The following is a 66,642-nucleotide window of genomic DNA, read 5'->3' as shown; positions in this document are numbered from 1 at the left end:
AGGTTTTACTGGCAGATACACTATAGGGTACTGTTAGGGGAAAACTTTGCAAGTAGGAGATTTTCAAGTTACGCAAACTGTTGAACACCCAGCATATAATCATAAATAAGAGGATTTTTGCTAATCATTATTGACCAAAATGTAAAGATGGACTGCTCCAGGACTGATGTAGCCCACTGAAAGATCTCTTCCTTTGCACAGGGAGTTAATGTAGCTAAGAACACATCACAATTATCCCTCTACCCTGTTTGCCAAAAGGATATTTTTTTTTAAGTCTGATCAATCTGGCATCCACGAAAAAATTATATTGGGTTCTCTCAGTTATTTCTCTGTGTGTCCCATGTTGTTGGCTCACTATCCATAAAACTGTTGAATATTTTAAAAATTAAGTGCGGTTTAAATAATGTGCTATCTGAAACTTTTATTTCCATGATGTCCTCATCTGATCTAACCAAAATTAACTCTCCAATTGGATTGGCGATGATGCCTCTTCATTTCTAACATTCCATCTTTGAATTCTTCACCACGGTGTTCACGCCTCTTAAGACTTTTAGACTTAGATGAACTCTTAGTCAAGTAATAGTGGTGCGAATTACCATCTTTACTGGAGAATCCCTTCTGTTAAATTATTAGCATGATGTTCAAAAGCTGGCAAAATGTAGAAAGGAAGAGATCTCTCCCAGATGATAACTGATCTTTTTTTTTCCTACCTTTCATTTACATCACTGTCTAACGAGAAATGAGGGCAACTAGGTGGTCCAGTGGATAGTGGAGTCAGGAAGACTTGTTCAAATCTGGACTCAGACAAAAGTTGTCAAGGGCAAATCGCTTAATCCTGTTTGCCTCAGTTTCCTCATCTGTAAAATGACCTGGAGAAGGAAATGTTAAACCAGGGTCTTTGCCAAGAAAACCCCAAATGGGGTCACATAGCCGGACATGAGTGAAATACATGAAAAATAATGAAGTGGTTGTGAGAACCAAGCCTCAAAATCCCCCAACTGTGAGAAACATGCTCACCAAGCACAATACTTGTGAAATCAGGAAAGCTTTTATCAATCTTCACGGTCATTCCCCCTGAATGGACAGGCAGCCCCCATGAAGTCCACAGTTAGACTACCATTTTTTCAGACCAATGCAAGCCCTTCATACTGTTCCATGTTTGAACTTCCTACCCAGTCATCCATTGACCACGAGCCTTCGAACAAGTTTCTGACCTTTCACCTTTCTGACCTGTGCTAGGTCACAACTGATTGACTGCTACTACTTAAAGCTGGGAGTTTTAACCCTGTGGAGACAGAATTCCTTTTCTGTTTCCCACATGGTCAACTCTTGATTCTCTTATTAGAGTATCCTGTGAGATAAAAGTAAAGCTAACTCAACTTGGAACAAATTCCGTTTCCATAGTTGGTGGTAGCATTCAATAACACTGAGGTTTTTGATCCACTGTATTATTTTCCTTTCCCAAATTAGGCATCTATTCAGAATTATCCTCACCTAGAAGGCTCAAGAGGGAAGTTACTGAAGACTGAACTATCCTGCCCTTTGCCCTTTGTTGTAGATAGCCACTGCGAAGGGCAAAAATATAACAGTAAGATAAGGAATACATGATGGCTAGGTTCATTCAGCTAGAAAGAAAGCTGGCTTGCAGGGTTTCTTCCCTTCCCACCATTTTGCTTTTTAGATACCCAAGGCTTCCACTGGAACCTGCCAACTGAAGAACCTAAGAGATCTTAATCTTACATAAAAAGTCCTCACTCTACCCAATCTCTTAAACACAGGAAATGCTACTTATCCTTTTATGTGCCATAAAACGCATTTCTAAAAAAGTGGATTACGGACTAGGAATGAGGAGCCTCCATGTGGATTCTTTTACTTCTAAGGACTATGTGGATCATATTTTGAAATAAACTTAAAAAAAAAAAACTCAAACCTTAAAAAGAATGGGCTGGTTAATGACAGGCTTTGATAGGCAAGATAACCCTCCTGGGAGCAAACAAGATCTTGTAGAAAGCTAGGCTCCAAAAGGAACCACTGGAATGCCTGCCAGTGCAGGAGACTCGAGGCTTAGCCCAGAATGTTCCACTCTTCCCTTGCAGCAGCCCCCTTTACCTGCTCCCTCCCCCCCACCTTAGCCATCTAAGTGCTTCCCCAATGATTTAACATCCAGTCAAACGCCCCTTCATCCTGCGCTGCTAGATGGGGACAATTTTAAAGATCAAAAGTTGGGGAGAGCCTAGACACATTTTTTTATTTCCATCTCTTGGGGGGGGGGGCGGGAATGGAGAGGAAGTATTTGTTTTCCACTGTCTTTATAAATAAGGAGAATAGCAACATCACAGATGATCATTTTTGATCAGGTGGTGTTCTTATCCTCCCTTGTATGATGATGGGAAATAAACAAAAATGTGTGTATCCCCCTCCTGCAACAACTTCCAGTAAGTTGTCCCAAGAATATTTACTGGCTTGTTTTGTTTAGAAGAGGACAGAAGGGGAGGGAGAAAGAGGGTGTTTCAGAAATAACTCTTACACTGGGATTTCTCTAGCATGCACACAAGTGACCAAATCATAAACATTCTGCCCAGAGGTACATATCCCAACAAAAAGGACTAAACCAGTCCAGAGGACCAAATAAAGGCTTCGGTAGAGGGGAAGTACTTTACTTAATGTTATACACCTCCCCATATCCATGGGCATTGCTTTATCCTTTGCTTGAGATCACTTCAAAATAAAATAAGGGTTACTTTGTTGGACTACACAATGGTATATTTCTATATAAAAGTATACAATTTCGTGTAGCTCTGGTTTTTGCACTTAAAAAAAACAAACAAATATCAAATAGCCATTACTTGCAGCTGTCTGAATGTACTAGTAAGGTTTCTGGCTATCTGTATGCATACCACAGGCTTCCTGAACCCTGGAGTGCAAATAACACTGGGATCTAGTTGTCCTTGCATTGTAAAGAAATGAGAGATAATCCTGCCAAAGACTGATGGAAGCACTGAATACAAGCTAAAAAAATAGCAAATAGGCATGCACTTTTAAGAGTGATTCTGTGAACCTCCAACATTTAAAAAAAAAAAATCTAAGAAATCTGAACTCGGTGCTTGACCTATGTATGTATCCACAACAGAGACAGGCTCAGAATTGCTCAATCTTATTTCCCCCAGGTTATTTTCTTCAAAAACTAATCAAGCTAAACTTATATTTGACAAGTCTCTACTGTATAAGAACACATCAGACCAAAGCTTGAGGAGCTTAAATCTAAGGAGACGATTCACAGGCCAGAAACATACATATTATACAACAACCACAGGGGAAACATGAAAGATTGGGTTAAAGCTAGGTCCGTGACAAGCTGCATTGAACCCAGGAAGTATTGAAGGAATGATCTGACAATGAAGGTGGGCTGAGAGATGAGGCAGGATAAGACCTACAGAAGAGTAGGAAAAGAAGCTTCAAGTCAACTGCCTAGCATGGATGACTAGAAGCAGGTGATGATATAAAGGGTTCTCTTTTCAAATAAAATGGAATGATCTAGCAATTCTAACAAAAGAGCATCTAAGCAAAAGGGGAGATGACAACGTACAATTTAGTGAGACTAAGTCAAAACAGCTGGATTAAAAAAGGTGCCTTTTATGTCAGGAACAAATGATTCTAAGTTAAAGGGTTACTTGAGAGCTATGCAACATGTGAAGGAAGAGATTGGCTCTCAGAGGATTCCTCAGCTCTTCACCCAAACACAAGAACGATTCTCCTACAACATATTCCTCCCTTCTGATTTCCCTCTTGATTGCATAATATCCTCTTTCCTTGAGACAGCTAAATCACCTTGTATGCTCCACCAACAAGCAAAAATAAGCAAGTCACAGCACCCAGGGTTTAGCACATCTAGGTGTACAAGAGCTTAACCTAGCTTTATTCCTGGGCAAGACAGGTTGCCTTCAGGCAGAATGCCTCTTTGAACAATATTGCTCTAAGACCTTATTGACCTGCCTGCTCAGTACAGCTATTTAAATAGAAACTTTCTTGTAAGGCATCAAACTGAACTAGAATGGTAGGTTTTAGGGAACCAATAAACTTATTTTGTATGCCTTCAATGGAAAAAGTTCTGGTTCTAGGTCTAAAGCAAATGACCGTTGTCCATTCACTGAGGGAAGTTCTAAGTGGACAAGGAGAAAGCACTCAGCTTTCTGACTTCTAGCTTCCTTAACCACTAAAGGTCGGAGGCTGAAACACGAGAGCTAGTGTTCAAGGGCTGCTCTTGTAGGCTGCATTAGTCAGCATTAAGTGAAAATTTTGCCCTAACTATTCAGAAGTGCTACTTAAATTGTGAATGCAGTCTGGAAACCGCTATATAAAATGGGAGCTATCATTAGATCTATCCATTTCTTGACCATCTCCCTTTTCAAAGAAACTTGCAAACTTATTCCTCTTCCTCTTACTTGGAGGATTACCGAAAAACCAAGAACCTGAACCATATCATAGGCCTTTCCACTGTCAATGGAAAATTCTGAGATAAAATTTTTCTTCAAAGATTCTTTAGATGATAGGTCCAAAATTCTTTCACACATCTCAATAGATAAATGCTTTTTGCTGGTGAGAAGAGCCTAGATCTCAGTACACGGTGTTAAATATTTCTTCCACAAGGAGGAACTAGTATTTTAATTCTAATTCAGTTACTCAAATTTATCTCTCTAAATTAAATTTAAAAAATTTAAGTTTATATGAAACTTAAAAAATGAAAAAATAATGGTTTGGATTATATTGCCAAGATACCACACAGAAGACATGGAACAAATTATGGCTAATTTCAGTTTAAAACTTCATGGTTCATGTGGAGAAAATTGCTAATGAAAGAATGTAGATGTTGGGAGAAAACTTTAGAACCTATGAATAAGCAATATTTTTGACAATTTGGGTAAGCCTAGGAATAATAAAGAGAGGTTATTACCTTACCTGGATACTGAAGTCTGGTAATTATATCCTTTGTTCAGGTGTGACTAGATGTCTGTATTTGTGAATGAAACTTGGGTAATATTTCTAGTTACCAAGGGTATACGTTGGCCGTATAGCTTTAAAATATGTGCTATATCTGATCCAATGTAGAATACCTAAGATAGGAAGTGGAATCCTCAAGGATGCCACACAAACACATGATAAAACTAGAATTTATTTGGAAAACCCAAGACCACAAAAACAAGGGAAGGGATTTCTTACCCAATAAAATCTTGTCAAAATTGAATAATAGGTTGGTCAGAAGAAAAACAAAAAAAGTGATTTTGAGACACATTTCACACCATATGTCACAATAAATTCCATCTGAATTATTAAAAGAAATTTTAGAATAAAATGCTTCAATGAAAGGAATATTTAAGTTATACAACGGACAGAAGAAATGATAGGAGACAATTACATTATTTTGCATAATCAAAAGCAATGTATTACGAATTGAAAGAAAAAGACTGTGAAAAAATTTGCTGGTTTTTTTTTTTTGATAGAAACCAAGTAAAAATTTTTAAGGAAATAATGCAAATTTCTAACACTAAGATCCATCCTCTTATAGTCCAAGATATATGAAAAGGACTAGGGAAATGTATGAATGAAGCAGAAGGCAAAAATCTTAACTATGTATATGTATTAAAGTGTTTTTTAAATAAATCTTATTTTCCCCGTATTATTAAAAATCATACACCTGTTACTTTTTTAATGATAATTTAAGTTTCAAATTTAAAAAAAAAAATGGTTTAACCTAATAAGAAGGGAGGTGCGTAAGGGGGAACACCTCCTCTCAATCAAAGAAACTCCCAAAGTCAATTTTCAAAGTGAGTTGTTCTGTTCCTTCCTCCATACACCAACCGCCAAGCCACTCTGATGGCATGGTCTTCTTCAGCAACGAAGGATGAACACAATCCTCTGGGTAGATGCAGCTAGCTGGGTAACTCACCTCCTCTCCTGTCTGCCTCCCCCTCCCCCCTTCCTTCTCCTCTCCAAAGGAAGGTAAACTTGGATGGCCAAAAGATGCCCAGTTCACTTGGGTTTTACTTGCTCCTTTCTATCCCTTCCTCACGTCCCCTCCCCTGTCCTTCCCTCTCCTCTCCCTGTCCTCTCCCAAAACCTTAAACCTACTGCACTCAAACTGGGACTCCATTAGGACCCTGCCTGAGGGCTCCTCTGGACTCTCCCAGCTTCAGTGATTATCAATAGTAACTGTTGCTCTTTCCCACCCAGCCTGATGTCTTAATTTTTCTTGACCTCATTAAAGGGGCCATGCCCTGGCTACTTCTTAAACAGGCCTATTCAATGAATAGGCATTGCCTCATCCTAAATATCTGATACTATATAATGGGCTGAGAGGGAGAAGAAGAGGAACAGAAAAACTGAGAAGACGTTAACAAAAATTAATTTTAACGCTGGTATACAATAAAGAATGTACTTTAAAAATCGGAATAACTTTAAATTATCTATTGCTTATTGCTGGTACTTTTTGAAAATAACATCTGCAAGAAAGAAGTAAAACAAAACATCGTTAGCTAGCCAGTAGTTTAAAAAAAACTGAGGGCAAAAACAAGCACACCTCACAAAGACAGCGTTAGAAACAGCATTTACACAAGGCTACTTGAGAAACCTCTGCCAGATACATTTAATTTGGAATATGAATGATATGCACAAACAGGAGCAGAATTCTGAGCCCCTCACATGCCTCCCTTGCACTAGGAAGGAAAGAGCAGCTTGCTGAAGAGCTAGCGCCTCGGCCTCTGTCTTCACCCTCCCGCCTCCGTGTCTCCCAGGGCCTTCAGCAATGAGAGAAAGAACAAGCCCTAGTTGGAACTCCATCAGTTTTCCCACAGAAAACAACAGGATGGGTACAGGGGCCTTGGGGTCAGGAGATGGGGACTCAGGTCTCACCTCCAACATCTCTCAGCCCTGTAACCACCAAGGACATTCCTTTAGGAGCCTCAGTTTCTTTATTTGCAAAATAGAAACAATGATACCTGTAGTACTTACCTCACAGGATCAATGACAAGACTGAATGAGGTCAAAGTGCTGTGGCCATTATGATACTATTAATACCATAGTTAAACTACATGATAGGATTACTAGGATTTTATGAAATTCTGGAAAAGTAACCACCATTTACAATCTTGTTTCTCCATGAAAATGCATTCTGGGTTACAAACATGACCCAACTGAAGAGACTTCCTCACCAACCATGCCCAGCAAACCCTGCCCCCTCCCTGCCACCACAAGACCTCACACAGACTGAGGACAGAGACAAAGTTGCTTCTTGGGAGACATGCCCACATGGATAAGATCAGACCCATCAAAGACTTAGAGCTGGAATTCTCCCAAGGCATAGGATAAAATACAAGACTCTCCACTGCAGCTTTCTGGCCTTCTTTCACAATGCTGTGCTCCAGTTAAACTCATTAACAGGCTGATCCTGAACCTAAGTCCCCATCTGTGCAGGCATCCCAAGTTTGCCATGCCCATCCTCATCTGCCTCCCTCAGATTCTGCGGCTGCCTTCAAGGCTCAGCCCAAGTGTCCTCGCTTCTCCCAATATTCCTAGGATACATCTCCCCTTTCACTCCTTGCAGGAGCAATGTGTTGTGTGGTGGCAAAAGTACTCCACTGGGACTCAGGCTGGAAAGACCAGCTTTGACACTGGCCTCTTTAACTTCAGTTTCCTCAAGTGTAAAATGGAGAGAATCAAAGATTATGCACAAAGCCATGGGAAAGCCTTGAAGTAGCTCGTTAATGGCAGCTATGAACCTACACATTCTATTTCCCCCAGGAGAACATAAGCTCTCTGAGAGCTGTGACAGCCTGGGGCGCATAGTAGGTGCTTAATAAGGTTTAATTTAATTAGAAGTGACATTAGAAATCCAGCTCTCTCTTCTCAGAGTAGGACCTTGCTGCCTCTCCAAGTAAACCAGAGGCCATCATCAGCTGCTCTTTGTAGAACTCAGGAGAAGCCGATGTCACAGGAGAGAGCACTGAGCTCTGTCCTTTGCAAACATCACCTCTCCAGCTGCAAAGGGCTAGAGGGACAGATTCAGTCACATGTGGAGAACTACATTAGAATGTTGTATATCTTTGGAAATTCTTCAGCAAAAGTCATTTCTTCTAAATAATAGTTTTAAAAGCAGAATGCTGTTTCCAGGTCTTTGTGCAGGATTCCTTCTCAGACTGCCGCAGCATCAGCATCACAGGGAGTGTGAGCAGTTTTCCTATTATTTCAGGCTTAAATATAATGGACCATTTGAAGAAAAATGACACAAAAGGTGATCTAGTCTTTCTCCAGCATTAGTAAGAACATCACAAATATTCAAAGAATGGTGAAAACAGACTATATTTAAAAACCAAAGGGATAACCTTCGATCATGTCCTATCATGCAAAATTCTTTCTAACGTGTACTCTCATTCCTCATTTCACAAATTTAGCCCACACTTCTTATTCCATCTTTGGCAAATGTACAAATGAGTGTACTATGCGATGTATCAGGTTGGCTTTTACTCCCTACCAAGTTAGTCCACAAAAATACTCCCTTAATTTTCATGAATTTTTCATTAATCTCGATAGACACAACATTGCTTAAGTGGAAATAATTCAGCCACCCAGAACTTTCACTTTTTCATAAATGAGAACGAAATTAAAGACACGGAGGCAAGGACAACTTTTTATTGCTACCAGAAGGCTTTCATCAGTACAATGGTTCTGAGTGCAATACCTTCTTCAGACTGTGGAGAGAGCTCAAGATCCAGGAGGGGTCATTAAGACATAATACACAGGAAGGGAAAAAGCTATCAGGATTTTCTTAGTTCAAACAACAGAAAACTTTAGGTACTGAAGTTGATAATAAACACATTCAAGATTCAAAATCGTACAACTGCTCCAACATCTAGACAAGCAGTATCTCTTACTGATTATGATCAAGTGAAAAGTATGACTGGTTACAAAACAGCAGTTTTTCTGATGCACCCCCAAAATATGAATAACTTTATCGCGCTTTTCTTTCTTTCTTTCTTTTTTTTTTTTTTTTTTACAAATTCTAAAAGTGACTTTTAGAAATCTAAATTAAGACTGCCCTAATTATATTTTACTCTTAGGTTTCACTTTAAGATTAAAAAAAAAATTTACACAATAATTTAGTTTCCAATGTCAAGAGATCCAAAGGATCCAACATTTTTTACATCCATATTGAAATCCTAATCAATGTGGTCAGTCCCTTCTGCGGACCTCGTCTAGCACTTCTAGCACATTTGCAACTCTGGAAGCATTTTTTTCAGATTAGATAAACTCTGAATCCAAGTCATCCATCACTTGCAACAACTCTGAACACCAAAGTGCTAAAGGAAACAAATTTTCTGGTATGATTTCTTTACTGGAGGTCAAAGGACAAAACAACATTTCACAAAGCTAAGTTAAAGGAAAGAGCAGGCTGAAGCAAGAAGAAATGGAAATCAGATTGTTAGACAGGCTCCATCTGGCTAATAAATTTCGAATTTTCTTAATACTAAATATGAACTTTGACATGGACAACAGGTTACATTAAATTTTAGCAGAGAACTGGAACTAGAAAGAAAGTTTTTGCTACTTTTTTTGTTTGATTTTTTGGGGTCTTTTTGTAATTTTTTATACTTTTTAAATGTTTTAAGTGCTTAAATAATAGGTGAATTAGCCGCATAGGAAAACAAGGTTTTTCTGGCTCACTTCAGTTCAGCCTGATAAGGTATGCCCCTTATACATCTTTGCTTGGTTTTGCATGTTTCTATTCCCAGAGTAGCTTTCCTCAGTTTACTTAGAGGTAATACTTACTGTTACTATATGACAGAAACAGGCTGCAAAGGTGGACAAGGGGAAGCATTCCCCTCTTGCCTGGATAAATCAGTGCTGCACACAGAACCCATGTTTTCTGAAGCATTATCTTCGTTGTAGAGACGCTTGATTCCATCATAGAAATCATCTACTTCCATTTGTTCTACCTTGCGTTTAGCAGAGGCATGCTTACATCCAGTGGTAGCTAGCAGATGTTGGTAGAAGATGGTTGTACCTCTGATTGGCACTTCAGGTTTGCTGTTGTCCTTGGAGAAGTCTGGGCCTGGGGCAGAGGAGGGGTGCAATTTGAACACTCCTCTGTCACAGGTCGCCAGGTTGTGCTTGAGAGGGTGGTAGACATACACAGAATTGAGAGGCAGGGAAGACTGGAGAAGAGAAAGCTGATGTGCTACAAGCTCCCGACAGTGGATCAGCTGGGCACTATCCATCTAAACCAGAAAATGGTAGCATAAGATTCATGTTAGCAACCGTAGCTTTGGAGTGTTGGAGGGTTGTTTGTTTTGGTTTTTTAAAACACAAGAAAAGGTAGCATGGTACAGAACACAGAGCACTGGACTATGGGGCCAGGGTAATCCTCTGGCTAACAGAATTGAAGAATTTAAAGTGATCTAACCTATCACCCCTAAAGGAATTCTGACAATAACACACAGGTTGGCTCTGCCCAAAGACCTCCTATGAATGGGAAACACATCACTGCTCTCAGACAGGCCATCCCACTTCTAGACACTTGAAATGGAAGGACACTGTTCCAGACATTAAGTATGAATTTGTAACTTTAATTTCTGTCCACTGGTCCTGGTTCTTCCATCTGGGGCAAAAAGAGAACAAACCTAACATCTTCTACAAGAGATCACCTGAAGATCTGAAGATGGTTTTTACAGGTCCCCCACCACAACCCCAGTCTCCTCTTCATCAGGCTAAATACCCCAGTTCTCTGGGAACATATATATACATATATGACTTATGACCAAGGCCTTTTACCATGCTGGTTGACCTCCTCACAGTTTCTCAATAGCCTTTGTAAATTGTGGCACCAAGAACCCAACATTATTTATTAGCTACTGTAACCAAGTAATTTGTTACCTGGAGAAAAGACTCAGGAGGGCCAGGACAGGTACCTTTGAATAAATGAAAGGCTGTCACACAGAGGTGTCATCAGACTTCCTCTGGCCCCACTGAGCCTAACTATGGGTAATGGGCAGAAGCGGTAAGGAGACCACCCCAAGGGAAAGGAAGCAGTGGGCTCCTCTGCAGAGACTACGGGAGCATCTGTCTGATGTGCTGGGATGGGTTCCCTTTCAGGCACTAGATTTCTATGGAGGTCTCTCTCATGCCTAAGATTCTGTGAAGAGGGAGCAGCAGAGGAGGGGCCCGAACTTCTGGGCACAGCCTTGGCTGGCTTCTCTTTCTGAGCCACCCTCCCCAGCCTGACATCCTCACATCTCTATGACTTCTCTCTGGAGGCCTGCCAAATCAAGGTCAAAGTTCAACTTCTGTCCTTCCTACATGTTGGACCTCTCCACCACATGTTCACCAGTAGTTTAGTCTCAACATGCTGAAAAGGAACTTTTCAAATCCCTGCTCCAATTGAGCCTCCCCCCCCCCCCCCCCCCCCCCCCCGCCTCAATTTCCTTCCTACTGTTCTCATAATTAATTAGCATCTAATAAGCACACACTCTTGTGTTCGGCCCTCACAAGGAGCTAATGGTCTAAATTCCTGACAATCTCAAGTTGCCTCTGACCTTCTCAGTATCCTTCGGGTCCCTCCCACTGCATTCCTCTGGACACTTGTTAAGTCCTAATGATTCTTCTCAAGTACCCCATCTTGAGAGACTCACAGACTCAGAGTTAGAAGAAACCATTCATTACCCACCATCACCTTGGTTTTGGCTCTTACTGCCTGACCTACTGAAAAAGCATCTTAACTGGCCTCCCAATATGCAGTCTCCCACCTTCCACCCCAAATTTATCCCACGTGTTATGAGATTAATATTCCTGTATACCACTTGGATCACACTGCTTTGCTGCTCAAAAGTCTTCGCTGTCTCCCCAAATAAAGTACAAATTTCTCAGCCTGGCATTCAAGACCCTTCACAAGCCAGGCCCCCCCCATGATCAAAGAAGCCTACTTTTGTAGAGAGGCTCTAAACATTCCTGGGTCCAAGTTTTTGCTCCAACTTCTTGGAAAGACTGCCCTTCTCCATTTCCATTTGTTAAAGCCATTAATCATAAGCAATGATGAAAGGGACAGTGTCAGAGAATCCTGAGAAGACTTATATGAACTGACACCGAATGAAGTTAGCAGAATCCTAAGAATAACAATACTGGAAAGAAAAACAACTTTGGAAGACTGAAAAGCTATGCTCAATGCAATGGCCAACCCCAGATCGAGAGATCAGAAGCAGCACACTGGCCCCTCCAGAATGAAGGTATCAAATGGCACACAGGATGGTGGACATAGCTAATGGGGAAATTCGTTTTGCCTGGATATGCTTCCCTGTTACAATAATTTTCTTTACATTTTTTCCCAAAGGTGAAGGTGATGGTGAGGTGAATAGAAGGCTAGTGATAGAGTTGCCCCCCACCCCCAAACAAAAGAGGGTATGAAGCATCGTTTTAAATACACATAAGAAAAAGAAGGTCACCAGGAAACACAAACATGCAGAACATTTTTGAAAGTTATACACTGAATTTATTATACACTTAAAAGGAAAAGCAAGTTGTTAGCCATTACATGTACAGTGCCTTTTTTTGGTTCTATTTGGTATATAAAAATGCTCATTTCATCTGGTTTTTGTTGAATCCAGAATAAAAACATACAATCTATTTTTCAAGGCCCAATTCAAATGAACCTTCTCTCCTGACCCCCGCTATCAATGAACTGTCTCCTCTCAGATTCTGTATTTATCTCTCTTACAGCCTGACTGTGTACGACTTTGTCTAGAAGCCTCAGATCTCCCAGGCTATATTCGTGAGGGCTCACCTCTTGGTGATCCTTCAATACCCGGTAAAGCACTTTACACCAAGTACTCAAATCCTTGGTGCCACAGTGTGTCAGAGGAAAGAACACTTCAAGCAAAAGCATCTCCAGCTAGTAAGTGTGCTTCACCTCTTACAGCAGGAAGATTAGCCTCTGCCAGCATCGTGCTATCAAAGCCATGCTTCCCCTTCCATGAGCTACGGGAAGTTAGGGTCTACTCGGGCATGCTGCTATTGCTGCTGTACATACTCAGACTGTACTCCCTGCTCTGGAAGCGGGGCTGTCAGCTGCTGTCACTGTGGGCCCTGAACCAAAGCTCCCGGGCAGTCAGCGCTTTTCTCTAAGCACAGACAGCCCTGTCTCCCTTTAACATCTGTATTCCTAGTGTTCAACACAATGTTTATCACATAGTTAAGAAATGCTATTTCACTTCTTTCAATACAGAAAAATACAAGGAAGGACTAGAGACCAGGTTGTAGATGTCACTGATAGGAGAAAATTCCCTTCAAAATGAAAAGCTGGCACCTCTGAGAAGTTACATGACTCTCCCAGGTCACCTAGCCAGGAAGAATCAGAGGCAGGACCTGAACCCAAGGTCAACTGGTTCTGAAACCAACACTCTATCCACTCTACCATACAGCCCTTACGAAAACGGTATCTTAGTTTGCACATCAGCTCAAAAATAACCAGTAACAAGAACTGAAAATAGGAGGTTCTATGTAATATGTCAACACATTGAGAATTTTCAGTAAAGACTTTGAAGTAGTTCAAAAGATAGTAAGCAAGAGCCTAACAACCAGGAAGGAGCCATGGACTTGATGCAAGCTCACACCTGCACTCCACTGGGACAGTTCTGCCTTCCAATGATTACCTGGCCTCCTGGTCTCCAAAGTGCTTCCCCATACACTATCTCCTCAAACTCTCCAAAGAACTTTGTGAATGGGCCCAGATACCACAAGAACATTAATCCTTCTATTGCACCACACCTATTCAAATGCCTATACTGAGGCCTTCCAAGTTCTATCTACATTATTCCCTTCCATGCCCCCAGATGGGTCATCGTGCTCTCCCCCGTAAAGGCACTCCTTTGCACAAGCAATGTATCTTGTCACTGGCATATCAGTCAAAGGGAGCTACCATCTACTACATAAAGCCTTTCCTGATCACACCCTCCATCCTGCTTCACTCCACCCCCTTGCATATCAGCTTCTTGGGGGCAGAAATTACTTCACTTTTATCCTCCCTCCGAAAGAACCAAGCCCATACTAGGCAATTAATAAATGCTCCTTTATTGGCTGATCTAACCAGGGCAAAAATGATTAGAAAACAGAAAACATAATGTGGAGCCATCTGATTCTCCCAGTAGGCAGAAACCATCCTCATAAAAGTAAAAATCCATATAGACAGAACTTTGTACAATGTTCTTAATATTTTATTCTCTGACTGACATCTCAGTACTGCTGAGGTGATCCCAGGCTCCCATGACCTTTCTGAACCCTATTCCATTCACAGAAATTCCAAGTTTAGATCACCAATAAAAGACAACTAAAACCTGTTGGGGAAAAACTTCTAAGTTGTAATCATTTCTATTTCAGTGCGAAACAAAGTATTTAAGAACTTAAGAACCCTGAGCTGGGGGGCCGGGGGGTGGGTTAGGAGGAGGAAGAGAGATGGCCACCCAAAGATTGAAAGATGTCTGTGTTGTAACTTGGCCCAAGTATCTACTTCTCCATTAACAGTTCACTGCCATTGCCCTTTAGTCAGAATTCTCAGCTTATACGTGACTACAATGATTGAACAATTTTTTAGTTGAAACAAAAACAAGTTTAAAAACGAAGACTTTCAAAAACATTAAGCATTGGCCTGCAATTCCAATCCCAGGTATGTAAAGGGTGCCTTACTATGTGTAACTATGTGAGCTGTTGTAATAAAGGTGGTCAGTCTCAACATGCTAAATAAAGTAAGAACAGTTAACTTTTTAATTTACAACAAAGATAAAAATCCTTTCCTTCCCTGACAAGTACTTTCTTGCCACCTGTATGCCATTAAACACTTACTCAACACATGGAGCACATAACCACCACTTTGAAACTAACTACAGTAACAGGCATTTTTCTCTCTAACAAGCCAAAAGAACATGTATCAACAAGAATCACATGAACTGCTCAAAATTCTCAGAAAAATTATTTGGGAGATATGCACAATGGGGAAGGGAAAGACCTGTCCAGCTCACAGGACTGATCTGTGCTCAGTTTCTCCCGAAAAATCAATAGTGTGTGAGAATGCATCAGAAATAAATTATCTGATTCTTTATTATCTAGACACTCTACTGCCAAATAAAACTGAATGACAACCAATTATTTCCCTTGACTACAAAATAACTTCTGAAAACAGCTCCTAAGCTTGCACCTACCTGTGCCTTCTGGAGCAGCTCAATTGTAAGAGCGAGCCAATCAGGAATAAGCTTCTCCATCTCCAGACTGACCATGGCGAGAGCTAACATGGAGCCCTTGAATGGCAGAAGCTGGCTGCAGGCCAGACACTGGAGGAGCTGCTTCGTGAGGAATGCCAGGTGCTGAGAGGGGCTCAGTTTGGGCAAACCGAACAGTAACTGGGGCCTGGTTGACACTGCAATAGCATGGAACTGAAAAACAAGAATATGATAACCCCTAAGTCCACTTTCTGCAAACCTGACCATGGCCAACTTGCTGAGGGGAAACAGGGTGCCAAGTCTGTGATTTCTCTAGCTGCCATGACCTGGCTATCTACAAGGGAGTGTTTCTTAAACCGTGGGTCCTGACCCCACACGGAGCCACAAAAAACTTGGCCGATGGTAAAATGTTTTTTGAATGCACAACAACCAAAAATTAATTCAAAATCCAAGGTGTTTCTGGCAGCTCTTGCCTGTGTTGCATCGGTCAACTTCACTGCAGCCTTGGTTCAGAACACAAAGCATGAAGCACACTTTGCACTGCGCCGGCGCATGCCGCCACACCCACACAGTGCCAACAAATGCTCCCAAAACTTGTAAAGGCGTCATTAAGTGGACAGAGTTTAAGAAGCCCTGATCTAAATTACACTGTGGACAGCCATTACTTCCATTTTCTTTGAATTTTTTAAAAGGAAAAGGGGCAAAAGATTCACAAGAGAAAAAATACCCCAGATTCAACTAATAAAGCCTATTTACAATATGGAGGAAATCCAGTGGAGTGGCGGTGTGAAGGTCCCAATTCAGCTTGTCCAGAATGATTCTCTCCATCCTTAGGATCTCCGATGAAGAACAGCCACAGAAACTATCTCTGGCCAACACCTTCAACACGGGAATTCTCTAGTCAACAAAACAAGACAGGAAGGCAAAGAAAAAATTCACGTTCAGGCCCGTCTTGTCAAGCAAGTGCAAGGAAGGCAAATTCAAGAATTACATTTCATTTTATAAAGGAAAGGGAAGTTTTAAATGAAAAATTTACCTCATCCTCCTCAATGGTCTTGGCAGCCAGGAAGAAACAGCTGATTGCAATACAATTTAAATATTTTGGACGGGCCTACAGTATGGGGAGAGAAAAAAAGTTAGAATTTATAGCTACAAAATCAGATGCTGGGTATGAAGACAATCCACACTCTATGTAACTCAACCCAAATCTTTACCTCATCCACGGACGCCTAACCAGATGCATTCTAGACTGATGAATTAACATCTAACCACTCCATTATGATCCATGGAAAGAACAAGTCAATATTCCATTACATGGAAAATAACTAAAGACAAAAAGAAAAAAGAAAAAACAAAGAAAATAACTGAAGCTGGTTAGCCAAAAAGCTTAATGAGTATCCAAAAGAGGGCAAAGAGAGCATGGTTTTAGAACAAGCTGATCAGATAAGATGGAAAAAGAAAATAACTACCAGGGAAAATAAATAAAAATTAAATTTAAAAACAAAATTCTGAGAGGACAATATTTAATGAGTGGGGGAAGGGAGAAGGGGAATGTGCTATTTAAAAAAAATCTGTTTTACATGCCACAGATGATAGTCATTCAAAGAAGGGAAACAGACCAGTAAGGATCATATGAATTTTCACTACGAAAGCAAAAGAGATTACAACAGGTTTAAAAAAAAAAAAAAACCCACCATAACAAAATAAACAAGAGAATGAGCTGGAACAGCGAGGAGGAAGAGGGAAATCTGAGTAGGGAGGAAACTACTTGGAGCTAAACAAAGCAGGTGTAGACTAGAAAAGAAAAACAAAAGCAGAGCTGAGCAGCTGGATTCTCGGCTGAGAGAAGTGACCAAAGTGACGCCGTCTAGCTCCAAACAACACACTCTCCCCCTCCCCTCCCCCGCACGGCCAGGCTTGCACCCAGTCTCCCATTTCTGCTTCTACATCTCTCTACTCACACAATCACCGCCTTAGTTTAGGATCTCATCCTCTTTCTACCTGGCCTCCTTGATTTAAGTCTCTCATCTCTTGGTAGTCAGATGTCCACACTACTGAAAAGTGATTTTCTTAAATACAAATCTGATTGTGCCATGCTCCCTATTTCTCTTCTGTTTAGCCACCACCTCTGGTTCCAACCCCTCCCCACCACCAACACTGCCAACGATGCCTCCACCCCACCCTTCCACCTCCTTGTCGTCCTCAAGGAATTCCAAATTTCCCTTACAAGGTTAGTGCCCTCCCTCCCGAATTCCCTTGTCCTTAACTTTCTGCTCTTTCTCTCTTGGCTTAATTCCTCTGTGCTCACATGGGCCCTGGGGCCTCTCTTTTAGGAACATTAGCTACTTGAGAACTGGGACTGCTTCCTTTTTTGTATTTGGATCCCCAGAGAGTGGACCTAGTGCAGAAGAGGTGCTTAATAAATGCTTGGAGATCCGAATGGAGGATCTCCTCAGGGAAATGGGTGGGAGGAAAAGCAGATGATCAAGTCACAATAAGAGTAGTGCTGCCCTTATGAGTTCAGGAAACAACAGGCCTGGGGCCTCTAGTACTTCCACTGGGCTTACTTCAGCAATGAATGGGAGGCCACAGAATGACCAGCTGTGGAAGGATGAAGACTGAATAAAGGAGATTACAGGTCCATTTGAAGAGCTCAGCATATCAAAAAGCAATATATGTTACAGAATTCACTAACAACTCCTAGAAACTAGCTAATTTTATTTTGAAAATATTTAGTGACAAATTAGTGTTAGCTTTCATCACAGAGGAAGAATGTGACAGAATCTAACAAAAGACAGCAAGCTGGAATATCACTTAAAAGTTGTAATATTGATGTTTTTTGTTCTTATAAAAAATGAAGATAATATTTCAGTTGCCTGAAGGAAAAAACAAGTCAAACTGAATGTATTTTCTTCAGGGGCATTCTAAGCTTTTGGAAGGAAAAGCTAGGGTGTTCCCAACCTGGTAAAAGGATGGGAGAGGGGCAGAGATCACAAAGAATGCCTTCCAAAAGATGGCACAATCAGACCTCCTCCTATCGGGCAATCGACATCTTCATATAGCCTATGATACTACCCATCAATACCTCAGAAATTTGGAATATAAACAATGCCCAAGAAGTTGCTCAAGTCCCTCTATGTCTTTGTGATTTTCTAATCAAAAAGAGATCTCCAGATAAAACTGGTGAAATTCAAATTCCCAAACTATGCCATCTCAGGATACAATCACAAATCCCAAATTCCTCAATTTTGTTTATACTTTTGATAATATAAACATACATAGATATATTCAGAGCAACCATCCCACCTCTCTGGGCCTCTGTAAATCCAAGGGTTGGACTACGTAAACTCTAACTTGTCTTTCAACTCTGAATCTACGATACTCTATTGTTAGCTCACCTTACAGGTCACCAAACTGGGCTCGAAAAGTTATATGACTTGCTCCAAATTGCATGGATGTAAGTCTGAATCTTCCCTCCCTCTTGAGGCCTGCCTCATGACTCATGAAGAGGCCCACAGCTGAGAAGTCCAAAGGTCTTACAACCCATCAGCAAGCATGTATTAAATACCCACTATGTGCCAAGGAGTATGTGAGGGGGGTACAAGTACACAGAATGAAAAAATCTTGACTCACAAAGAGCTTACAATCTATAAGGTTAAATGTCAACATGTAGAGATTATGTATAAAGTGAAGAACCCAGTCCACATTCCTGAACACTGTGTTGTAAGATGAAGTTTCATATTTTTTCCTATACACAATATGCCTAATTCATTAGCAACTAATGATTTGTTGTTGTTCAGTTGTGTCTGACTCTTTGTGACCCATTTGGGGTTTTCTTGCAGAGATACTGGAGTGGTTTGCTATTTCCTTCTCCAGTTCCTTCTACAAATGAGGAAACTGAGGCAAAGAGGGTGAAGTGACTTGCCCAAGGTCATACAGCTTAAGAATCTGAGCCAAGATTTGAACTCATGAGGATAAGTCTTGCTGACCCCAGGTCTGGCACTCTATCCACTGCACCACTGAGCTGCCTAAGTGATGACAAAACAAGACAATATGTAATAGGCAGGTCTTTCAGAGAATTACTTATTACTCAGCAAATGTAAAAATAAAAGCTGCTATCAAGTACTTCTCTCAAGCAAAATTTAATATAAAATCAGAAGAACTAAAACATCATTCCATTTAAGGAGGCTCTGCTACCGCTTAAAGAGAACATTTCATCAAGGAGGTAAGGAAGGTCAAAGAGCTCATATCAACAGCTAAGAAATTCCTTGCACATCTCACTGGTCTGCCTTTTAAAGTACTATGTTTGATCAATGTGAAGTAAAGTCAGAGTCCCACTCTTTGCCTCCTGCAGGCAAAATGTTCATCTTAACAAGCTTACCTTGACAGTAGCTAAGAATCTATCCAAAAGACTACTCGCCAAGGCCAGTGTTTCTGGGTAAAGGTTGAACTGGTGCTTCAGCTTGGCCAGCCATCGGACAACCTCATCCCTCTGGGCTGGAGAAACACTCTGCAGAGGGAGATCAGAGAAAGAGCAAAGTGAGCACCTGATGCACATGCCAACAGTTTTCTGTCACAAAGGTTAGCAAATATTATGCAACTCCTGTAGCACCTGTCTCCCCACTCCCAGCCTCCAAGCTAGCGACTGCCAAATGCAAACAAAGGACAAGAGATGTCACATCTTTCAGGGCCAATTTACCAAGGGTTTTGTTTTTTCTTTACATAAAGAACTTTAATTGGGGGAGCAGCTGGAGTCCAAGGACTGAAAGACAAGCATCTTTTGCTAAGCACTCCAATGACAGAGGCAGCACGCACTAGTAGATAAGAGGCCAATCAAGGGTGGAGTCAGTGAGACCCAGAGTCCTTGTCTTCTCCCCGTAATAGCTAATGTGGACATGGCAAAGTCATTAAACCTCTGGGTGCTCAACATAGATTAGGAGAGGGAGAATGCACATGGAAAATCACAGATCCAAACCAAAAATAAACAAAAAAACCTGGCAACAATTTCAGTCATTTAACCACTCATTGCCTGAAGGCAGCTCTCTAAGTTGCAGAAGAAAGTTGCCTCTTTGCATTGGTAGAAGGAAACAGACCTCAAGAAGCTCATGATCAAACTGGGCAAAAGGTACAAACAAATAGCTGAATTTTATTTTTTCAGTTTCCAGATAATTGAAGGGTCAACATCAAGGGATGAAACCTTTTAAAATAATAGTAACAGCATTTTTGTAACTTTGGTGGTCGCATAAACATTATCTGCATTTTATAAAAAGAGAAATTGAGGCTCTGAGAGTGTCATCTCCCTAACAGGTTTCCTGACTTCAATTCAATAAACACCCACTATAAGTAAAGCACTAGAGACATAAAAGGAAAAAAAAATAAAAGTCTTGTCTTTAAAGGAGCTTACGCACTGCTGGAGGGACACAAGGCGTTTGTAATCCAAGGACAATATTAGATTAATGTGAGAAGGGAGAGAGGATGGAGGGGTGGAGAGATCAGGGAAGGCTTCATGGGAGGATGCCAAAGAGGACTGTCTACAAATGCACAGCACTGGGAAGTGGCAAGTCAAGCTGGGGGCAAAACTAGAAGGTCAGGGATGGATGATGAGACAAGCTCCCACCTGATTCAAATATGTTCAGATGTGGTCACCAACTGGATTTGCTTCATATGATGGGGCTTATCTGAACACAAGAGAGTGTTTTTTTTGCTTTGTTTTGTCTTGATCTGGGGAGAGGGATGTGTGGGGATGAGTGACATTGATGAAGCATTTTAAAAACACAGAGAAGAGAAAGGAGTTTGCAGGCCAAATGGAAAAGGAGGTTCAAAAACTCAATGAAGAAAATAGTTCTTTAAAAATTAGAACAGAGGAGACAGAAGTTAATGATTATATGAGAAACCAAGAAATTGCTAAACAAAACCAAAAGAATGAAAAAATAGAAGACAATGTGAAATATCTCACTGGAAAAACAACTGACCTGGAAAATAGATCCAGGAGAGACAATTTAAAAATTATGGGACTACCTGAAAGCCATGATCAAAAAAAGAGCCTACACATCACCTTCATGAAATTATCAAGGAAAACTGCCCTGATATTCTAGAATCAGAGGGCAAAATAAATATTGAAAGAATACACTGATCACCTCCTGAAACAGACCCAAAAAGAGAGACTCCTAGGAATATTGTGGTCAAATTTCAGAGTTCCAAAGTCAAGGAGAAAATACTGCAAGCAGTTAGGAAGAACCAATTCGAGTATTGTGGAAATACAATCAGGATAATACAGGATCTGGCAGCTTCAACATTAAGGGACAGAAAGGCTTGGAATAAGGATAGGATATTCCAGAAGTCAAAGGAACTGGGATTAAAACCAAGAATCACCTACCCAGCAAAACTGAGTATAATACTTTAAGGGAATAAATGGTCATTCAATGATATAAAGGACTTTCAAGCATTCATGATGAAAAGACCAGAACTGAAGAGAAAAATCTGACTTTCAAACACAAGCATCAAGAGAAGCATGAAAAGGTAAACAGAAAAGAGAAATCATAAGACTTTCTAAAGCTGAACTGTTTACATTCCTACACGGAAAGAAAATATAATTCTTGAGACTTTTCACAGTATTTGGGTAGGTGGAGGGATTACATACACACACACACACACACACACACACACGCACACACATACATATAGACAGAGAGCACAGGCTGTGTTGAATCAGAAGAGATGATATCCACAAAAAAAAAACAAAATAAAAATTAAGGGGTGAGGGAGAAAAATACTGCGAGGAGAAAGGGAGAAATGGAATGGGGCAGGCTATAACTCATAAAAGAGATAAAAAAAAATCTTGTTCAATGGAGGAGAGAAGGGGAGAAGGGAAAAGTGAAGCTACTCTCTCCACGTATGGCTTAAGGAGGGAATAACATGCTCACTAAATCTGGTATGATTATCTTACACTACAGGGAAGTAGGGAAGGAGGCGACAAGTGGGGTGAGGGGAATGATAGAAGGGAGGGCAAATGGGAGAAGGGAGTAATTAGAAATAAACACTTTTGGGAAGGGACAAGGTCAAATGAGGGAATAAAAAAATAAGGAGGGACAGAATAGGATAGAGGGCAATATAATTAGTATTACACATGATTATTATGGAAGTCTTTTGCAAAATGACACATATATAGCCTGCATTGAATTGCTTGCCTTCTAGAAAGGTAGAAAGGGAGGGAGGGAGAAAAGTTGGAATTCAAAGTATTAGAAACGAATTTGGAGAATTGTTCTTGCCTATACCCGGGAAATAAGAAACACAGGTAATGGGGTATAGAAATTTATCTTGCCCTACAAGAAAAGAGAGAAGATGGGGATAAGAGAAGGGTGCAGTGTGATAGAAGGGAAGGCTCTTTGAGGAAAGAGGTAATCAGAATGCAAGGTATTAGGGAGTGGGGGAGTGGAGAGATGGGGAGAAAAACTGGACATATTACAAAGTGATGTAAAAGCAATTAGTGCTTAAAAAAAAAAAGAAAGAAAGAAATAGAAGACTTTCAAGCATTCTTGATAAAAAGACCAGAGCTGAATAGAAAATTTGACTTTCAAACACAAGAATCAAGAGAAGCATGAAAAGGTAATCATAAAGGACTTTCTAAAGTTGAACTGTTTATATTCCTACATGGAAAGATAATATTTTAACTCTTGAGACTTTTCTCAGTATTTGGGGTAGTTGGAGGGATTATACACACATACACATACATACATACACACACACACACACACAGGAAGCTATATACAGCATAAATAGGAAATAATTAACAGAAGGAAGGCACTAAAATTAAGAGGTTTTAGGAGAGCATTCCAGGTATAGGGGACAGCCAGAGAAAATGCACAGAGCCAAGAGATGAGTGCCTTCTTCATGGAAGAGCCGTGAGGACAGTGTTGTTGGACTGAAGAGCACATGTCAGAGAGTAGGCATAATAGCACTGAAAGGGTAGAAAAGAGGTAGGTTATAAAGGGCTTTGAATGCCAAACTAAGCATTTTGTATTTGAATCTGGAGGCAAGAGGGAGTCAATGGAGTTCACTGAGTAGGACAGTGACATGGTTTGACAGAAACTCCCTTTACTTGACTCATAAAGACTGAAAGACTACACAGGTGTGTAAATGTCTGATTTTTCAAAAGGATTTAGGAAAGTTGGTTTCCAAAACTTAGAAATAACAAATATCAACATTTACCAGAACTCATTAATAAGTTAAGAAGTTACTTAGAAAAGTAAACATTGAAAAATGTAAAATACCCTATCAACAGAATAGGAAAGAGAATTTAGATAACTAAATATAAGGAAAAGATATTAAAGAAGGCATAAATGAATTTTGAAATAAAAAATCTTGATGAATTTACAAGCTCTACCAAACATTCAAAGGAAAAAGTGATTCCAATCTAGAAAGCCATCCTTCCCCTTCCTTTGAAACAAAAATAGTTCTGAAACCCAAACAAGGGATACAATAAACTAGAGAAAGTGACAAATATCTCTAATGAATATGAATGTGAAAATATTCATAAAATATTAGCAAAGAGGATACAGCAACATGTTTAAAAAATTATACAATATGACCACGGCAGATTTGTACTAGGAAAGCAAAGTTGGTGCAACATCAGGAAAACTACAAATATAATAGACCCTAGTAACAGCAGAAAAAATAAAATCATATTATAACAAAATATCAACAGATGCAGAAAAAGCTTGACAAAATATAACATCCATTTCTGTTAAGAACATGAAAAAGCAAAAGAATAATTGGACTTTTATTTAATATCACAAACAGTATATATCTAAAACCAAGGACTTATATTACCCATAATAAATAAATGCTAGAGGCCCTTTTGATAAGATCAGAAGGAAAAAACTATGTTCACTGTCCCCACTATTATGTGATATAGTTCTCGGAATACCGACTAAGGCAAAAAAACAAGAAAAATAAGTTGAGGTAATCTGAGCACAAGAAAAAACAAAAGTAATGTTTTTTGCAGATGATGGTTTATTTCAAGAATGTTATGGGACGCAGCTAAAATTTAACTGAAAAAACTATATAATGGAAAACAACTTAGAAAAACTGAAGAAAAAGAAAAAAAGAAAAACTGAAGAATTCTGACCAAAGCAATCAAAGTAATAACCAGTCAAGAATCCAAAACACTGGAGATGAAACAAATTCCCCTCCCCACCCACAGGATACGAACAACCAGCGCAGAAGGAGACATATGTTTTCAGATAAGGACAATGTACTGATTTGTCTTGTTTGTTACGAGGGGAAGGCCTGTGTGAAGAGGGTGGTGATAGAACAGAAAGTGTCAATGAAACATTTTTAAAAATTACAGAGGAGCTCAGAAGGAAGCTCCAAAGGAGAGGAGCGAGGCCATGTTGGTCCTACTGTGTTCTACATCCATTTTCTATGGCAGTAGACAGTGGGGAAAAGGGAAAGAAATTGAACTGAAGAAGGATGGTATTATCTAAGAAACTGAGAGGAATTTAGACTAATGAAGTAGGTCATTGGTTGAATTTAGGAGAAATTGAGTAAAATTTGAAGGAAAAAAACATCTCTAGACCAAGATACTGATCCAGATTCTAATTCCAAGTTGAAAACGGAGGATCAACAACAATTAAAAAGGACATAAAAGTTGATTAAGAGAGATCCAGAGAAGAGTAGGGAGTAGAATGAGAAGAGGCAGATTCAAAATGGGTGAGAAAAAGACAACTGGCAAGACTGAGATAGGGAAGAAAAGGTAATGGGAATAATCAGAGGGTAAAATAAATTGAGATTGATGAGTGGGGAAACTTGGTGAAACAAATAGTCTGTGCCAGACTGAAGGGGAGGGGAGTGTGGTGGGGGAGTCAATGAGACTAAGAAAAGGAAGTTGACTGGAATTGTCAAATGATTAAGAGGTGACATAAACTGTAATACCTTTCACCAGGTATTTAGTTATTAGGGTGGAGATGTAAATCTTAAAAAAACATGGCTGAAAAATCTCAGTCATCATGGAAAGTAATAGAAATTCTGAGGTGATCTGGACTGTGTGCTCTATACATTTCTTCCACAGCAAAGTGACTGTTCCAAAACATTCCAAAATGTAGGCTCTCATTCTACCAAAAAAGACAGGGAAGGTTCTTAAAAACAAACAACGAAAACCCCTTCCACACTCCAACTTGTAGGAGTGAGGCTTCAATGGAACAAAAATGAATCTGAGGCAGAAGAGCTTGAGCACTATTCGGACGTTGAGAGTGGAAGAGTGCCACAGAGAGGTAAGGCGAGGAAGAAAATGGACAACTTTTCCATGAGACACTGATCAGACCCTTCCTGAAGAAGCTGCTTGCTCACATCCTCTGGCCTCAATTTCCTCAATAAAGTAAGGGGTCAGGCCCTCATTTGAGAGACGGCTAGGGGAGGAGGCGTGAGAGACTTGAAGAAAAAGTCTGGAATAGCTTCAGTTGGGAGGGAGATAGAAGTCAATGAGAAAGGAAAACAAAAGGTGTGCCAGGCTATCGGAGAACATAAATGTGTGACTTAACCAGTTAGCATGGTTGTGAGACTTCCTCTAGCTGCACTCAGTGGCTCCTGAGCAGGAGCAGAGGAGGCAGATGGTGGGAGAAATCCAAGGCTGAGACTTGCAAAAAAAGAACTGCAAATGGACAAGGTGGAAAGAAATCTGAGAGCAAAACAGTCCTGGGATCAGAGAGGGACAAAAGGGAAGTCAGAGCCTGAGACTGAGGGCAGGGAAGGGAGGACTAGAGAGAGGTGGCAAATAGGGAAAAGAAGAAGAAGGTTATGGCTAGAGAGGAGAATGCCAGATTTCGTAATAGTGCATTTGGGTTACTGGCACAATCTAGCGTGGCTGCGGTGGAATGAGGGAGTCAGCGCAGGCTGACACATTGGGAGATTAGGGATTGGAGCACAGCTGGGCTGCAGCAGGGCTACCATCCAAGGAGAGGAGGGGGCTGCTGCTGGGGTGATGAGGCAGCTCTTTGTCAATGTGCTCACAAACATCAAGGCCTGTTTTCTTCTTATGGCATGCATTCAAGGCATGAGAGAACCTTCCACAAGTTATTAAGACAGATAATCATCTTTAGGCACTTTAGGCACAACCATTACCAATGATCCTGAAGAAATGGGAAAGAAAGTGAATACCACAAGAACAGAGATTTTGTTATGGCTACTGAAAGATTACCTAGTTATATCGCCAAGCTAGACAGATACCAAAGGGAGTCACTATAAAGAAGGAAAATTAGCAGTGACCATATAACCAAACGTTCACAGGAGACAAATTCCAGCAAAGGAGTCTCAAATGCTGATACAGAAAAAGGCAAAGTTTAAGCAGCAAGCAAAAACTACCATTCCTAAAGAAGGGCAGATTTGACCTTAAAGGTCAAATGAACCTGAGACTTGATGGAATGAAACCCATTACTGGTCCATGGCTCTAGATGAGTTTATTAAAAAGAAAACAAGCGCGCCATCCCACCCCACCCCACCTCCACACACACTGTGGAATGTAGTAGTGAAATAAATACTGTGTGGAGAGAAATGACCAGTGTGATTTTTCTGTTACTCTACAAGTACTTCATTTCATGCCACCCCTAACACCTGGAAAGGCTTTTGAACGGATGCAGAATGGAATGACTAAAACTTAGAGAACAATTTATACATAATTATATTGGAGAAGGAAACAGCAAACCGCTCCTGTAACTCTGTCAAGAAAACCCCAGATGAGGACACAACCTGAAAGACTGAACAACAACAACAATATAATGGGAAACACTGAAAACTGAAGCCTTCTGATGGAAGCGATGACCATGCCCTCAGAAGACTGGGAATGAAATATCTCCCCACCAGCACTCTCCCCCAGTCAAACCGGGAAGGATGGGAGATGCATAAGAGTGCAATTTTGGAGTCAAAGGGAAAAATTAAGAAAAACTGGATTTGTGGATGCAGCCTGAACTCACCAATCGAATTAAACTGTAAAACGTAATGTCTAGAAGACAGAAACGAGGCCAGATGAGTACAAATGTATAGCGTGGTTCTGTAAAAACAGTGTCAGGAAAATGAAAGCTCAGAATAAGCTATAGTCAACTTGGGAAACTAAAGCCAACAAAGAGTTTTTGCTTTTTATTTTTTTAAAGGTATACTGAAAAGAAAACAATCAAAGAAAAGACAAGATCCCCTCCATGGGATGGATAAGGTAACTCACAAAGATAAAGCAGAGCTACTCAATATTTATTCTGTTTTTGTAAAATAACGGAACAAGTTTATGCTCAAGACACACAAGGAGATAATGAGAAAGCACCTAGCTTCCTTTGCTGAATTCAAATAAGTGGATTGGATGAATAACATGTTCTGTTTTAAAAACTTGCAGATACTGGGTTTTTTTCCCCCTAAACTACTATCAATGATAACAGAAAGACCATGAAAACAGGAAAAGGTAATGCAAGATTGGAGAAGGCCAAATGTTGTCATGATTCCCAAAAAAAGGGAAGCAAGCAGAATCTGCCCACTCAAGGCCAGCAAGCCTGACTTCACTTCTTGGGAACATTCTAGAATGAAGTCATTTCAGAGTTGGTTAATAACTTATCTAGAAAGTGAAGCAAGTGATTACTATACAGAGCCAGTTTGGGACCTTGGCAAAAACAGGTCCTGTCAGCCCAACTCTATCTCCTTGGTGACAGGCTTACTGAATGATGAGGGGAACACTGGGTGTGCAGCTGATCGAGGTTTTAGAAAAGCTTTAGACAAGATATTTCATACCCTCCTGGGGGAGAAGACAGAAGGATGTGGATCAGATAATAAGATAATCAGACTGATTCACAACGGGTTGGATGGCCACACTCAAAAGCTGGTTGTTTATATAGTTCAGTGTCAATGTGGAATGTTGATGGGATCTGTGATACTTAACATCTGTATCAATGAGTTCACAGAGGGCATGCTCCTCAAACCTGCAGATGACACAAGGCTGGGAAACTGACTGCTGGCAGACACACTGACAACAAAGCAAGGCTCCGTAAGAGTTGTGACAGGCTAGCTAGAGCACTAGACACAATCTAATGAGATGAACTTGGGTAAAACTTATACATACTGGCTTCTTCAAAAGCTCACCTTCTGGAGGGGCCTTCCCATCTCTTCCCCAGCTGCTAATACTAGCTCTCTTTTCAGATAATTTTCCACTATCTTTGTTATACAGTCAGCTAGTTGGTATAGTGGATGGGGGCAATCTAAAAGAGCCCAAGCTCTAATCTGGTCTCAGACACTTAGTAGCCTATGTGACCCTGGGCAGGTCACCTAATCTCTCAGTCTCAGTTTCCTCATCTATAAAATGAAGATAATAACAGCACACACTGCCAAGGGGTGTTGTGAGGATCAAATGAGGTAACGTATGCAAAAGTTCTTAGTAAACCATAAAGCACTATGGAAACATTAGCTAGTTATGATTGTCTTGTAGTAGAAAGTAAGCTCCCAGAAGACAGGGCCTGGTTTGGTTTGTTTGCCATTCTTTGTATAGCCAAGGACGGGGCCTAGAACACAAGAAACACTTAAATGTTTCCTGACTAAATTAGGTTCTGAACATTCATTATGGGGCACGATCGCTGCCTAAATATCAAAGGTCTACTTGTAATACAGGTCATCTTCTATAAATACTGCCTTCTGAAACACTGAGGCAAAACCTGGGTAGTTTGTAAAGACAACCTGAAATCAAAAGCCTATAACAAATGAAAAACTAAAGGAATTTTCTGCTTGTTTTTTGTTTTTCAAACAAAACAGAGACTATTCTAACTTTGCAAATAAAAATAATTTGCTTCTAATCAGACCTCAAGACACAGGATGATCTCTATGCTATTACTTTCACTTGGTTTCAAGTTGGCAAAACAACTGGAGTGGAACAACCACATTCCAGTCTGAAACAGATGGTATTTGTGTGTTTAAGATGAGGCACAATAACCACTGTTTTGTCCTCTGACTTCACTCAAAACAATCTGTTTCAAACAGCAGGACTTAGTAAGTTTTCTTCTCCAAGCGCTGTAATATTTCACTTTTTAATAGCTTGAGGCACAAGCAACATTAAAAAAATTCCTCTAGGATTTTATAATGTTTAAAAATCTATTTTCATAGGCACATTCTATTCATAATACCCAATAAGAATGGCCAAAAACTTATCAACTGGAAAAAAAATAGTTCTTCTTGTTGAGGCCAGACTTAAGAGATGCACCACCTGAAAGCATTCAGGGACCTCCAACTCTTACTATGTCCAGTATACCCTCCTCCCCCACTCTCTGGCTGATTAAGGAAGCCAAAATTATCTCAAGTGTCCACTCAATAATCTTTACGATAAATAGCTGCTTCATTCCCCATGGCCCTGAAGACAGAGTTTGGTTCAATATCTCCCATCTGGGGAAAAAACAGGGCCTTTCCTAATACAATAGTCAGGAGTCCTAAAATAAATCTTTCAACAAGTGATCATGGAATAAATCTTGATCTGTTTACTTCAGTAATAGGGTTTTGCCTATTTGCTAAACTTACTTTATACACATATTTTAAAACGGAAAAGCATGCCCACTTGGGGGTCACTGAACAGTGGCCTCATGACTAGACCATAAGCTCCTTGAGGGAAGTTGAAGTCTGACTTTAATTAGAACCCCTCCTCCAAGAATGTCACAGCAGGTGCCCTTTCCAGTGACTAAACAGTTTCCTTACAGGAGGCAGTGTGACTAGCACTGGCTCTGGGGTTCAGATCCTACCTCTGAAGCTTACTACTTTTGTGTGGCCTCGTGAAAGTCACTGAATGCCCCCGAGTCTCAGTTTCCCCCTCTGTACAATGAGGGCTTGAACTGGACGGTGTTCTTTGCACTCTTCCACAGCACCTGTTTTCTGTGCAGGGTGCTGGAGAAGCTTCTGTGGCCTTATTTATTCAATATTTCAGGAGAGAGCTAAAGCTTTAGTTTCTTCATCTGTAAAGTGGCATAAAGTATATAGAAGCATTTAGTAACTATTTAACATCATTGATCTGAAAGGGAGGGGGCCTCACAAACAACTACATGTCCAGAAATGAAGGTCAGAGAAAAGGAAATGATATCAGAGATTTGAAAGGCTAATCAAACACAGGAGCCTGTAGATATTAAATAAAGATTAAATGAGAGAAAAAGGTGTTTGTACTGACAGATTGGCATTCTTTTTCATGATGATGTAAGGAATCTTCCAAGTGATCAGTGGTTTGACCTCAGAGTTTACACTGTGCCTCTGTTTTTATTTATGAAACTAAATAATAACAATTCACTTCTGACATACTTCCATGGTATCTCACCAAAGGGAATTCTATTCTATTAATTCTGGTAATGTGTACTTTTTGTTTTCTGTTTGAAAGTGGAAAGTCTGTTGAACTTCTGACTGGATGAAAAGGACTGTGAAAACATTTTAAAATCATCAGTATAGAATTAACTCCAAAAACCTATTAGTTAGTAAATGGATGAAATCTCTATACACAAATCTTTAGGGAAAACTGTGCAGTTGAATCACAACTGTAATTAAGCACTCATACTAACAAAGCTTGAAGTGTAATGTGGAGCAGCTTTTTAAAGGAACAGATGAATTAACTATTTTTGATGCCCTCTTGGGAAAGTAATCACCAGAGCAAAGACCCACCCCATCTCCTTGTGACAGATTTTAATCCTAGATATGGCTGTTAAGTATAATGCTAATGAACCAATCCCCAGCATCGGCTTTTCTTACACAGGAGGACACAGAAGGAGCTGGTCAGCACTCTTTACCACATACTATAATCTAGTGACACTGGCCTCTTGACTTTTCCAAATAAGAGGAAACTCCCTATTTCCTGACTCTGGCATATTCTTTGGTTGTTCCCCCACTTAACCTATTTTAGTCTCGGTTTCCTCATCTACAAGATCAGACTAATAAATGCACCTACCTCACAGGGTTCTTTGAGAAGATCAAATGAAATAACGCTGTGCTAACATTTAAAGCATTACAAGAGGATAACTTATGTTCTCATCTGTATAATTTACATAAGGACACTTGCTTTTTCAATATGCACCACAATTTATACTCACTTTTTGGACATACTACAAAACTTTGACTTTCAAATTATTACAAGCCTGAAACTGTTTATTTTTAATGACACTGTTAGTCATAAACGAATCATTTGAAATCAAGGCCTTGGTCAAAACACAGTCCCCAGTTAGAACATTGTTCCTATGGAAAACAAGATTCACCAAATGGTTTCTAGAAATCTATGTCAAAAGCAGGTACTGTTTATATAGTCAAAAAGACCCCAGACTAGTAGCCAGGAAAGCTGGACACTGGTTCCAGGCCTTTCAGTCACTTGCTATAAGGGATCCCAGTCACTTAACCTTTTAAGTCTGTTTACTCATTCTCAATAGGGGTGCCACCCACTCTACTGACCACAGAAAGAGAAAGACATTGTTTTTCCAGGTAAGAAATAGAAATAAAAGCAGAAACAATTGTTCTCTCAATGAGATTTCTTCCCTCTGTTAAAAAAAGGGAAGGTTCTAACAACCATCCTTAATGCTGACCTGAATACAGGCACGCTCACATGTACAAATCTGTGTTTAACAATGAACATCTCCAGGAAACTCAATCTTGTGCATAACTGGGCTCAGAGTGTCTTTCTATAAGACTTACTATTGCCAGCAGAGGAGCAACACAGGAGACAAAGCCTATGTTCCAAAATTATATAGTCAAAGGAAGGAAGTTCAAGCTTCACTGGCAGAAAAACAATTTTGTTTCAGTTATAGGAACAAATCCTTAGTCTTATCTTGAAGCATGTCTCTTAAAAACATGAAAATATTTTTGAAATAAGCTATTTAGCTACAAAGCTAGGAGAATGATTCTTAATTACATGACTCCATCCTTATATGAGGTTACCAAAGTATGGGGCAGTAGGGTACATTTTAGCTTTCTTCTAAGTGTCTCCAGTAAAGAAAATCAAAATGTTTACCTGATTGGTAGGTATTTTGAGCACATTAACCTTCCACATCTGGGCTTCCCTAGAGAGTGCCATCTCCAGAAGGAAAGATAATCTCTGATTTTCCAAGGGGCCTGGAAACTTCATGATACCCTCTGGAACTGCCTGCCACCCAACTTTACACAGCTACCTGTAAAATAAAAAATAAAAGAATGCTATACTTCTAATTGCAGAATATATCCATATTGTATGGATATTTGTATGCAATTTCTAGTATATGTATGCAATTTCTAGTACCTGAAAGGCAACACATAAAATAACAAATAGGTCAAGAAAAATAGAAGGATAAGAATGGAGAAAGTATAAATTTAATATAATTAATATTTGAAATACCTTTCAAAAACTATCATTTTAAGTTCACTAACTTGGTATTTAACCATACACCCATTGCCCCCTCCCCATACAACAAGACTCCAAACTATCTTTCCAACCTTATTTCACATACTCTACATTTTAACAACAAAAAGACTGACAATTCTTCAAAAGATATGAGCACATACAAGCCAGGGTGGGTCAAAGGCAAAACTTAAAAGCAGTCTGATCTCACATCAGGAGACAAAGCCAACCAGTGCCCACCCAGACAGTCCACACCAGACCCAACATCCAAGTAGCCACCACCCAAGCCACTTCAGCAGAAAGGACCAAGGATCTGGGAAGCAAAGTACTCAGGAATTTTGCAGAAGAGAGTAACATCAGCACCATCAACTACATCTAGGTACGCTGTGTCAGGGTCTGAGAAAGGGACAGAACCAATTCCAAGTTCAAGGTTATGGAAGAAGGGAACAGGAAATGCCAAGAAGGCAAAAATCTAAGTCAAGCCATCAGAAACAAAGCCAAACCTCATGAAATCCTGTACAAGGTGGAACATACAGGAGGAGCAAGGGCCTCCTCACACCACTCTAAAGAACAGAGTTTGTCTGAAGCCCAAAGGCACAATCCAGGACCTGTGCTTGGGGATGAGTTAACAAAGGAAAACATCCAAAATAATGGAGAAATACTGTAACTGAGAAATGCCCAGAAAAAGAGAGTGATTCCAAAACAACTGAATTATATGCCAACAAAACTGACAACTTAGAGGAAGAGAATATTAGGAAATAATATACAGAATAAAAAAACAAGAAATAAATTACTTAAATAACATCAGAACAAAAAAAAAATTTAACAAGTCATAAAAAAAAAACACGGACCAGATGAACTTGCAAGTGAATTTTATCAAGGAAATTAATTCTAATATTATGTAAATTACTTACAAAACCAAGGGGGGAAAAGGAATCTTCAAAATTCTTTCTATACTATAATTATGGCGCTGATATCTAACCAAGACAAGGGTAATTATAGGCCAATGCCCCTAGAGAATATTAATGTAAAAATCCAAGCAAAAAACCACAATATTTTTTAAAAGTACATACTATGACCAGATTGGATTTAAACCTGAATGCAAATCTGCCCAGTTCCCTCTGTATGGAAGAAAAAAAAATTTAGCAATGCAGAAGACTGCTTAGCCTGAGACTAACAGAAAGTAGACTGGTAATATCCTGGAACCAGTTCTGTTACCCCCTAATCCCTCCCACACCAAGTCAGCTGGTGAAAAGTCATTTACCCAGTGTGAAAGGAGAACAAGACAACATTGAGGCCTGGCCCTAAGGAATCCACTATTTAAAAAAAGGAGCGAGAAAGTGAGCAAGAGGAATAGACGGGGAAAAAAGACTATAATTAACCAAAGAACTCAGGAGGAAAGAAGTTCAGTTAAAAACGTAGAGCTCAAGGTGATAAATCAAAAGAGACGATTTCAAAACAGAAGGTTAGCTGGTCTCCACGACATCTAAGCAACTGAAAATATATTTAAATAAATATTTCAAGATAAAGGAAAATGAACCAAGACCTCATGAGAGAGAGGGAAACCTCGGAATTCCCAGAAGCATAAGCACAGCAGGCCAGTCTTAAATAGCTTCAGAGAAAAATTAGAATCTTGAAAACAACACTTAAAAGCTTGCAGAGTAGAAACAATTAGCAGAGAAAAAAGTAATAACAAAATTCATCTGGAAGAATAAAAGGTCCAGAATATCAAGGGAACTAATGAAAAGAAATTCTAGGGAAGGTGGCCAAGTGCTACCAGATCTCAAATTATGTTATAGAAAAGCAGCAATCATCAAAACCACTTGGTGCTGGCTAAGAAACAGAGGGGTAAACCAGTGGAATAGGCTGGGCATTCAAGACACAGTCATCAATGAATATAGCAATCTACCGTTTGATAAATCCAAGGACCCCAGCTTCTGGGGTAAGAACTCACTGTTTGACAAAAACTGCTGGAAAACTGGGTAACAGTGTGGAAAATGGGCAAAGACTAATGCCTGACACCGTACACAAGAATAAAGTCCAAATGGATACATGATCTAGGTACAAAAACTGATACTATAAACAATAAGGGGAGCAAGGAATAGTGTATTTATCAGATTTATGGAGAATGGAAAAAGTTATTACCCAACAAGAGATAAAGAACATCATGAAGTGCAAAATGGATAATTTTGATTACATTAAATTGAAAAGTTTTTGCACAAACAAACCCAATGCAACTAAGATTAGGAGGGAAGCAGAACACTGGGAAAGAATTTTTGCAACTAGTGTCCATGATAGAGGCCTCATTTCTAAAATATATAGAGAACTGTGTCAAATGTACAAGAATACAAGTCATTCCTCAATTGATAAATGGTCAAAGGATATGAACAGGGAGTTTTCAGAGGAAGAAATTAAAGCTATCTATAGCTATCTGAAAAAATGCTCTAAATCACTATTGATTAGAAAGATGCAAATCAAAACAACTCTGAGGTACCACATCACACCTATCAGATTGGCTAACAAGACAAAATGGGAAGATGGTAAATATTGGGGAAGATGTGGGAGAACTGGAACACTAATTCATTGTTGGTGGAGCTGTAAGCTGATCCAACCATTCTGGAGAGCAATTTGGAGCTATAAAATGTGCACACCCTTTGACCCAGCAATATCACTTCTAGGACTGTATTTCCAAAGAAATAATAAAAATGGGAAAGGGTCCAACCTGTACAAAAATATTTATAGCAGCTCTCTTTGTGGTGGCCAAGAACTGGAAATCGAGGGGATGCCCACCAACTGGGGAATGACTGAACAAGTTGTGGTATATGAATGTAATGGAATACTATTGGCCTATAAGAAATGATGAACAGGAAGACTTCAGAGTGGCCTGGAAAACCTTATATGAACTGATGCTGAGCGAAAGGAGCAGAACCAGGACATCAATGTACACAGTAACATTGTGGATTGTGTTTGTCCTTCATTGCCGAAGAAGACCAGGCCATCAGAAAAATGATGACGACTTGCACTTGACTTTGTTTTGAGTGAGGGAGGGCTGTGCAGGTCACCAGCCACACTTCTCCTCCAGGGCCATCTGAATCCAGTGACCTGATGTTCCTCAGGATGACTGGAGATGACCCAGGATGCCCTTTAGGGGAAGAGGAGGGGAGGGGAGGGAATAGGAAGGGAGGGGAGGGGACGGGAGGGGAGGGGAGGGGACGGGAGGGGAGGGGAGGGAATAGGAGAGGAGGGGAGGGGACGGGAGGGGAGGGGAGGGGAGGGGATGGGACGGGACAGGAGGGGAGGGAAGAAAAAAGGAGCCAGTCAACTGGGCATGTTTTGGCCATCCAAATTTACCTTCCTTTGGAGAGGAGAAGGGGAGGGGAAGGCAGACAGGAGAGGAGGAGGTGAGTTGCCCAGATAGCTGGGTCCCTATTCAGCCAGCTGCATCTACTCACAGGATTGTGTTAATCTTTCAGTGCTGAAGAAGACCATGCCATCAGAGAAATGATGACATGACACAGTAACAACCACAGTGTGCGAGGACTGTTTCTGGTAGACTTAGCCCTTCATAGCAATGCAAGAACCGAAAACATTTCCAAAGGACTCTTAAAGAAAAATGCCATCCATATCCAGAGAAAGAACTATGGAATTGGAAAGCAAAATGAAATAGAATATTTTCTCTTGTGATATATTTTGTTTGGGTTTTTCTCATGGTTTCTCCCATTCATTTTAATTCTTCCATGCAATATGACTAATGTGAAAATGTGTTTAATAAAAATGTACGTGTAGAACCCATATAAGAGTGCATGCCCTCTCAGGGAGGGATGGGGAAGGGAAGGGGAGAAAATCTAAGACTTCTGGAAGTGATCATAGAAAACTGAAAACAAATTTAAAAAAGAATAAGTTCAAAAAAATGAAAAAGAAAAAATAAAATAAACTTTAAAACTAAAAAAAAAAAAGATTATCAAGAGAATCAATGAAAAAAAAAGTGAAGAAAAGTGGCCTACCAGTACCAGATTTCAAACTACATTACAAAGTACTAAATCATCAAAACAATCTGGTACTGGCTACGAATTAAAGTAATGGATCAGTGGAATAGATTAAATACATAATACACAGTAGGCAATGCCCATTCAGTGATTAAGGCCTCTTTTATCAAGTAAAAAAGCGATCTAGGAGAGAGGACCAATTCAGGGTGTCTGGCCAAAACAGAAACAATTGCTATTTGCTATTGTCTGTCCTCCATTTTCAAAAAGGACCAATGGTATCAGGAAGGTGATGTTGACTTGCAAGTGAATTGGATTTAAGTGAGGCATGTTGTGCAAAATCACTGGTGTTGTCTCAGACAAATTGAGACCTGGAAAAGACCTTAGGTTAAAAAGGCCAAGCACTCCCACTGTATCCCTGGTCATCTCTTGAGAGATCAGAAAAGGGCTTCTGTAGGAGGGGACACCCAAGCAACACATGGAAAGAAGTTAGGACTTCAAGAGTTGAACATGAGTAAGGAGTCCATTCTTGTCACGGAGAACTTATTACTTGTGGAGGCAAGAAATGTAATTTCTAAAAGAGGGAATACATAGTTCACACTAAGTTTTCTAGAAGGGGAAAATTAGGCATTAAGTCAAGTAAAGCAGGTGCAAACCAGATTTCAGAAAGCCTGCTTACAATACCAGGTTGAGTATTTTGTGTGCTAACTCAGAGGAAAGAGGGAGCCATTGACTGTTTTTGACTAGGGCAGTAACATGTACAGAATAGCACCTACTTCATAGGGTTTCTATGTGGAATAGGTAAGAATATGTAAACCTCAAAGTATTATAAAAAGCTAGTTATATGCTTCTGTAAGATTTTTATTTAAGAATATTTTGGTAATCCTTTCTGGGAAGAGGTTACTTTAGTTAAAATGAAAATTTATGCCTAACTTTGGTTTCTACAGGGTATTATAAAACTTTGAAGAACAGCTTGACTTGAGAAAAGTTGGCTCTACATCAAGATGCCTAAAATATACAAAAAATATGAAATATTATGGGACAAGGGAGGTAGGGAAAGAAACAATGATTTAGATTCCTTTTTCAAAAATACTAAATAAGGTGGGTTTTGGAAAAACATGGAAAGACTTACATGAAACAGTGAAGTGAGCAGAACCAGAACACTGTTTACAGAAACAGCAACATTATATGATGATCAACTATGAAGGACTTAGCTATTCTCAGCAATACAATGATCCAAGACAATTCCTGAGGACTCAAGATGGAAAATGGCATTCACATCCAGAGAAAGAACTGGAGTCTCAATGCAGAATGAATCATACTATTTTCACTTTCTTTTTTTCATGATTTTTCCCCCTTTTGGTCTGTTACTACTTTTGCAACAGAACTAATATGTAAACAATTTTACATGACAGTACGTATATAACCTTAAATTAAATTGCTTACTGTCTTAGGCAGGGGAGAGGTGAGGAAGAGAAGGAGAAAATTCCAGATTCAACATTTTTTAAAATGAATGTTAAAATGTGTCTTTACATGGAACTGGAAAAAATAAAAAACTTTTTTTAAAAAAGTACTGCACAGAAGCTTCCTCAGTCACCACATTTTACTGTGGAATTGTTGGATAATTTAATTCAAATTATTTGATTCCATGTAGCACTCACAATCCTTCTCCCTCAGGACTCAAATGTTCACTCAAACTATTGTTAAATGCCATCAATTTGCCCTTACAGACGCCTGAGTACTTGAGGCTATTTTAGATAATCATTAAAATGCCTCCATCTACACCTAATATGAAATAACCAATTTGTAATCAACTCTGAAAGGAAAGAGTGAAAATCAAAAGCAAGCACCATATACAATGAGGATATACTAGCTTTCCCAATTCAAAAAAATAAAAGAGTAAAGCAAGCATGCCAAACTCCCCCAGCTATTAGTTTATATGGTTTTAAAGATTCTAACAATAGCAATAAGACAAACAGAAATAAATTAAAGGTGTGCAGATAAACAGAAAGGAGATTTTTAAAAAAATCTGTATTGTTAATGAATGATAGTTTAGTTAGAAAATTCTAAAGAATTTGCAAAGATACTACTCTGTGCTTGGCACATGGCAAATTTACAAAAGATGGCAACAGGCAATAGGAAGACAGGCACCAGTATATTGTTGGTAGAGCTTTGAATTAGTACTTCAGTTTTGGGGAGCAATTTGGAATTATATAAATGAAGGGGGGAGGAAGAGAAAATAAGGAATACAAGGGTGTGGCAGAAACTCTTTCATATAATTTGAGAACAGAAGTCCACAAATAAGGAGGGAAAATGGAGATTGAACCTCACTTTTGTCTGACCTGTTCAAAGGGAGGAGGAATACACACGTAGAGCCAGATGCAGAAATACAGCTAGGTCATGATCAAGGAGAGCTTGAGTAATACAAAATTCCATCCAGTAAGAACTGTAAAATGCTATGAAGGTGGCACATGATGTGAGTCTAAATTCAATTTTAGGATGTGTAAGGGGAAGTTGAAAGTTTTAATACACAGTTACATGATCAGTCTGCATTTGCCTGTTGTTTCATCTGGGTGTGATGGGCCACTCACTACACATCATTTTACCAAGAGCGGTGTAATTTTTTTTAAGTGTCTTTAACAAAATGGACAAAAAGAATACTTCAGACTCACTTGCTAGCACAAAAAAAAGAAAGATTTATTATTGTATCAGAACAAAAATATGTATCTGAATGGCACAAGCACAGTCATAGTAACATGAAAATGGGACAAGATGTCAGAATGCGCAAATCTACATTACAGAATATTATGAAAAATGTAGGTGAAATAAAAGAAAAAAGGCTCTTTGTGTTTTGCAAACAACACGGAATAAATATACTACAGTGAGAGAAATATAATAACTTTTAGCTGCATGGATTGAAGACCTAGCAAAAAAACCATTAATGAATGTTAAATGAATGTTAAAAATTGTCTTTACATGTAATTGGAAAAAATAAAATACTATTTTTAAAAACCTAGAAAAAATGATTATGTAAATAAATCTTTTTTTTTCTTTTAGTGCATTTGTCTTAGTAGAGCAGCCAAACCAAAGCTTCAAGTTTATTTAAGGCAGTGAGAAAAAAAGGGAAATGATGTGGACACCAAAATCCCTTTAACTTCCAGCACTGATTGTTGGTCTGGTCACTTTTAAAACTGATACTGAATAATGTTAAAATTACTAAAGAGGTGGCCATTGCAGCTGGGGATGCAGTAGCTAAATATGGTAATGTTTTGTGGCAAATAACTGAGAGTGGATACACTGACTAAAAATTTTTTGATTTGAATGTGAAATAGATTTATTCTGGTAAAGGATACATTCCAGAACTTATATTTCTAAAAAAGAAATAACTCAACCTGAGCTAAAGTGTCTATGGATCATCTAACACTTTTAACAAAGAGGATTTTAAATTAAAACTAATGCTTGTTTATCAGTCTTCTGTGTCTGAGAAGTTACAACCATTGATCATTTCCAGGTTTTTGGCAGTCAAATAAGGAGGCATGGGTGACTAATGTTGTTTTCAAAGACTAATTTTCAAGTTATGTTAGCCAGCTGTTTAAAGCATTACTAATTTCAGATAATGCCCCAGGTCATTCAACTACAACTGGTTCTGTGAGAATAGGACTATGCAAATTTGCAGAGGCAGAGAAAGCTCTCTGTACCCACCAGTGTATATATGAAAAGTTAAAGAAAGAAAGGACAATTTGGTTTGTGCTGCTAAAATATGATGATAGCAACAAAAACTTCATTAGGAATGATATTTAGTAATTTTTTTAATTTTGCTTACAACTAACCTTACTCTTATTTGAAAAAAAAAAGCAAAACGAACATTTTTCTTATCTTTTCCTATTGTTAGTAAACAAATTAAACACCTCATTTTTTCTTCATATTTCCACTAGACTGAAACCAATTATCTTGTTTTAGCACATAATTATTATAATTTTGAATAATATGACTTTGAATAGTGACCACTTCACCAGATTCCTTATTCACATTAATTGGGAACTACCTACATTCCACCCAATAGGGTTAACAAAAGGGCAAGAAGAGAAGGGGAGTAAAGAAGGCAGGTAGATTAAGGGAAGGATTAGACCTAAGCAAAACAAACTAACCATTGAGGGTAGCTCTAGAAGAGGGGTTTAAAAGGAAAAGAAAGGATCCAAACCTGCCACTGAGTGGTGGGCAAAGGAAAAAAAGAGGATCAGAAAAGTAACTGCATGGACCCAAGAGCCCTGGTGCTGAGCACACATCTCCCACACCACCCTCTTCATCATTCTCCATAAATAAGAGGTCACCACCATGACCAGCATCAATTCCAGAAGATGGATAATGAAGAATGATATCCACTCCACCTCCAGATATAGAAGTGATGAACTCAAGGTACAGAAGGGAATGTACCTTTTTGGACATAGCCACGGTATGAAGGCTTTGCTTTATTCTACCTACTTGGGAAGAGGTTTCTTTCCCCCCTTTTCTCTTTTTTTAAAATAAAGAAGTGATGAAAATAGTGACAACAAAAAGGAGAAAAATTATTGAAATCACTGTTGTTGTTATGTTTGTCCTTCGTTTTCAAAAATGACCATGCCATCAGAGAAATGATGACATGACTTGCACTTGACTTTGTTTTGAGTGAGGGAGGGCTGTGCAAGGTCACCAGCCTCACTTCTCCAGAGCCATCTGAATCCAGTGACCAGATATTCATCAGGATGACTGGGATCCAGGATGCAATGAGAGACCTTGACCTTTTAGGATAAGGCCTTTTCAGGTACTCACTTAAAGTGGTAATGCCCATTCAGTGAATAGGCCTCTTTAAAAGTAGTCATGGGGATGGCCCCTTTAATAGAAAGAAAAAAACAGACAAAACACACTGGGAGGGGTGGGATCATGTGGGATAGCATCCAAATTCTTAGAAAAGAAGTTAGGGGAGTTACTAGAAGAAATAGAAAGCAAAACTGTACTAGTGGGAAACCCCAACCACTCCCTTTCAGAACTGGATAAATCTAGCCACAAAATAAACAAGAAAGAAGTTAAGGAGGTGAATTAAACCTCAGAAAAGTTAGATATGATAGACCTCTATAGAAAAATGAATGGGAGTAGAAAGAAATAAACCTTTTTCTCAGTGGTACATGGCACTATGCAAAAACTGACCATGTACTGGGGTATAAAAACCCCAGAATCCAATGCAGCACGGCAGAAATATTAAATGTATCCTTTTCAGAACATGAGGTAATAAAAGGCCATGGAAAGACAAACCAAAATTTGATTATCACTAATAACTCGAGAAAGGCAAATTAAAATAACTCTAGGGGTAGACCTCACACTCATTTGATTGGCCAACATAACCAAAAAAGGAAACTGATATTTGCTAGAATTGTGAATTGCTCTAGTCACTCTGGAAAGCAATTTGGAACCATGCCCCAAAAGTCACCAAACTGTGCACATCCTTTGACTCAGCAATACCACTACTAGAGATCAAAGAGGGGGAAAAAAGCTCCCCAAATATAAAAATATTTAGAGGTGATCTTTTGGTAGTAACCAAGAATTAGAAACTAAAGCACTGTCCACCAATGAAGGGAATGGCTAAACCAATGATGCTATATTAATATGATCTAGTATTACTAAGCAATAAGAAATGACGAAAACAACAGTTGGCAGAAAATCTGAGAAGACCTAAATAAACCTTGAAGGACTTAAGAACTCTGATCAATGCAATGAGCCACCATAACTGAGTACCAATAATGAAACACTGCACCCACACTTCCTTACAATGAGAGGATACATGCAAGAACTAGAAATACATTTTCAGACACGGTCAATGTGGGAATCTGCTTTGCTTAACTATGTATATCTGTTATGATTGTTTACTGCTGATTTTAACTAACTTTTGGGAAGTGGGAGAGGGGAGCTAGGTTCATCACAACTGTTGTGTGACTTTCTTGCTTTCTCTTGATATCACTTAGATAAAACACACTTTGACTTGCAAATCTGTAAAAGGATACTTGGGCAACTAAAGTGACACAGCATGCTAGCCCTGGAATCAGGAGGATTTGAGTTCAAAACTGGCCTTTACTAGTTTTGTGACCCTGGGCAAGTCTTACTTAACCTTGTTTGCCTCAGTTTCCTCATCTGTAAAAGAAGCTGGAGAAGGAAATGGCAAACCATAGTTGGACATGACTAATTAGCAAAACAATAATAAAAAGGATACATGTAACACAAAAGGATATTTTCCAGATGTATCAAATTGAAATTTTGTTTCTTAGTGCCACATATAAATCTTTATAGATTTATCAGTTAAATAGGGATTTAAATGTAAAATCTGGCTATTATAGCTCAAAAGGTTCAAGATTTTCATTTCATATGGAAACAGGAGAGGCAGTGTGCCATAGTAAGGGGAAAACTGGACTTAGAATCAGAAAGACCTGGACACAAGCTTTTTTTTCTGGATATATTCTGGCAGCATGAGCCTGGCAATTTGCTTCATCTCTCAATGCTTCAGCAAACTCTCTAAAAGCACAAATGATAGAAATGTTGCTATCCCGCATTGGCATAGAGTTTCCTAACCAGGAATTCTCCATACCAATTAAATCATAGATCTAGACCCCCCCAAAAGAAATCAACTTCATTCCTTAAATTGAGCTACATTAAAAAAGATAGCTTGATAACTTGATTAAATCCAAATATTAACAATTAAACCAAGCCTCTCCATTTCTGGTAGTATCCCAAGGACTGCTCTATAATACAGGAAGTTCTTAAAATCTTAGTGAAATTGTTAAAGCTGAAAACTGCACAAAGACTTTTGCAACACCCTGTGTAATACAGATTTGTGGTCAAGGTTTTGGGAGCAAATGGTAGCAAATCATTACTATGATCAGTTTCTCATCAATTTCAATAAAAAGAATTTAGAGTTGTACCAAAGAATATGTAGGAGCACAGTATTTTCTGGATGCACAGGTTTAAGAGTGAAAAATGATTAACATCAACGTGATGTGAAAATGTGAAAAATGTTAACAAGCCCCCTCCAAATTTTTTAACTTTTTTACAAGATCCATTCCCTTCTCTCTAAAGACTTATTTCTCTAAGGCATGATTACCTCTTATGGTAACTACTGCAAAGAAGAAACAACCACAATCTTTACATACAAGGAATTCATTTACACATATATAAAAGAGTCATTCCAAAATGGATAAATGGCCACAGGATATGAACCAGCCTCAAAAGAAGAACTGTAAACTATTACTAACTTTATGTTTTTAGAGGGTTCCAAACCACTAATTAAATATAAATGCAGAAATAAACACTCAAATTTTACCTCACACCTAGGAAACTGGCAAAGATGACAAAAGACAAGAATAGTAAATGTTAGAAGCTGAAGAAAGACAGACACACTAAGATACTACTGGTGGGATTACAAATCAGTTCCACAATCCTAAAAAGCTATTTGGAACTTGTCCATGCTCTTTGACCCAGACACTCAAAATGTCAGAGACAGAAAGAAAATATTCACTGCAGAACTTTTTAAAGTAGTGAAGAACTAAAAACAAAATAGAACCCATCAATTGGGGAATGGCTAATTAAATTGTGGTTCATAAGTGTAATGAAATAACACTGTGCTACAAGAAACAACAAACAAGAACAACATAAAGAACCATGAAAAAAATTTATATGAACTGATGCAAATGAAGTAAGCAGAGTCAGGAAAGCAATAGACACAATGGCCACAACTATGTAAATGGAAAGAATAACTACAAAACAATCAAAACAGAATGTTGTTAAATATAAATAAGAGTATCTCCAGAAGACACCTCTACTCATCCTTCACAGAGATCAGGGTCCACAGGTGTGGAACACTGCATATACAATCTGACTTTTTCCCCTCAATGTCTTGATGAATTTTGTTAAATTTGTTTAAGGATGGCTCTCTGGGAGGCAGGAAGGGGAAGGATACAGGGACAAATTTACATGTTAAAAATATCAATAAAACTCTGTTTTTAAGATATTTCAATAAAGTATATTTTTAAAATAAGTTAAAGAACAAAAATTTTTATCTAATTATATGTTAATTTATACTCTGTAAGCAACAGGTAAAACTATAACATTTTCTAAAAATCTAGAGTGATGAAATTATCTAATGAACAAAAAGGTTTTATTTTATGGGTGCTATAACATTATTATATTTTTCATAGTCACTTCATTCAATGGCATTATAGCCAGAGTAGAAACTGGCAAACTGCCAAAATATATAACCTGCACCACAGGAAACATTTAGAAAGACTATTCAGAAGATATAGGGGATGAAACGGGGAAGGAAGTCACAGTAAGTCACAGTATTTCTGTACAACACTAAGCAAAACCAGAAGGAAACAGGGAAATTCAATTAAAATAAATTCAAAACAACAAAATATTTAACCAGACAAGAAACAGATGAAATTACAGAAAAGCCAATAGACAATTTCCATAATGTAACATTAACTGGGGGGGAAGGGGGAATGAAGAAAATTACTACAGCAAGAATTACAAAAAAAGGGGGTGGAGCCAAGATGACAGAAGCTCTCCCCTCAAAGCCCATAAAATAAATACCTGTAAAAAACGACTCTAAACAAATTCTAGAGCAGCAGAAGCCACAAAACGACAGAGTGAAAGAGATCTCCAGCCCAAGGCAGCCTGGAAGGCCAACAGGAATGGTCTATTGCACCATCAGGGAGAAGAACACAGCCCACAGCCTTGGCCAGGCCAGGCAAGGACAGGACTGGAGCGGGCTTCAAGGTGCCACCAGCAGCAGCTGCAGGTCCAAGATTCCTCAACTCACAAACGCCAAAGACAGCCTCAAAGGTCAGTGAGAAAGCTCTTTCACCTGGGTGGGAAGGGAACCCAGCGGACTAGTCCCAACCCCAGGCAGCAGCAGCTTTCATTGTTTGAGCCCTGGCCTAAAGATCCTGGGGGAAGTGAGAAGCTGATCTAGATCTCAGCCCTGAGTGGTGGCCCTGGGGTGAGGAAAATGCTGGCTGGCACGGTGGAGCTAGGGGAGGCTCTGGAGAGGGAATCCTGCTCACAGACCAGAGCACAGGCCAGTACAGGAATAAACTCTCCCTTGATTGTGCCATCTTGGAGGAACTGAGAACTTACAGGTCCCCAGAGTATATCCTCCTCTTGACAAAGAACTCAAAAGTCAAGTAACTGACTGGGGAAATGACCAAAAAAGGGAAAAAGAATAAGATGACAGAAGGTTACTTTCTTGGTGAGCTGGTATTTTCTTCCATCCTTTCAGATGAGGAACAACAAAGCATACCATCAGAAGAAGACCTAAAAGTCAAGGCTTCTGCATCCAAAAACCTCCAAAATAAATGTGCAGTGGTCTCAGGCCATGGAAGAGCTCAAAAAGGATTCTGAAAATCAAGTAAGAGAGGTGGAGAAGAAATTGGGAAGAGAAATGAGAGTGATGCAAGAAATTCATGAAAAGAGAGACGACATCTTGCTAAAGACCCCCAAAAAATGCTGAAGAAATTAACACCTTTAAAAACAGACTAACTCAAATGGCAAAGGAGGCCCCAAAAGTCAATAAGGAGAAGAATGCTTCAAAGAGCAGAATTAGCTAAATGGAAAAGCAAGTTCAAAAGCTCACTGAAGAAAGTAGTTCTTTAAAAATTAGAATGGAGCAGATGGAAGCTAATGACTTTATAAGAAACCAAGAAATTACAAAACAAAACCAAAAGAATGAAAAAATAGAAGACAATGTGAAATATCTCATTGGAAAAACAACTGACCTGGAAAACAGATCCAGGACAGACAAGTTAAAAATTATGGGACTACCTGAAAGTCATGATCAAAAAAAAAAGCTTAGACATCATCTTTCATGAAATTATCAAGGAAAACTGCCCTGATATTCTGGAACCAGAGGGCAAAATAAATATTGAAAGAATCCACTGATCACCTCCTGAAAGAGATCCGAAAAGAAAAACTCCTAGGAATATTGTTGCCAAATTCTAGAGTTCCCAGGTCAAGGAGAAAATATTGCAAGCAGCCAGAAAGAAACAATTTGAGTATTGTGGAAATACAATCAGGATAATACAGGATCTGGCAGCTTCTCCATTAAGGGACTGAAGGGCTTGGAATATGATATTCCAGAAGTCAGAGGAACTGGGATTAAAACCAAGAATCACCTATCCAGCAAAACTGAGTATAATACTTCAAGGGAAAAAATGGTTATTCAATGAAATAGAGGACTTTCAAGCATTCTTTATGAAAAGACCAGAGCTGAATAGAAAATCTGACTTTTAAACACAAGAATCAAGAGAAGCATGAAAAGGTAACAAGAAAGAGAAATCATAAGGGTCTTACTAAAGTTGAACTGTTTACATTCCTACATGGAAAGATAATATTTGTAACTCTTGAAACTTTTCTCAGTATTTGGAGGGATTTTACACACACACACACACACACACACACACACACACACACACACACACATTTAGACAGAGGGCAAAGAGTGAGCTGAATAGGAAGGAATGATATGTAAAAAAATAAAATTAAGGGGTAAGAGAGGAATATATTGGGAGGAGAAAAGGAGAAATGGAATGGGGCAAACTCTCTCTCATAAAAAAGGCAAGAAAAAGCTTTCTCAATGGAGGAAAAGGGGGAGGTGAGACAGAAAAAGTGAAGCTTACTCTTATCACATTTGGCTTAAGGAGGGAATAACACGCACATTCAATTTGGTATGAAAATGTATCTTACACTACAGGAAAGTAGGGGAGAAGGGGAGAAGGGATAAGTGGGGTATGGGGGGATGATAGAAGGGAGAGCAAATGAGGAGGGGGGTAATTAGAAGTAAACACTTTTGAGGAGGGATAAGGTCAAAAGAAAGAATAGAATAAATGGGGGGGGCAGGATAGGATGGAGGAAAATATAGTTAGTCTTTTATAACATGACTAATGTGAAAATCTTCAGCAAAACTACACATATATAGTCTATATTGAATTGCTTGCCTTCTCAGTGGGGATGGTGGGGAGGGAGGAGGGAGAGAAGCTGGAACTCAAAGTTTTAGGAACGAATGTTGAGAATTGTTTTTGCATGTAACTGGCACATAAGAAATATAGGCAAAGGGGTACAGAAATCTATCTTGCCCTACAAGAAAAGAGAGAAGATGGGGATAAGGGAAGGGAGAGGTGTGACAGAAGTGGGGGTAGATTGGGGGAAGGGATAATCAGAATGCACAATGTCTTGGGGTGGGGGAGGGGAGAGATGGGGAGAAAATTTGAAACTCAAAATCTTGTGAAAATGAATGTTGGAAACTAAAAATAAATAAATTCCAAAAAATAAAAATAAAACTACTATAGACACTTTGAAAAAAAAAAGAATTACAAAAGAAGCTAGCAACTGGGGGGAAATAATCTTTGCATCAAGCATCTCTGATAAAAGTGCCAACATTCAAATCTACAGGAATATGACACAAACATATAAATCTGAAGGCCATTCCCTAATAATAGTCAAGTGGCCAAAGGATATGAAGTGTTCTTTTAAAAAAAAATTTGTTTTAATCAGCCAACATTTTCCTTCTTTCTCCAACCTCTCCTAATTGAGAACACGAGAAAAACAAAAACCCATTTCAAACATGTATAGTCAACCAAAACAAATTTCCACCTTGGACATGCCCCAAAAATATTTGTCTCACTCTGCATTCCAAGTCCTTCCCTGTCTATGAGGAGATGGGTAGTATGTTTCATCATTAGTCCTCTGGAATCCTAGATGGTCATCACAATAGTGTACTGCAACAGTTAAAAGTTCAACATAATAGTAGTCTATCTATATACCACAACTTGACTCATTCAAGATATGAAGTTTTCAAAAGAAAAAAATGCAAATAATCAAAAAATATAGGGAAAAAATGTACTAGTTAAGAGAAATGCCAGGAGAGAGCTTTTGGGAGAATGTTGGTGATATGAAAGGGTAACAATAAAAATTTATTTTAAAATAAAATATTTGAGAAATGCATTGCTAAAAAAAACTAGGATATCACTTCACACCCATCTAATTTTCAGAGATGAAAGGAATGGTCAATGTTGAAGGAGTTATGAGAAAACAGACACACGAATACATTTCTGGGACAAATGCAAATCGATTCAAATCATTCCAGAAAATAATTTGTAAATGATATGATGGAAGTTGTTAAACTGCCTCTACTCTTTGACCCAGAAGTCAGTTCCATAGGTTCCAATAGTTTTTCATCAGTTGGGGAATGGATGAACAAACCCACAATTTATAAATATTAATGAATATTACTTCTAGACAAGTACAAAGAATTCAGAGAAACATGGAAGACTTTCATGAACTGATGCTGAGCAAAGAAGTCAAACCAGAATATTTGATATTACTGTAGATAAAGACAGCACAAAAAGTCAAAGTCAGATCAAATGCAGTGATTAATGCTGGTTCCAGAGGACTACTATGGAGACAAGCTTTGTTCCTCTCAATAGAAGATTAGACTCTGGCTACAGAAATCCATATTCCAGTTGTTGTGTTTGATGAAATGGATCAACCTGCTTCTGCAGCCACCATCCAGGGAAGCAACCCCTGCAAGACAAGTCTCACAAACTGCCTCTTCAACAGTCCAGAAAACAAAGTTCTCACCTAAGTCTTCCATGAGAAAGGCACCAACATCAGAAACAGGCGCAGCCTTATTAAAAGAAATTACTCTAAAGAAGATAAATTCCTGTCTACCTTGTCACGGTGCCCTCAGGACCACCAGGTCTTCGCTGTCCGCTCTGTGGCTGAAACATCTTCTGAAGCTCCTGAGAACGAAGTGTTTACTTTTCTCTTTGCTTTCTTTGTTTCCTAGCTCTTAACACTTAGTAACTGCTTTTTCATTCATTCAAAAATCAAGTATCAAGAAACTCCAACTGTCCTAAGTGGCATTAGTGACTAAATATATTAATTCAGGGACTTTGATCAGTGACCAAAAGAACCAAGACTCATAGAAAATTAAACTACAAGGGAAATAAACATATCAAGTATAACCTCATTTGACAACCAAGAAAGATTCAAAAGTTAAGCAAATTTGTTTAAGTCTGAACTGCAAGCTACTGTTAAGAACTTCGCTATTTGTGGAAAAATTCTTTAGATGACTAACTGAAAGGTTTACTTCTGGAAACTTCCATTAAGTTAAGAGTTCTCCAAACTATGAGGCTCATAGTTTGAGGGGTATCTTTATTAATGTGTTCATTGCTGTTAAGTATAATGAGCTGGCTTCCTCCAAAACCTGAAACTTTTTACAAACTGAAATAACTGGAGAACACATACGCATTATTATTTGAACTTTTCAACAACTACGAATAGGGAGGAGGAAAAGGACTAAACCTGTAATTTCACTAGCATGGAAAACTCCCAGATGAGGAAACTTGCTCCCCCAGGCTGAGAGGTGGTGTAAGGACTGGAGTCAAAAAATAGGGGAAGTTTAAATACTGTCTCAGACTCTTACGAGGCTCATTCAGTAAGAGGAATGTTGATGTGACCAACTGATATGACCGAAAGTATGCTTGGTAAATCACATGGAAAACACCTTTGAACAGTTCACCTGTAGCTAAGGTGGGAATGAGAACTGTATTAATAGAGAAACTAAACATTTTATATTTCATAGCATAAAAGCAGCTTCAAGTGGTTCTCCATTTACAGATAATGTGGTGGAAAGAAGAGATGAGTGAAATAGAAACAGGAAAGAGAGGAGCTTTAGCCGAGCAGAATCTCACCATTCTTCCTATTTTAAAATGTTATAGTTTATATTTTGAGACTCAAATCAATCAGCAAGCATTAATTAATTGCCTACTGTGCCAAGCAGGCTAGGTAATGGAAATAAAAACACAAAGAAGGAAACAATTTCTACTCAGAAAGAGCTACGGAACCTATCTTCTATTTATAGGATCAGCCAATGAGCATTTATTTTACACCTGTTAGGATGGTCTTATGAAATTGCCTTCTATAGTTCTTCATAGAGCCATGCCTACAGGGATACATTTAAAACATTTTTAGACCTCAAAGACAATTCCTTTTATAGAGAAAGAAACACAACCTAGTTGGCTTGTCCAAAAACATACAGCTAGCTAGTGGTACAGCCAAGACACAGGTCTCCTGACTCCTAGTCCAGTGCTTAGAAAGATGACATAGTCATTTATTTTGGAATCTAATCTTCCAGCCACTAGGAGGCACCAGTTCATTTCATGCTGGTTCCTGGGCCACCTGATTTCTAGGCAACTGACCTGCAAATTCAAGGTAAGGAACAGAAGGTCAAATTAGAGGATATTCTGGTTCCATGTAAGAATACACTTACAGAGACAGGTCACACGAGCAACTAGACTAGACAATTTCTCCAGTCCCCACTAACTCTTAAAAACTCCCTAAAAGGAATATCTCCAAGGCCAAGAAACCAGGAAGCCTAACAAGGAAACAGTTTTAAGAATTAACATCAGCACACTGCGCCCCCCTGAAGTCTGGCTGGGTACACAACCTGACCTGTAAGCTTAGACCCTAGGGTCTACCTGGCAAATTCCTACTGTGGCCACTACAGTCACTGCAGCACAGCCAGCCCTATCCTCGCCCCAACAATTTTAGGGCAACAAGCACCAGACTTCAACTATGCCCACCTACTACAGAGAAGCAGGTTCAGAGACATTGGATGCCCCCTACCTGAAGAAGCAACAATCAATCAAAGAACTGAAGGGGGAACTGGGACAAGACGCCAGGCAGCCAGCATATGGGGCTATCCTAGGCCTAAAAGGGCATTAGAATCCAATCCCGGCCAGTTCTGTCCCCTCCAGGGAATAGTTGGGGCAGAGATTAAGAAAAGTGAAAAGTGAATTTTCCAATGTGAAAGGAAGCTGAGTCAACTCCAAGATCCAGCAAAAGAGAAGCCTGCTACTGAAGGCATTGGAAAGTGAGCAGCAATACTAGAATATCAGGAAAAAAGGCTAGAAACACTGAAGATCTCAGGAGACAGAAAACTCAAGCTAAAAAGCTAGGGCACAAGCACACAAATCAACAGGGAAGATATTAAAACAGAAGATGGCTACCAAGACATCGAGCAATTGTAAATGTCTCTAAATAAACACTAGAAAATAAGGAAGAACGAAACTACACCTAACGAAAGAGATATCCCCCACAGATTACCCAGAGAGTACGCAACCACAAAGGACAGTACAAATGGTTCCAAGGGAGAGATTACTGTAGGAAGTGAAAAGTGAACAAATGGCAAAATTGACAGCCTACAGAATAGAAATAATCAGGGGAAAAGAAACACTTCAGTCTTTGGTGGCAAACAGAAACAAAGAAAGAAAAACTGAATGGGAATACAAATTGAAGGACAATCTGGAAGAAGAAAAGCAAAATGCAATAATGTTAAAAAAAACAAGATCTCTACAGGGAAAACATTGGTTTCAAAGACAGGACACTTTGCGACAACTTAAGGATCAAAACTCCCTCAAGAACACTAACAAGTCAAAAAACTTAACCACCATAATGCAACAAGTAATATAAGAAAACTGTCCCGAATTTCGGATTACACAAAACAAAGGACCAACTGAAAGAAACCACAAATCACTTCCGAAAACAAACAACCTATTCTGCAAACTCCAGTATACACAGTGGGTAAATTTAATAATTTCAATGACAAACAGTAAATTCTTCAAGAGACTGAGAGACCTTCATATAAAGGAAACTCAAGGTTATTCTGAACCTCCTAGAAACCACAGGAGAGAATGTAAAAGAACTCAAGAAGCAGCCCAAATGACATTCCCTGCCATTGCCTAATGAATGAAATGAAAATGAAAAATGAAAAAATATGGATGTTCCACAGGAGACATTTGAAACACTCCTACTTACAAAAAAAAGCAAGCAGATTATTTGCACTGCAAGTAACCCAGATAACAAAAATACAAGGTATTAAATACAAATACTAAGGAAAGCACAAATAATGAAATAAATTACCCCATCTCTAAAGAATATTAAAGGGGAAAAAAAACCTAGGAAGACAAGACCCCTATGGAGCTTTAAAAAACAAAGGGATCATTAAGAGCTTTCTTTCTAAAAGGAGACAAGGCAACAAAATGAAAAAGAGGAACTTAAACGGAAGCACTAAGAGGAACAGGCTCAAAACCCCAAGGCCCTTCTCTCGAGTGTGATGTTCCCCATTCAAGTCAGTGATGATCAATGAAGGGAAAACAGCTCCTGAAGTCAGGAAAAGGACTGGAGGGGCACAGGGAAGGATGAAAACTGAAGGAAAAGAAAAGGGAAAGACCCTGATTCAGGATGGGAGGGGTTCCCAGTGAAGAACGTCCTCATAGGAAGGAGAAATGGGAGAAGGCAACCTTACTGTATTGTGCTGATAATCTGCAAAGGTTTGGTGCAGAGATCACTTCCTCGGATCACGTGTTGTGCCTCTATGGACAACAAGCCACCTCAGGAAAAGGGAAATCAGAGCTCCAAGTGACACCTGGAAGGTGGGAGGACACAGGCCTAGCAAAGAGATTCCACAGCAGATGGGAAAGAAAATGACTGTGGGAGGGTAAGTGGGATAAGTGGACTAGATGAACAGGGACAAAAGGACATTCCTACCATGGGGTAATATTTCTATCCTCTACCTCCTGCAGGAACTGATACTTCAAGAATGAGGCACAACAGAAAAAAGGTAAGGAAGGGATAAGACCCACAAGGTAAAAACCCAGAAACCGTTTAGAAAGAGAAACTCAAAATAGGTACTTTAGAAGCTTTAATTCCTAATTTAATGTCTTAGGAAGACAAAGAGACTAAAAAAAGGAATAAATAATAAAGGTCACTAATCAAAGAATAAAACTATAGAACAGACAGAATGGGAAGATAATTGATGAAGAGAATAAGGTAAAGAAACCTCTTCTTTAGAAAGACTCAAAAAAATGAAAAAAAGAAACTAACAAAAGAAGTTGAAGAAGAGGGGATAAAGAAATGTTTTAATTAGCTGCTTAGGAAAGGAGGAGAGAATAAGATAAATAAAAGGAATCAATTAGCAAAACTCCCAAGTTTAGAAAAAGAGTGACAAACCAGGGGGAGAGGAGTGAAGGGTTGAGAGAGAGGGAAAGGCAGCCTGTGGGAATAGGGTTGTCTGCCTTAAGGTATATTAAGCAAAAATAATTGCAAGGACAATGTATAGTCTTAAAAGGGGAAAAGAAACAAAAAAAAAGTAATTTAAAAAAAGAACTAATGTCTATTTGAAACAATGCCATGGGTGTTTCTATGACAAGAAGCACCAGCGTAAACAAGTTTACAGACTTTTATTAAATGACGTGCAAGTTAGTAGAAACAAAAACACTTTCTACAAACTGCCCCTTAAATAGTCTTAAAGATGTTAGTTAACAAAATTCAACAGGTTTGAAAAAACTCAACTCAGACAAGGGGAAAGCTACAAATCACGGGGGAAACAGAAAAGAGTTTCTAATGTTAATAAACTGTCCACTATATCGCCAATCTGAACAATTAGAGAACCTCGCTGGTTTGTTTGTTTTATCTTAACAGTCATCCTTCCCCATTACCCTACCTCCCTTGAAGTTAACCTGCTTAAAGGATTTCACTTCTAGCTCTGTACCTGCTGGCTACAGAATTCTAAAACCCAAAGTCAATTGTGAAAGACCTTGCAAACTGAGTTCAAAGATCTTTGCTATTATAAAGCCTCATAACAGTCAAATAGAGCCTATAAAGGGAGCAAGAGAGAACTCCAAGCTACCTTTCCATATTCTCCTTCCTGCACGCCTACATGACCCAGACAGGCATCCTCTGCTACGCCCCCTGTCCCTGAACTGGCTGATGTGTGTCCCCCTGCCCCATGTCTGGAATGTATTTCTTCTCCTCTAGTCTTAGAATCCTGTTTGCTTCCAGGTTCAGCTTAGGTGCCACCTCCTCCTGGAAGCCTTTCCTGACCCCCTCCCTAGGTGTTGGGACCCTTTCCCTCCTCAACCTAGCATGTAATTTATCTGTTTACATGTTGTACCGAAGATGATAATGGGGACTATTTTTAATTTTTTTCTATGTGTAAAAGAAAAACAAAATAAACTCACACATCTAAGATTCAGCATAGGAGCGTGTGAAAGGGGCCTGAACAAGAAATGAGATTAACAGTAAATGGTAGTTATTCCCTCTCCTGGTCAACAAATGGTCCACTCTCAAGAACTTCCGTTTCCGAAGCATCAACATAGCCAAACCTCAAACACCTAAAACCCCCTAGCGTGACAGTTGATCACGTTTCCATTAAGTGAGGGGCAGCCCACCCTCTTTCTTTTCCTAGTCTTCCTGCCCCTAATTTTTTTTTTCCTCCTTAATATTAGCAAGTTAGAAAAGCATGAACTCACACCAGGTACATCTACCTTTAAAATTTTTACCATTTTGTACCCTTTAATCAACACTGATGTTCTTTTAACTATCCTTTTTAAAAAAAAAATGTTAGGGCCCTAAAAGGGGGTAGGAAGGAGTAAGGATTTGCCAGAAGATTTTTTTTTTTTTAAAGCCCTCTGGCTACTCATATACATGGCCAACAGGAAGACACAGCTGCCCCTCCCCTTCCCACACCACCCCTCCAAGGCCTTTTGGCCACTAGAATTTGTTTCTACCCTGGAAATTCTCTGCTCTAAACAGAGGTACTACTTGGAGTTTCCCACATCACCACCAATGCCTTTTCCAAGGCTCTCTTTGCCCCAGAGTCCTCTCTCTCTATGAGCCTCTAAAGAGGCCTTTCTTAAGTAATTAGTACCCCTCTCAAACATCACTGAATGTTTTGCATATGTATAATATCCTTCTCATATTTTTGTACCTGTAAACATTTCCTCAGCACAACAAAAATCTTCAGGAGAGCAAGCGGTCATCAATTTTCTATCTCAGGCACACCTAGGGTAGTCTTATCAGTAACAGGAAGAGGCATAAGGACTGCATTGTGGTTTCACTGGTTTGGGGAACTCCGCAGGTGAAGGAGACCAGTGCTTTCTCTACAGCTTATAGCTTTAAAGAGTTGTCTAGAGCACTAGGAGGTTGTGACCACTAAAGAATCACAGTCAGTTATGTTTAAAGAGCCAGACTTACACCCCGGCCTTCCTGGCTTCCAAGCCAGCTCACTATGCCACTACACCATGCTGTCTCTCAAGTAAATGTTTGTTCACCCACTGACTAAAAGTCCTAAGATATCATTTTTAAGATTTCTCCTATGAGAAACCAGGGTCTGCTTTCACAATAGAAACTGGTTTGGGCTTTTGTGTGCCTTCCTTGTCATGTGGCACACAGAAGGCACTTAATAAATACTGGACATTTTGCTTCTTTCCTTCTTAATTTTCCAAAGGTTTAGTGTTTATGAAATCTTCAGTTGTCATAAGAAAGGCAGCCTGACATTGTGAATAGAGAGTCGGTCTAGAAGTCAGGAAAACGAGCTTAAGTCCCATCTCTGTGACCGTGTCACTCAACTTTGCCATGTTCTAGACAATCATCTTAGGAGCCGGTTTCTTTATCCTTCTGGTCATGGACTCTTTGGCAGTCTGGTAAAGCCTACGACCTCTCCAGAATGTTTTTAAATGCATAATATCAAATATGTAGGATTTCGAAGGAAACCAATTATACTAAAATCGTTATTAAAATTTTTTTTTAAAAGCTCACAGACACCGGGTTGAGAATCCCCAGAGACTATAAATTGCGGAGAAGGTGCCAACCTGCATGGGTTGAGGGAGTTTCTTCACCAAAAAAAATCACAGGCCCAGACTGTGTTAGTGGTCAAACCAAAGTTCAACCTGCAAGGCTTTGTCTCCTCTCCCCCCCAAAAAAGGAGGTGCCAAAGCTCCGGGCACACAGTGAGCATTCCTTCATGGGGCATACGCGCACAAAGAACCGGCACCAGCGGTGTAGCACCGTCGCCCAAAATGGACCGCCGGCCCGGTCTGGACCTAGTGAGACAGGGAGACGCGTCCTCAAGTCGGGCCACAAGCGTCCATCGCAAAGCCTGCGCCCAGCATACAAAGGCAAGCCCTTCCTCCTCCTCCTCGTCCTCCTCCTTCTCCCCCTAAAAAATAGTCCCTGCCCGCACAAAAGGAGGCCCGCAGCCGCCGGCGGCGTGCAGCGCCCGGTACCAGACGGCACCAAAGGGCGGCCTCCTCCGAGGCAGGGAACAAAGGCCCGGCACGCTCGGCCGCTCCGGCCCGCGATCGTCACGCGCGCACGCTAGGGCAGACCCGGGAGAAGTTGGAGCCCGGCCCGGGCTGGGCTGCGCGGACACAAAGGAGGGCCGGACAGCCGTGCGCGCCCTGCGAGGGGCAAAGAGCAGAGGCCCGGACGGGAGAAGTCGGGGCCCCTCTCGGGGCGATCACGGGCTCCCACTCGAGTCAAGAAGCACGCAGGAGGCGTCTAACGCGCCAAGTGCGGGGGGCCCAGAGTCTAAAGACCAAGGGGGGTCGGAGGCAGGCGGGCGCTGCTTGGTGCCAAGCCCTGGGATGGAAACAAAGGCAGGAGACCCCCCACCCCGGCTGCGTCCGAGGGGGACGCCGCTGGAGGACCAGGGGCACAGAGGGCACGGCCCACTCAGGGAAGCCCCGGACCCGGAGCCTGGGGGGGTGCAGCCCCTGCCCTAGGGGAGATCCCCCTCGAGCCCGGGCGCAAACAATTCTGCCTCGACCGCCAGCGGGGGCCCCGGGGCTAATGACTTGGGGGGGGTCCCCGAGCTATCAGACTTTGAGGTGACCCGAGGCCACTATACTTTGGGGGTATCCCGGGGTTATCAGACTTTGGGGACCCCCTGAACTATCAGACTTTGGGAGGGGTGCCCCGAGCTAGCAGGCTTTGGGGGTGCCCCGGGGCTAGCAGACTTTGGGGGTGTCCCCCGGGACTATCAGACTTTGAGGGGTGCCCTGAGCCAGCAGACTTTGAGGGGGTCCCGGACTTCAGGAGCTGGAGACCACCACCGAGGGAGGGCGCGGGGGGAGGGGGCGGGTCTAGGTCCCTCCCCCCCGGGCCCAGCGCTGCTCGGCCCGGGGGGCGTGACCGCGGGAGGGGGTCCGTTACACCGCGGCGGGGGGGGGGGGCGCTCACCTTCCTCTCCTTCTCCTCCTCCTCCTCCTCCTCTTCCTCCTCCTCCTCCCCGGCAGAGCAGTAGGCTTCACGCTGGCGACTGGGGGCATCCGGGGCTCCGCTACCGCCTCATCCTGCCCGGCGCGCGGGGGCCAACGGTCCGTGCCCGTCACCGCCTCAGGCCCATGGCGCCCCCCGGCCCAAGGCCGCCCGTGCCGCTCCTCCTGCCGGGGTGGGCAGGGGGCTCCCTCTCGCCATAGGGCGCCGGGGGAGGAGAGGGGGAGGGCACAGGGACGACGAGCCGAGGCGAGAGCCAAGCGCCGGCGTCCGAGCGCCCGCCGGGGACCGAGGGAGGGGGAGGAAGAGCGCGGCCCTCGGAGCGCTGCCCCGCCCCCGCGCAGGGATCCGCGTCCCGGCCTCAGACGCCGCCGCCCTCCCGCTCCGGCCCCCGGCCCCCGGCCCCCGGCCCCCGGCCCCCACCACCCCTACGGCCTGCCGGCGTCTAGAGGCCGGGGCAAGGATGCGGGAACTGGCGCGAGTCGGGCCGGGAAGCCTCGGGATTCTTTTTTCTTTTGTCCTGGAGGCGGAAGGATTTGCTCTGCGTGAGGGTGTGATTCAACTTGACGCAGGCCCTTCCTCCCCACCCCCCTTTCCGGAGGGTAGAGGAAAGAGCGCATGCGCTCCTGGGCCCAGGAAGACGTCATTGGCCCTGGGCTTGGGAGCCCGACGCGAGCGGGCTGGGACCTCTGCCTGGCGCTGGTGGCCGGCGCTGGTGGCCAGCCCGGTGTCCCGGAGGGCGTTCTCTGATGTTTCCGCCCCTCCTGGGGTGAGGGATTCAGTGACGCTGGCCGGCATGTGTACGTTAGCACTTTGCAAACCCGATGGAACCCACTTTATGGATGAGGCAGCTGAAGCCTCCAGGAGGGAAATGACTTGCCCAGGACGATAAAGCTGGATATACTTTTACTAATCACCCACGACGGGGATGCAGAGCCTCTGGCCCCAAAACGAGACACCTAAAAGTCTAGGCACGAATAAGATTTTGGTTCAGTCCTTGGGGCAAGACGGAGTGGGAAATGGGGAAATCGGGCTCTTTTAGCTTTTGGGGGGGGTTCCTCAAACTCTGGATCTTTACCCCCAACTTCTTGACTTCCTTGAAGTCAGTCAACCTACTTTGTGCTAAGCACTTGAGATACAAAGACAAGCGAAAGACAGTCCCAGCCCTCAAGGAGCTCACAGTCGTGGAGGAGAAAACATGAAAACAGCTGCTTTTGTACCTATAGATACACATATATATGCATATATGGTAAAGTAGGGGTACTATCAGAAAGAAGGAACTAAGATTATGGAGGACCTAGAGAGTGGAAATGACTGAAAATGTATGTTCAGCTCCGTGGAGTGTAGTCCCAAAAGAAGGAACTGAAAGGTACTCAGTGCTGGATGGAGCCCTGCTTAAGAGTTCTAGACCTAAAATTGGGAAGACCTGAATTCACATCCTTCCTTATCACTTGCAACTCACCCTCTCCCAGCCTCAGTTTTCTCATCTGTAAATTTAATGGGGATAATAATAACACCTACTGCCCAGAGTTGGGAGGTTTTTATAAATCAGTTCAAATACATTGTACAAATGCTGGCTAGTAGTATTGGTATGGGACAACCATTTTCTGCACGGAAAAGAGACATTTAAAACCAAGGATTCTGACCAAGCAAAACAACAATGAAACATTTTGTCCACAAGTAAGGAAAAGATGGTTGAGGTGGAAAACTAGAGGTTATCCTTAAGCCTCAAGAGGGTATCTGTCCAAGGCTGGATTTCTATGTCTAGATCCCTTGGATCAAATGCATGATGATATGATTTTTTCTCAAAAGAGATGTGACAGTTTTTTACCTTTTGGTAATCCTTTTTGTATCCATAGTACAGTTAAGAATTAATCCTTGTTCTGATTGTCTAAATATAAAATTTTAGGATTTTTTTCAGTGCTTTATCATTTGACTTGAAGTCAATTTTACCTCTTTCTGCCTTGAGCATGGACACTGCATGATCTAATAAGTTTTAATCTCAAAACAGACAAAAATCTTGAGGAAATAAAAGAAATATTTTTGTGTGGACAAAGAATTAAGGTATTTATACCTTTTCTCTAATTTTATTGTAAGTACCCACATGGATTGTCTAAATCCATGGATGCAGTTTGTAGGTGGTATGGATAGATATGATTTGCGCTTTGGCTTGACTGTTGAAAGGAGAGCACTCTTACTTCTGATCTCCAAAAAGTGTATTAGGCTAAAATTATATCCATTTGCCTCCCTCAAATATTGGTAGTCTAAAAGATTCAGAACAAAAGCCCTCTCCCTGATTGCCTTTAGCTTATGCTCACTGGCCAACTTCTTTCTATCAAACACTGATTACACAAAAGACCATCCCAAACAGTGAATATTAAGTAAACCCATTTATCCAAGCAAGACTGCAAGTAGAAATAGAAAGTTATACAAACTAGAATATTCCAAAGAATACACAGGAGTGTAATAGGTGGGAGCAAGAAAAGATCTCAGCTCAAACAAGAAAAGATGACCTCATCCAGAGGAGACGCATTCTCATCTGCCTCTGAAATTTCAAGCAAGTCCATGAACAGGATTGGAGTGGTTTCCTTTGCACGTCCATCATTTTAAGGTTTCTCTCTTCACCACCTTCCTAGGTTGTCCTCTGTTCAAGTATTCCTCCCCAAAATCTCTGGAACCAATTTGGACCTTTATGCAGTCATGCTCACAATTCTCTCCACCAACCACAAGTCCATCCCTCCACCACCAAATAATAAGAAAGAAATGGTTCTCCTCCTGCATGTCTGATTGTTCCAATGGGGTCTTTTCTGATATAGATCAAGCCGTCTAATTGTGGGTATCCCACAAGGCTCCCTACTCTTCTTTCTCTACTCTCCCTCTTGGTGACCTCACTAATTCCCATAACACTATCGATCACTTCTATACTGATGATTCCCAGATCAATATATACAGCCCAAGTCTCTGCTTCGGGCTTCAGCTCCCAAGCACTGACTGCTCATGGAGTATTTCAAATTAGATGTCATTAAGACAGTTCAAATGACACATCTTAAAACTGAACTATTTCTCTTTTCTCTCAAATCCTCCCTCATTCCAACCTTCCCTATTTCTGTTGAAGGTATAACACCCACTCCCACCCCCCACTAATCTCCTAGGTTCCTAACCATGGCATTATCCTGGATTTGTCCCTCTCTTTCACCCAAAATATCCCATCAGATGTCAAATTCTGTCATTTTCATCTTAAGAATATCTCTCACATCTGACCTGTTTTCTCTACTTACACAGTAACCATCTTAGTCCAAGCCTCATAAACTCTGAACTAGATTACTGCCACAACTTCCCGGCTGGTCATCCTGCTTCAAGTCCCTCACCACTTCAGTCTATTTTACATACTCCTGCCAAAATTATTTTTCCTTATGCACAAATCTTCTCATGCCACTCCCCTAGTCACTATTAACTCTAAAATCAAATATAAATTTGATTTTTCTTCTATTTAGCTTTTAAAGCCCTTCAGAACTCAGGCTCAAACTAAATGTAGTTACTATATGCTTGGTACTGGGGATACAAAGAAATCCAAAAACATGGTTTGGTGTACAGTACCTAGCACATAGTAGGCACTTTAATATATGTTTATTGATTAATGGTTGCTGCCTTTAAGGGGCTCACTTTCTAATGAGAAAGACAACATGCATGTTACTGCAAGATATGTATGGGGTAAACAGAAGGTTAAACCTAAAAGAAACAAATGGGTTTAACAGTGGGGAGAACAGGAAAGATCTCTTGCAAAATGTTGTTTTTAAGATTTTTTTTAATTAACAAAAATCTCTTTTCTGTCTGTCCAACCTCTCTCACCCCCACCTTCACTTCTATCACTAAAAAAAGAATGGAGTTTTAAAGAAGCTAGGGAAACTACAAGGCAGAATTGAGGAGGAATGTCATGTCATGCCTTGGGCAGGAAGTATAAATAAGCACACCCCAGAGAGGGAGGTTTGTGAAAAACGGCAAGCTGGCTACAGTAGCTGGGTTTTGGAGTACATAGAGGGGAACAGGGCAGCTAGGGGGCTCAGTGGATGGAGAGCACTGGGCTTGGAATCAGAAAGACTCATCTTCCTGAGTTCAAATCTGGCCTCAGACACTTACTAGCTGCGTGACCCTGGGCAAGTCACTTAACCTCTGTTTGCCTCAGTTCCTCATCTGTAAAATGAACTGGAGAAGGAAATGGCAAACCACTTCAGTATCTCTGCCAAGAAACCCCAAATGAGGTCACAAAGAGTCAGACAGGACTCAACAATAAAAATTAAAAAAGAAGGGGAGTAAGTGTAGCAAGACTGAAAAGGCAGGAAAGAGTCAGATTGTGAGGCAGCTAGATAGTACCCAGAAATCAGGGAGACCTGAGTTCAAATCTAGCTTCAGAAACTTACTGTGTGACCTTTGGAAAGTCACTTAACTGCCGTTTGCCTCAGTTTCCTCATCTGCAAAATGAGGGTAATCATCACATCTAGCTCCTGGGATTGTGAAGATTAAAGGAGATCACATTTGTGAAGAACAGTGCCTGCCACAATGTAGGCACCATATAAATGCTAGCTACTCATCATCATTATAATGAGCAGATTGAAATATCAAACAGCTAACTTTATATATGATCCTGGAGTAATAGGGAACCAGTGGAGTTTATTGAGCAAGGGGATAACACAGTCAGACCGTGTCACTTTGGTAAATGAACTCAAAAACAGAAAGACAAATTAGAAGACAGTTTCTGTAGTAGTCACTCTGGTACCGGTACTAGGGTGGTGGTGTTGTAAGTGGAGAGAATGGGATGTATGAGAGATGATGTAAAGATAGAAATAGCATGATTTGACAAAAGGCTGTCTATGCAGAATGAGTGATGAGTCCAGGCTGACACCAAGGTCTGAAGCCTGGGTGTCTAGAAGGATAATGGTGCCCTCAGCAGTAATGGAATTGAGGAAAGGGGAAAGTTAGGGGAGAAAGATAATGCTTTCTGTTTTGAAAATGTTGAATTTGAGATGCCTAGAGGACATCTAATTCTATGTATCCAAAATGCAGCTGGTAATACTAGACCACAGCTCAGGAGAGAGGTTAGGGCAGAGATGATAGTTGAATCCATAGGAGTTAATGAGATCAATAAGCTAGGCAGTATAGAGGAATAGGAGAAGAGGGTGCTTATGATACTCAGGAAATGGGACTAATTTCGTTGAGAGAATGCTGAGGGAATGATGTTTACCTGCCTAAGGGGCAAAGGTGGGCTCAGAACTTTGGGGAGAGACATGCAGAAGACATGTAGTAGCAGCTGGCTTCTTCCATGGGTCCTTGATTTCCAGCCTGAGTCTCTAGAGACTTTGAAGATTTTCTCTGCGGTAACTTTGGGCCCCTTCTCTTTGTTTGAGTGGAAATTTCATTTCACTTCCAGCAAAAAAAGCTTATTTACTCTTGCATGTTTTATATAACTAATTAATTTAACGAATCTGAATAAATTCTCTGATTTTCATTTGAATTTACTTGCTACTCGAGATTGCGATGGCCTTTGGTATAACCAGGGCTTGGTGGGCTTTCTTTAAGGGTGAAAGGGAAGTGGATTTTATTCTGAGTCTATTGAACCCCTAAGCTGAATGGGACAAATAAATACACTTCCAACCTAATACCCGTCTTGGGAATAGATAAAGAAAAGTGTAAGCTCCTCTCCATGGAAGAAATTGCAGTCTTCCCTGGAAAAAGAGATGGGTCAGAAACCAACATGGGCACACAGATAAATTACACTTATTTATGTCCCACTTGTCTCCCCTTACTGGAATGGAAGCTTGCTTACAAAAAGAAATTATTTATTAATTGTATTTGTATCCATTTGTATCCATAGTCCTTACCATTTATATCCAAAGTACTTAGCATAGTGTTTGTTGCTATTGAGTCTTCCAGTTGCATCTAGGTTTTTGTGACTCCATTTTGGGATTTTCTTGCATAGATACTGGAGTGGTTTGCCATTTCCTTCTCCCCCTCATTTTCCACATAAATAAACTGAGGCACACAAAGTTAAGTGACTTACCCAGGGTCACACAGCTGTCACATAGTGTCTGAGGTCAGCTATGAACTCACAAAGATGAGCCCTCTGGATTCTAAGCCCAGTGCTCCACATTTACTTAATTGATTCGCTCTTTGAAAGGGGTTCAGTTTGTAGATAATTTTGGTGTGTGTGCCATCTTTTTTTGGCAAGGCTGAACTGATTACCAGTGAGGAGACCAGAATGGCTAAAAATCCTGGGAGTTCTATTTCTTCCAAGCATAAGAGTAGAAGCCTCATCACAGTATTGACTGAAAATCTGAATTTTCAGAACAGTGGGACTGAATTTTTCCAGAAAGTATCTGAATTTTGGCTTTTCCAAGAAGAATCTACTGGAATTGTGCTGAATTCACTTCACTTGGCTATTTTCTCTTTTGTTGTATTGCCTAATAGAGGTTCCTAAAGTGGATGATACCACCCCCTAGGGATGCTGAAACAATGGAGGGTAAGTGAGGGGGCAGTTGTAGCCTCAGGTGCAATTGGGAGGGCATTGAATAAAAATAATGGGTCCATGGAAACATTAAGAAAGAAGAGAAAAAATTTTGAAAAACTATTTGGATATGTTTCATCTGTCATATAACAGAATTAAAATCATAGTGATAACATTGTTTTCCAAATAGACACACATTTAAAATGCAAGTTATAACTGATTGGTGGTCAAGTCCATCAACAGGTCTTAACAAGCAAGTGTTGGCAGGCAGGCTTGTCACATTGTCAGGAAGTCCAGCATGCATTGGCAGGAATATGTCCATGTGATGACTTGTTTATAATATGACACTATATGGTTACATGATGCAATATTGTGTCATCAAAATTTCAATGTAGGGGGAAAAAAACCAAATTTACAATAAATTATTTAACATTTTAAAAAAAGGTTTTTTTGAAATGACACAAATTAAGAAAAAAAAAGCTGAAGGGTTAAAAAGTAAATTTCCAGGGGGGTGTTGAGTAATTTTTTTTAAAGGGGGTGGTAGGCCAAATAAGTTTAGGAACCTCTGGCCTAGAGCAACCAGTGGCTATGTTAATTACTAAGGATTTCTCTGATATTTCAACACAGTCCCTACTGGTTATTTACCTATTAAACAATGGCTCAAAACAATAAGATAATTTTAAGGGTATCCAGAGTTTGAATTTTTGTTGTAAAAAGTGTGAGAGAAGTTAGAATAGTTGATTGAGCTAAATTCTACTGGCTAAAAGATCACCACCCTCCTTGACAATTATGACTCAAGCCTGGGGGCTCACACTTCTTAAGAATCCTATTTGCATTTTAAAGTTTTTTAGCTTTGTAGAGAAAGGAAGCCAAGTAGAACTGATACCTTCGCCCTAGTCTACTACAGCGGCTTGTGGATTCCTTTCTCTATGAACCAGAGATCTTGCCAGAAGGTCATTCCCCAAGGCAGTCATAGGAACCCTCGTTGGGTAACTCTTGCTTTAACTATTGGCATAAACGTTACCATTCAGTTATGTACAGATTAAAACAAAATTCTTCATGTTTTAAAGGAGTGGATTTTTCTTTAAATTAAATTTTTCAATTAAATTTTTCTAAGTCTTTTTGCTCTGCTTTATGACAGCTATTTAGACCTAAAATAACAAGTCATTTACTTTAGACAGTAAAGTAACAAGAAAAAGATTTTCTTCTGAGACAAGATGGGACAAAAGAGTAAAACTGGACATATTCGGTACAGCATACCATATTTTGGTACAGGGGAAGTGTAGGTTCCCTCTGCCAGTGCAGGTCAGCAGCTTTCCCACAATTTGCAGACTTAGAGAACTGCTTATATTACTGAAAAGTTAAGTGACTGATGTAAGGTCACAAAGCCAGTGGGACAAGGAGGAAGATCTTGACACTAGATCTTTCCGGAACCCGACTGGGTCACTATTTACTATTCCATGCTGCCTCTAGGACTCGGACAATAACTTCCAAAATATTTATTTTCAATAATTAGTTTAATTAATATAGAGGGGATGTCATATAAATGAATCCTAAAATTCTAATAAAAATGAAAGGGAGTCACCGTTCATTTAGGTAACAATAACTGCCCTGGCCCACACTTCCTCAAGCATTTCTAGTTTCTCTAACAGCTCCAGCTCTTACCAATGGCATCCCCAGTTTCTCGGGGTCCTCTGTTCTCCAGTTCCATTTAACCCCTTAACAGACAGATTAATTTTTATAAAGAAATAGCAAGAATATACAAACATTCCCCCCAACACCTCGATCTCTGAGGAGGGGAAGGGGTTCAGGTTCATAGTTTACCATAGTTCCTATGGAGCACAGTTCCATCAAGTCCTCCTGAGACTCAAGTCATGGGCACACTGACTTCTCAGGGTTTCCTTGATGCGTTGGTAATAACATCTGGTCTAGAATTCTGTCTTCTAGGTTGCCATGACAATACCAGGTCTGAGGATTCCACTGCCTGTGCCCACTACTGAAAGGAACAGATAAAACAGTACAAAAACCCAAACCTGATTCCAGGGCCACAGATGAGGTCCCACATGTAACAGTGATCACTCTGACCTACACTGCCTGAAAGACACTGGGGTTACATTTCTCCTCTTCTCCCAGGCTCTCTGGTACCCTTATGAGAGCTTGACAGTATCTAGTCTCTCTACCATTGGCTTAAGCCCCCACTGATGGTTTTCCTTCCATTTAGGGGTCTCTTGTACTCCAGTTCCATTTAGTCAATCAACAGACTTATTTACTTTAAAGGCATAGCAAGAACAAATGTATAAATATCACCTACCATCTTGTGGGGGCATAATCCCCTTTTATGCCACCTCAATCTGAGAAGATGGAGATTAAATTCACAATTTAGCTCAGTTTACATATAGCACAGTCCAGTCAAGTCCAAAGCCT

General features: G+C 40.3%; 1 protein-coding gene across 1 annotated transcript; it reads right to left on the bottom strand.

Annotated features, from left to right (window-relative positions):
- Window positions 1-8,667: 8,667 nt before the first annotated feature.
- Window positions 8,668-58,069, bottom strand: CCNI (cyclin I). Its single transcript, XM_072623887.1, has 7 exons — window positions 57,684-58,069; window positions 32,236-32,392; window positions 19,633-19,761; window positions 16,288-16,362; window positions 16,008-16,148; window positions 15,234-15,464; window positions 8,668-10,268 (listed from the first exon to the last, which is right to left on the bottom strand). Exons 2-7 carry the CDS (start codon window positions 32,347-32,349, stop codon window positions 9,825-9,827), a joined length of 1,134 nt encoding a protein of 377 aa, XP_072479988.1. The 5' UTR covers window positions 32,350-32,392; window positions 57,684-58,069; the 3' UTR covers window positions 8,668-9,824.
- Between the last annotated feature and the right edge of the window lie 8,573 nt (window positions 58,070-66,642).

This window comes from Notamacropus eugenii, chromosome 7 (assembly GCF_028372415.1).
Source record: "Notamacropus eugenii isolate mMacEug1 chromosome 7, mMacEug1.pri_v2, whole genome shotgun sequence".
NCBI lineage: Eukaryota > Metazoa > Chordata > Mammalia > Diprotodontia > Macropodidae > Notamacropus > Notamacropus eugenii.
The sequence above is the reverse complement of the archived record's forward strand: the minus strand, read 5'-3'. Positions and strand labels throughout refer to the sequence as shown.

What these genes read in the sequence shown, in the direction of transcription:
- CCNI (XM_072623887.1), bottom strand. Translation starts at nt 32,349, where the DNA reads ATGAAGTTTCCAGGCCCCTTGGAAAATCAGAGATTATCTTTCCTTCTG. An exon ending in TCAAAATACCTACCAATCAG is followed by an intron (nt 19,762 to 32,235) that starts GTAAACATTTTG and finishes CTCCCTCTGCAG; the next exon opens with AGTGTTTCTCCAGCCCAGAG. An exon ending in CACTGGATTTCCTCCATATT is followed by an intron (nt 15,465 to 16,007) that starts GTAAATAGGCTT and finishes CTTGTTTTTCAG; the next exon opens with TTCCATGCTATTGCAGTGTC.